Consider the following 60,948-nt stretch of genomic DNA (forward strand, 5'->3'; position numbering starts at 1 on the left):
GCAAAGGCTTAGGAGATGTGTAGACATCTCAGAAAACCAATTTGGATTTATGCCCGGGAGATCGACTATGGATGCGATTTTTATCATGAGACAGTTGATGGAATACCATCGGGACAAGAAGAAGGACTTACATATGGTTTTTATTGACTTGGAAAAGGCATATGATAGGGTACCAAGAGAAGTACTTTGGTGGACTTTGGCGAGAAAGGGTGTGTCGCGAAAATATATTGACCTCATAAAGGACATGTATGGGGGGCTAGTCTGCAAGTGTCCGCACTAATGTTGGGAGAACGGAAGAATTTCCTATTACCATCGGGGTGCATCAAGGTTCCGCACTTAGTCCTTTTCTCTTTGCTATAGTTATGGATGAGTTGACAAGGGATATTCGGGACGACATCCCTTGGTGTATGATGTTTGTTGATGATATTGTGTTGATTGATGAGACAAAAGAGGGGGTGGAGAGAAAGTTGGAATTGTGGAGCGGACTTTAGAGACTCGTGGGTTGGTGCCGGGAGTAAGGCGAGTATTTGAGGTGTCGTTCACTAAGGTGGCGGGGTTGAGATCGACGAGAGGCGGGGAGTATTATTTTCGATGGGAATGTTGTTGAGGGTTCGGATTTCTTCGGATATCTAGGATCTATTATTCAAAAAGATGGGGAGTTAGACGGAGATGTGGCTCACAGAATTAAAGCGGGATGGTTGAAATGGAAGAGTGCTTCAGGGTTTCTATGCGATAAAGATATGCCCCAAAGATTAAAGGGAAAATTTTATCGCACGGCAATTAGGCCTGCCCTACTTTACGGCTCCGAGTGTTGAGCCGTGAAGCATTGTCGCATTCAAAAGATGAGTGTGGCGGAGATGCGCATGTTGAGGTGGATGTGCGGACATACAAGGCAAGATCGGTTAAGGAATGAGGTGATTAGGGAAAAGGTAAAAGTGGCGCCAATAGAGGACAAGATGATGGAAAACAGACTAAGATGGTTTGGCCATGTGAGAAGGAGACCTATGGACGCACCAGTTAGGAGACTCGATACTTGGAGAACAGAAAAGGTCCCTAGAGGCAGGGGAAGACCGAGACAGACATGGTTGAGAGTGATAGAGCACGATATGAGAGTTCTGGGGCTTGAGGAGAGTATGGTGACGGAGAGGGCACAATGGAGGGAAAGGATACATGTAGATTTTTAGTTTTTTTTTTTTTTTTTTTTTTTTTTGACAGATTTAATGTGTTTTTATTTAATTTAATTTCATTCTGGGACGAGTTGGAAGAAGAATTCCTAATTTTTTTTTTTTGACAGATTTAATGTGTTTTTATTTAATTTAAAAAAATTAAATTATTTATTTTTCTCTCCTTTATTACACTTTTTCACCAACCACTTTCTTATAGATTCTACCTGGTTCATTCCGGAGCCTTAACTCTATTTCGGTTTTTAAAAATCGTTTTAATCGTTACTCTCGATTTAAATTTTAAGTTTTTATAAAAGAAAGACGGAATTCGATTTTAAAACCCCTAAGTTTACCTTGACTTTCCATTACATTTTCGTTCTTCCTTTTTGTTTTTCATCTTCCCTTTTTTTATTTGCATTTTGAGGCGTGCGTTCACCCATGGACGGTTCGAAAGGATGATTCATGTCAGCCGACCCCAAATCATTTTGGGATTAAGGCTCTGATGTTGTTGTTGTTGTAGTATCAATTCTACCAAGTAGAAATTACATACATTGGTCAAATTAACAAGAAGATATGAGCACAAGAGATTCAATAGAGGTAATTAGACACAATGAAATCACAATTAATGCCTAATTACAAGTTAATCCTTTACTTGCTAATTAAGCCAAGAAGAAATCACATTCATTAGCATAATAACAAGGTGTTGCAAAGATGAGATTACAAGGAAATCACACTTAATAATCCCAACAACAATAAATTAAGGAACTTGATTAATTAAGCAACAAGGAAATCACACTTAATTACTCAATATAAACAAGGATTCCAAAATTCAAACAATAAACACAAAAGGATTAACAATGATAATGAAAATTAAGGAAGGATTAAAGGGTCTTACAACCAAAGATTAAGCCTTGAGTCGGATTAAGATAGGAGATTAGTTCTCCATAATTAGATCTAAAACCCAATTCAAAAGATGAAAATATTCCCAAATTACAACCTTGATTAATTAAAGTGAACAAAAGATGATTAACCTAATTGCAAACTTCCTATTTATATCTCCCGAAACCTAATAATTAATGGGCTTAATAAAGGGGAAGGCCCGTAATACAAAACGCTAACAAACGCCATCAAACCCAGAAAACTCGCACGGTGCGAGTTCGGAGCGAGAGAAACTCGCACCGTGCGGCTTTCTTCTTGCTGGAGTGCGTCTTCCTTTCGTTCTTCCTTTGATCCTTTGGAAGGCTTTCTTGTTGCATTTCTTCAAGCTTGTTCTTGGCTCTTCCTTGGACACTTCTCTCGATCTTTTGGCTTCTTAATCTTCACTTGAAATTACGCTAAATGGTGAAACATATGGAATTGGCTAAATAACGTCAAAAACCGTTACCAAGTGCTCCCAAATGAGCTCAAAATGATGCCAAAATGTAGTAGAAATAGGAGCTCATCAGTAACACAGACACGCTAAGTGGTAGAAGTGTCCGTTGACTCGTTGAGTGTCCCACATGGAAAATCTAAGAAGTGGGAATGATTTATAACCGTGGTTGGGCTCTCACCCACGTCGAACTTTTATCCATCAATGAAGATTGATCATCGTGTCCTTAAATGCATATCCATCAATTATGGCACAACGACTGAGGTCAAACTGCAACCACCGAAACTGAGATCTAGTGTAATGAGAATTAAAAATCTATACAGCTGTGGTTTGTCTAGAAGGTGAAACTTTGAGCAACAATATGTGATTAGTATGCATGACCTGTTTCATTGGCTCATTGCTATATATCGTTCTCTCATTATAAAGAAAACAATATGTTTATATCCACATTCACTCCACATCTTGAAAGAATAGTGTTATAATTGTTGCTTGATGTATGATTTCTCATCTTTATATATTTAGGCTAATGGCATATCAGATTCTCAGAGCTATCCACCAGAACGGGAAGGTAGAAATTATGGCATTTCTCTTCATTTACACCTTTTATTCTTGTGTTGTCGGATCTATCTAAAATCAGATTTGGGATTTTCAGATTCAGTGGAAATGGAAGACACTCATCAGAAACAATCATGGTCAACCACCAAGTACTATATTCAATTGGTTTATAAGTATTAGATTTCAATATTAGTTTGAGAGTTCACTCCATGTAAGCCTGTGGCCGCGACATTCTATGCTGCTTCTAGCTTATGCTAATCACTTCTTATGTGTGCCTGTTTTATAATGTATACTTCCTGATTATAATCGTGGAAAGAGATGTAAAACAGTATGCCACAGCCCACAAAGATTCAAATCTGCATGATACTACATCTTTTTAGCAATATTTTTCTCTATGCTTGTAATTAGGTGCTATTATACTAAATGAAAGATAGAAAACTCAGGGAAAAAACATGATAATGAATATCCTACCTCTGAAGCTGCCTTAAGCGTGAATTAAATTCTGAACAAACACATTGGAATTGAGAACTTTCCTTTATTCTAGAGTGTCAGTCGACCACCCGAGCTGTAATCGTTGTGTTTTAAATATTTGTTTGCTCTCTGGAATGTAAGCTTTATGTTTTGTCAAATAGATGTTTTGTCAAATAGACTGGTAGTTTTCGTAGTTGGAATCATTATATCATACCTGGGTGCTGACACCGTATCACGCCCAAGTTATCAAGGTTTTGAAGGTTACAACAACCGCATTTTAAAGTGTTCTGTTGCATTTGTGGCGCAACAACCAAAATTAGGACATGATAACAGATTCCGAGATCAAGTCCAAAACTTGGATTTAATGCCGTGGTTAGAGTAATTTCATTCCAGGGTCAATAAATTGATCAAACAATCAGCTTATTAGAATCACCTTCTCAACAGATGCTGCCTTTTGTTATGGATAAAACTTCAACCCTGTGTTAGAATCACCCATTTTTCCAGGTGTTTGGTGTTGCCCTCCTTTATGGTGTTTGGTGAGACTTATCCTGTGTTTGGACGCTGGGATTTGAAGGGAAATGGAGGGGAGGGAAAATGGATGCCTCATTTTCTCTCCTATAAGCCAAAATAAATTTCCTTCAACATAGGAAAAATTCAGGAGGGCAACACCAAACACCCTCCCCTTCTTCCTCATACTTCTGTATCCAAACAATGCATTAAAGTCAAACGGGCAGTTTACAAAAAATAATGAATCAGTGGCTGTTTGTAGCTGAAGGATTTTGTGACAAAGCTGATCAAACAGTTTGTTTTAGAGTGAAACCAGAATAATCAAAGCCATCATGCTTAAGTGCAGGGATAGAGCGTGAGACCATTAAGTTTTCTTGTTTACTTATAAGTTATTAGCTGATAGCATCAGTTAGTAGTTTGATAGTTCAACACATTTCAAGTTTACTGCTTTCGGTATCGTTTCTTTTGCTAATAATAGTTCTTTTTTATTGAACTATTCAGACTACTGGAGCAATTAAAGAGATACGGAGCTTCAGGAGTATTGTCATATGGTTTGCTGAATACAGCCTACTATCTTACTACATTTCTCGCCGTGTGGTAGGTGAAGATTGGATTGAAATTCTGCCTTTCAAATATCCTTGCTCATGATTTCTGCTCTTCACAATGAGTGGGTTCTCTTATATTCTCTGTATAAGTTAGTGCACAAGTTCCAATTGTTAGTATTTTTAGACACCATAAGTTGGGGAGGACTGTTGGAGTATTGAATATCAAATTGCTGAGTGCTGACATTGGAATAAATAATTTGCTTCAGGTTTTATTTTGCTCCTGCGCCTGGAAAAATGGGTTATCTTGCTGCTGTTTCAAGGTAATTACTGAAATATACCTGAAATGTTCTTTGCAATTTAGAACTTCTTGTCGTATTTATTCATTCTTAAAAGCTTGTCTCATTATTTGTTTTGCTTATTGGTGAATTGCAGATTTCTAAAAGTAATGGCCATGGTGTGGGCGGGAAGTCAAGTCACTAAACTCTTTAGAGCAGCAGGGTAACCGTTCTATACTTCTATCTATCTATGTTCATTGCAATTTGCAATTGTTAGCAGAAAAGATGATGTCAGGTTTTGTGAATCAATTAAGTTTCCTCACTTTTTCTCATTTAAACCGGCATTCAACTCTTCTCAAAAGGTTTTCTACACTTTTTTGTCTTCCCTTCCAAAAGGCATTTCACTCTTTAGAACAGCAGGGCAATTTCTATAGGGTTTTTTTTATTATTGTTCTTTTTATCTTGTTACTTTTTTGTTCTTTTATTTCATCGTCTTACGTTACATCAACTGTTTCAAACCATTTGGTTCATATTACCTGATTGCAAATATATTTGAAACTAAGGCTTTGCAGGCTAATTTTGTGGTAGGTGAAGATGTCATAATTTTTAGGACTGTTGAATATTTTATCAAACTTTAGCTGATTGTTGTCAAAGTTGATCTGAGGCATAGTAGATCTCAGTTGTCTCATCAAAGTGGGTTTTTGTTTGCAGTGCGCTCGCTCTTGCACCAATTGTGGACAAAGGCTTATCATGGTTTACTGTCAAATTCAAATTCGAGTCACGGACAAAGGTGATCTCCTGTTTTTTTGTCAAAACTCCACAGCTTTGTTTGGAGTTTGGACTGAGTTGCATGATGGTGATGTAGAAATGCAGACATGAACCTAATAAAAGTGAAGCTCTCTAACCTAGATTCACCTTAATCTAAACATACCTTACAAATCAAGTTCCGAAAAATGGCCGACTAATTCTTTCTTTGAACATGTGCAGGCTTTCTTCACAATTGTTGGGTTTTGTTTTGGTTTAGCCGTCATCTTGTTCCTCATTGTGACTGTACTTTCGGCCTGAGACGACATAGGGCTTTTCCTCTCCACTAGTGAGGTGAAAGATCGATCACTGCCACAAGCTCCAAAGTGGCCACTCTGGTACCAAATACCAATGGAGCTCCGAAGCAAGAGTGTTAATTGTTAACTACTAGGAGTGTAAGTACGATCCCCATGCGTTGTCTAAGACTTTAGGTAAATGAACAAATTCCTCACATAATTTTTGGTGTAGATCACAACATGAAATGGAGAGTATCAAATATTATGGTTAGAAAATGTTTTTGTATCTAGAAACATGGTACTTCCTCCTTTCAAATCAATAAACCTCATTGTTCTTAAGGAAAATGTGCGCAAGTGATTGTAAAAAAGAGTAGCATTGTATAATAATATTTGCCATAAAAGAAGAGTAATGATGCCACTCGGAAATCCTTGAAAGCATATGTTTACATTATTTTAATCTTTCACAAAATTGAGTTGCAGAAGGATATAATACTCACAAATGGTTGTATTTTGTAAATAAGAGTGAATTAAACACACTACAAATAATTGTACAATCTTGTTGCTCAAATAACTGTACAGTTTGTTGGTAATCAATCCAAGAGTGCGAGTTTGTACGTAGACAAATTAAGAATTTAGGTTACCATGTGACATATCTTAGGGTAAGGGCATAATCAATTTAAATTATGAGTCGGTCATTTTTCAAACAGGGTCGTTACCCGCCTGCAAGTCGATATTGGTTGATTAATTCCCATCAATTTTTCTTTTTGCCAACTTTCCCATCAAATTGAAGTGTGCTACATGCATTTTTTTTTCATGGGTCATCCATCTTTTGTAGCTTCCTCAACCCAAACGAAGTAAGAATGCAGAAAAAAGGGGAGCAAAATAGAGGCAAACCAAAGGAAATAGCACAAAAAAGCTGGAAATTATGTCCCAATTGATATCTTCAATTAATGGCTTTACATCATCTCAAGTCAAGTATATAAATGTACACCTCACAGTATTATTAAGTATAATCAGTATAGGGTATTAAGCTTTTACCCTTCATGTATCAACTAGGGAGAAGACAATCCTGAACCCAGCTATTCCAGTCATTTTCGAACAAGAACTCGGTTACCATCAAAACAGGTCAGATACAAGGCACCTCCAGAACAAACTCTGAATTTGACATTTGACTTCCTGTGTCTCTTACCGTAATCTGATAGTTTCATTCGAAAGAATAATATTAGGGTTTCTGGTATGGGGATTAAGAGCACCCAATCCTTTCCCATTATATCTACTAGAAATACTCCACAGTGTATCACCAGCCTGAGATGAGATCGATGCTGGCAACGGGTATTTGCTGACGATGTTGGGTTTCATAATTGGGTTCTTATTATTGCCCTTCCCCATCCCGTTGGCCAGCAACCAACAGGATCCAGATTGTTGCTGGGCTGCATTACCCCACAGTTCCCTCGTCCTGGGTTCAGCTTCCAAACCAGCAACATGTACCTCACTGATTTTGAACTGGGTTTTCACTTCCTGAGGTTCCATCTCCGTCTCTTCTTTATTATCTTTATCATTATAGTCCATTGCCTCTGCTACTCCTACTGTGTAGTATACCCTGGGCTTTGAAGGTACAAATGTTCTTTCGACTTGGATCAAAGCAAGCATCGGTGTCCCAATTGGTTCAAAGTCCCTCGAGGGGTCACGTAGTTGGACCATGAAAGCAACAGTCAAGTTATTGCCCAACAAACCACACTTTCTAAAACCTTCACCCTGCTTCCCATGAAGGAAATTCAAATCTGTCGATTTTGCGTTGTGGGCCATCAGGAGCTTTGAAGTCCTCTTGCTAGGTTGGTCTTTATCAATTTCCCCAGAATCCAGCCTCATCCATTCATCAAGCGTCAGAGATAAGCTCATTAGCTCATCTCCGTCATTGGCATCAGTTTCACCGTCTGTAAGGCCCAAAAGCTGCAATCCTGCAGCTCCCTCCAAGCCCATAGAACTTGTTTTAGGTGCCCGTTTCCCTTCAAGAGCTGACAATTTTCCAGTAGATCGGGCAATGATGGTTGAAGGAGCGTCCTCATCTGACATGCTAGACTGTATTCTCAACCCCTCAATAGATAATTCTTCAATCTTATCCATGGCTGATGGTGCTAAGTCTTCTATAGATACATATTCTGAGTCTCCGTCATTTGCTACAGGGCTCGAACTCCATTTATATGCTTTTGGGCTACAGGAGGATCCTCTAACCCTTTTTTCGTCAATACATGTACTCTGGTCATCTTCTTGTTCAAATTGCAGTGAAGTTTGCCTAAAAAAAAATGATAAATCAGAAAAAGAATACCTTCATCAGTAGAAAGCTCATTTATAAGTGAACGGAGTAGAAGAGTGAACAAGAAAGTGGAGGTGATAATCTTTATGTTATTTAATCTGTCCGGGGGATTTGAAATATCTCCTAGGAGACTAGGAATAGCTTCTGCTATTGCAGTAACTAGGATTGAGCTTTCATTTTCAAGAAAGCGCGATATACCCATTACTTTCACGAGGACAATAACTTGCTGACTCTACGGCAAATTTGGGACATTCGTGTCCTCCTACACTAAGGATCAACTTAGTTTCATTTCTTTAACCAAAAAAAAAAGTGAAGAAGAAAATCAAACCTTTTCGAGGCTGCCCACTGAGGTCCATCTTCCCAAGCCATATCTTGCACAGTGTTTCCTGTAATATCCTCCAAAGGCAACATTTTTTTGGCTTGATCAGACAACTTTTCAAGTCCCATTGAAGCCAAATGCTGTAGAACGTCCATTACACTAGACCCCAGTTCAGAGGGGACCACCACTAGACGAGAAATCTGCATGATTAAGATACCCGCACTTTTAGCATTCCTGAAAAGACCAGGGTTCATAGAGCGCAAAAATCCTCCTGACTTGGTTTGAATAATTGGACCCAAACCATCTCCGAGAGAAGGTAATGAGGACTCTTGAGGAGGGAGATAAATAGGACTGCAAGTACTACAAGTTTCACCACTGCCGTGTGGTGGAGAACATTGAAAACCCTTTTCATCATAGCCCCAGTCCTCCATATGTTCTTGAGTTTCCAATTCTTCCATCACCTTGGCCCTAATTTTCGGATATTCCAATTCATCAACCGGTAAAGAATCATAATCCTCAGGGAACTCTTCCCACTCAGATATATCCGGTGCATAACAGTCAAAATCTTGTATATCGTCGTCATCAACATCAGAGCCAATTAGTGAACAACCACTAGCTTCTGCTTCCTGCAGGAACTCTCTTAAAAGACGCTCTCTAGGACTCTCAGGTTCTAGGTAAGCATTAAAGGAAAGAGATACAAGGTCATTATCGCTAATTTGGTTGTCCTGATCACTTGTTTCACTTCTAGCCTCTGGAGTATCCATGCCTTCTTTCTCCAGTTCAGAAACATGACCCAGAACTGATTCAAGATCTTCTAATAGTGATTCTTTACTACCTATGTCCTTTACTTCAGAATTACAATTATGTATTACTTCATTTCTTTTGGAATTGCCTTCCCCGTAAAAAGTGTTCCCAGCATCATCATGGACTTTTGTATCTTCCCGACTCTTTTCTTCCTCCCCATCATCGATGTTTGCCCCACTCTCATCCAATTCAGGCTTCTCTTTTAAATCCAACCGCTTCACAGGAAATAGAAAATCAGTATCTTCACGCTCACTCAAAAGGTGTCCCAAAGATGGACCTGATGGAGACCCATGAGACTGCTTTACAGACTCACAGCAATCTGCAGGACCCATAATTTCATGCTTAACATCGATGGGAGAGTCCACTTGGTCCTCGTCAAACTTTTGATACATGATTTTAACAGAATTTGAAAATTCAGTTCTTATGGGAGGTACCTCGGGGAGAATATTTATACCATCCATCGATCTAGATGTCATCGGGGGGATTGAACTTGTAGGAAGACTTCCCGAACGATGAATAAAATTCTTTGCTTCACCACGATTACAATTTACAAAGTTGTTGGTAGTTGCCTTTGAGTCCAAAAGTTGAAGCACATTCTTGTTATCGGGAGCAGTACCTTCCCCCACCAACTCATATCCAAAAGTTACATTCATAGCAGCTCCTTTGGCCTCACCCAACAGCTTAAAACTAGTTTCCCACGTTCCTAAACTCTTGCCATCCTCCAACTCCTCCAATGTAAAAGGAAGTAGCTTGGTGAGATTAACATGATGCTTTCCGAAATCAAGCTTAGGATTGCCATCTATTGTTGCATAAAGTAAGAAAGGTTTTGCTTCATACTTGACTGAATGGTGTCGACCATTCGCACTGCCAGAAACAGAACAAGTATGAGTTAACGTCTGCTCGATCTCAGCAACTCCTGCATTCACTTGGATTGGGTTAGTGACTACTTCTGCCTTGTTTCTTTCCCAGTGAACACAAATGCCAAGATGGTTGAATTTGGAGGGCAATCCTTCTATCGAGTGGACTGTCAGAGTGAAGCAACACTTGAACCTTCGATGTTTAACATTCGAAAAAGCCTTTAGAGTTTTCCAAATCGACTTCTTCTTATCCTTGGTTGTCAGATCATCGTTAACATGTTTTGTGTTCAAATTGTATACCTTTGCCTTATCAACCGACATAAATCTGTTTCTAGACGAAGAAGATGAGCTCCTCGAGAGATTTTTGTTTAAATTGAAGGTTTTGCTGATAATTTCGAGTTTATCTACCAACTTGCCACTATTTTGATCTTTGCTGCTGCTGCTAGCAGCATCTCTTGACATCATCTTTCAGCAGACTCATGAAACCTGTAAATGATGGTAAAACTAGATTTAAGTCAAAACCCAAATATGACTTAGGAATTTACGATACTTGGAACCATTCATAGCATCACCCAAGTTATATGCCTGGTAAAAGATAAACTTTAGTCTAGTAAAAACCAGCAGAAATGTCATAGCATTAAGCATGCGTGTCAATCATAAGACGGGATATGCAAAGTAATCAACCAACTAAACATTGAGATGCTAGATTATTTGCACAATTAGCTCGCTCTAGCAATATACAGAGTATTGTTTTGTTTTGTTTTAACTCGCAGAGACGAGATTCAGCGTTTTGAACCATGAAATCTCCCTAAGACAGCAAGATAGGCACATTGCACATAATCAACCTCCCTAAACTCGCTACAGCAGGTCGTCAAATTGTCATTAATTTTGGATTATGTATATGGTTGAAAGAGTCAAACTTTCAACTTCAACTATTATTATTAGTATTATACAAATTAATTATGAAAAGCAATCAAATATCTTTGTCTCATAATTATTTCACAGTTGGGTCCATTAATCATAATCATGCATATCCATCCCCAAATTATTTCAACCCAATAAGCATACATTCATATATAGATACATCAAAATCAAAATCAATGAACCAACTAAATTCACAAAACTTAATCAAAACCCTAGATTAGACAACAAGGGCTAAAAACAACAAATACCCTAACCCATTAAAATTTGGCGCTAAAAAATGACAATTACACATTTATATATATACTATGAGGAAGGAAATCATTTTAAAAACAAACCTGGAGCTGAAAAGATGAAACCTTGGGCGTGGGTTTAGGGAAGGGTAGATCAATCATCAATGAAGGCAAAAATCAATGCGTGAAAATGAAGCATAAAAATTGAGGAAATTGTGTGTTGATGTTATTGTGGGTTTGAAAAATGCAAGTAATGAGAGGGAACCAACAGCTGATCAACTTGTTGTATTGACTTGGTTTTTTAATGCCTCATCGATTGGAACCTTTTTCAATATCAAAAAAAAAAATGGTGGATTTGACACCTAAATTTTAGGTTATTATTTAAGTTGTATTTACAAATGTTAGAAATAATTGTTATTTATATTTGAATTGATGTTTTATCTTGGGTTTACTTCTTAATATATACAGTATAAAAATGGACGTTTTAGATTTTTGGTTTATTTAAGAGTTGTAAAATCAGAATTTTCATATCAGATTGCATTTGAAGGCAGATTATCATCTACTCCCTCAAAGACCAAAGAAATAGAAAAGAGTCAATTATAATATGATAAGTAGACCAAATTGAGTGTAACGGGTCAAATTATTCATCAAATGTAGTCCTAAAATAAAAAAGACAACAATTGACTCAAGCACCCCCAAAATGAAACACAAATACTATTATACAACTGCTTGTACAAACAAGCATAATCAATCTTGTTGAGCTTATGTGTATTTTTTTCGAGCTCTTATATTTTTTTTAAAAAAAAAATTTTGATGTGAAAAATTAAAATTTAATTGAGCTCTTATATATTATTTTTGAGTTTTATTATAATTTTTTAAATTTAATATTTGTATTGTATAATGAAGTTCGGATTCTTTTAAACAAAGCTCATAATCTATAGGTCTAAGCTCAACTAAATAATTCTAAAGTTCGGGTTCTTTTCTATACAACCAATACAACTGGTTGTATAGTCTATTTACTGAAAATGAAATAGGATAATAAATAACCGAGTCTGAAGAAGTAAAATATATTGAGCCATAGACTAGAATTTCACCACCTACAAACTGTTCTTGATATGTTTAAGGGTGGACTTTAGTTAGTAGGGAGAGGCAGACTTTAATTAGTTTTCAGGGAGATTGCTTGGTTTTATGATCTTTATAGATTTACTTAAATGTAAAAGCTCCATATTTATAGTTCTATATCAATTTCACATGGCAGATTTTAGGCGTAATTGTGAGTGGTAATACATCTAACTCTGAAAATTGATCAAAAATATCTAAGTTTAGACACAATATGAGTAACCTATATTGTACCCAAAACTTGATTTTAATCCAAGCCAAATTGATATTCGAATTTGACATATTCGAAATATACTCGAACCTTAATACATCTAGGCGAGCAAGTAGGGATGGCAATGGATCGGGTTGGACCGGGTTTTGCAAGATTCAAACCCGATCCACTAAGCTAGTGGATCACAAATCCATATTCAAACCCGATCCATACCCAAAATTTCAGAATTCATACCCAATCCATTATACTTTTTCCGAATCCATACCCGCTCCAAATCCGTACCCAATCCACCATATAATCCAAAATCCGATCCAAAATTTGATTTAACTATATAAAAAATTTATTTTATACGAAAAAATTGAAATTTCAAGTACAATAAAGTCTAAATTCTCAAAAATATTTGATTGGATCGGGTTCTGGTACGAATGGATCGGGTTTGTATTTGGTTCGAGTTTTCCAATAGTTGATTTGGATATGGGTTTTTAAATTGTGGATCGGGTATGGGTTATTAAGAGTTAGGTTTGGATAGGATTTTTTCCTTCGGTTCGGTTCGGTTTGACTCATAATTGCCATCCCTACGAGCAAGCAGTTTTTGAACGAGAACCTTATTTTATGTTGAACTATCCTCTACTTTAAAGTCGGACTCTAATCGAAAGGATTGACCCGGGTTAAAGGAGTTTTATTTTCTCATAAAAACACAGTAACACACTCACTTTATGATTTTGTCATTATTTTCTTTTTAGATATGATATTTTGGATTACTACATTTGTAATTGAATGTATAATATATACTCCGTATAAGTCAATTGATTTATAACCAACTTGATAATAGTATGACTCGTAACTCATCCAATCTAATAAAGATCCAAGTATAATGACCTGAAATAGCATACGTAGTTTTAGATGACTAACTGAAATAAAATTGAATTGAAAATCGAAATTAATTTTAACCCGAATAACAACGATCTTGCCAATCTTAAGTGAAACCGAATAACCGCAAACACGGCCAATAAGACTTGAAAAAAAAAATGTTTCCCAAGGACGTATTTGTGTGCATTGTTACGCAACTAAAGAAAGAAATTCTCATTCGACTTGAATAATTCGTCCACAGAATGGGCATCTTATTCAAAATTTAGACCACGTTTCCAATTTGGTAAATTCCATAAGGATATCTGTATCATGTTTTGACAAGTGAAAAATATACTATGGTCGCTGTGCGTTCCAGATATTCATAAACAATGTGCTATCTGCTAATCTGCCCCACTTCAACCATTGACTTTTATTCACACATTTTAACCAAATTCTTTCTTCACCTAGTCTAAGACGGAGGTGTCCGACTTAAGTTTAATACGGATTAATATTATTATACCAAATGGGTGATGGGTATATATATATATAGAAGAAATGTTTTAAGTTTTGCTTTTTCCCCCTTTTGCTTATATCCTATTCGTTCAACATAAGTCTATTTGATCCGTCTTAAGTTTAAGACGAATATGTCCGTCATTGAATTTGCCTTTTGTTTACTCTTCGTATCGCATTTAAATTGTTCTCTAATCTCTAATTATGTCAACCTCAAACGATTGTACATTTGTGCCCCTTCCGTAACCAACTGTACTTGTACCAACTTCCTTAATCATATCCATGATCCGAGAAAATTTCCTACTACATTTACACGTCACTATACATCGTGTAATTAATGAAAATACTTCAATTTCGTCAAACTTGAAAGTTTAAGGTATACGATAATGTGGTGTCGTACTTAGGAATTTGCATCCACGCCCTATTATCATACGAAGATTGAAGATGCAGCAAGCCATTAATCAAACAAGTTCTTTGTTTCATCACAGAAACCGACATATAACGTTTTTACTAATACAACTCAAAGAAATGAACAGCTTGTAAATAATTCTCAACATCAAACCCATGTTACAGGATTCCACTAACTACCAAGTACTAACCCATCAGCAAAGATTGGTCGAATCCTTGATCAATTAGTCAAGTCCATAATAGCAGTCACGATATCACCGTTAGAAGCCTTTAGAGCTCGGATTGCCTTGCCCTTGCTCACTCCAGCTTGTGTCATAACCAGATCGATGTCCTTGGGTTCCACTCCGGTGGGGTCCTCGTCCTCATCATCATTAGCCACTGCAGATGTTTCTGGCTTGGAAAGCACATTGCTCAAGTCGGGAGCCTTGAACTGTTCTGCTGCCTGTGTTTGAAGCTGTGAGCTCAGATCTTCGATCTTTGCCTCCCCAAAGATAACATAAGTGTCTGATGCCGGGCTCTTGAAGACATCGGGCTTTGAGATGACAAACAATATCTGATTTACCAAACAAAATAAAATACCGTTATCCCAGTCAGTGGCAGGTTCAGATTTCAGAATGTTTTCTCTGGGATACAACAACAACAACAGCAGCATCAGAGCCTTAATCCCAAAATGTTTTCTCTGGGATATTTAATTTAAATTTAAATTAATTTTTATTACGACAAGCCTAAAATGGAAAAACTATTCAAGACTAGGCCTGTCAAAGCTTACATAACTCAAATTAACCCGACTCAAACCCAAAAAGTATACCCAACTCAAATGGACCAGATTTGAAATACCTTGGCCTGAAAATGGTCAACGACTCAACGTGACACAAATATGAAAATGACGAATTTGAAATAACAAACGTTAATAAACACAAATCAAAACAACCCCAGTGACCAGGACATCCAGATTCCAGACCCATAACAACCAAGCCAAATAATCTGAATCCAAAATGACCCGACCCCTAATGACCCTTTCTGAAATAACCTGTGTGTCAGGTCTACTCAGGACCTAAATGCTATAACATGCACCCGCCGTCCACCGAGTGTATCGAAGGTTCCCTTGTCTAGAAGAACTAATTTTCATTTATTGGTAAAAACAAAAACTATTCCTGTACGAGTTTTAAAAGGGACAAATCCACGTACATTCTTGCTCTTCTTCACAGTGACCCTGCTGACGCCAGTAATGGGTTTCATCCCAAGTTTCAACATGGCTTTACGACTCTTTTTCTCGCTCCGGCTTTGTTTTGACCTACTGGAACCATCAACATCAAGGGCTCCTGTAACCCAAGCACAAGATATTGAATATAAAGCACAAAAGTAAGGATAATTCTAAGAATCCATGATGGAGCAGGAAATTAGAATTACAACACAACGAATCCTCGCCGGGCTTGATAATGATCTGATTCAACAACAAGCTTATCGAGGATTAAAACCCAATATTGTCGGCTGTTTAAGTATCATTGATGGCAAGTCAAGCGCACCAGAAAATGAAACCGATAACACTAAAAAAAATCCAAAAAAACAGGAAACTGTATTCCTAAATGTTGAACCTATAGAGGCAAAGAAGTATGCAGGTGAGCGTGACTGTATGATTTTGAAGGCTGAGTAATTGGAGGTTCACTGTCCAAGTCTTTACGTCTTAGTATGTTACAGCAATGAAGTAATGTCATTCATAATTTCATATACATCCAACTAGGTTACGCAAATTATAATCCAAATAACAGACGGTTGAAGAGAACTTATTAAGAAAGGACGATTAGTAAATCATTTAGGCAATTCTGATCATGACCCAAATTAGAGCCACATATTTCAAAGAACAAACTAATCAATCACATACTCCCACAGTCCCACTAACTCTTTGGAATTGCCCCATTTGTTGAATATATGTGAGGAGTATTTTGATGAAATGGGGGCATTTCCAAAGAGTTAAAGGGAGTATCATATCTTAGGCAGACTTGGCAACAGGCTGGTGTCAGATTATTAATCACAATTACGTCTGAAAGAAAAAGTTTATAGCCTAAATTGAAGTCATATCATGTATCTCACACAGCTCACAAGTTATATGGCGTGTTGAACATAGCACATAGGCATACAGCAAACAACTAACAGGCCTTCCACAACGAAGCTCAGCATACCTTCCAAATCATCATCGTCATCCTCATCCTCATCATCATCTTCATCATCGTCCTCAACGACAGGCTCGTCATGCTTCAAGGAAATGATGAATAGACATCAGAAAACGGACACAAACGAAAATTACAAACAGATACGCAGTTATAGCTCACGTTTATATTTAGGCTCTTGTAAATTATAACCATCCATAGTATACCAAAATAAAGAATATCAAATAAAAGTTAAACTGCAACAGAAACTCTTGTAAGTTGTAAGCAATTTGTTTAATCAGCTAACAACCTCCATGCCCAGAATCAGGTGTAAACCACCAAGATGTTTGCAATCAGTAGTTATCACAATCTTCGAAAATGAGGGGCAGGCGCATTAAGGTGACAATGATAAGCACATCTACTATTTTCGCGAACATACTGTAGTTTTTACTTTTTAGAATAAATTTATCTGCTACAATATCCCATTCGAATTGATAGTGCCTTAACATGTAAAGGAGGTCAAAGCTGGGGTAACTTAGTAAGACAACGGATATTTTAAAATAAATAAGAAGACATGAAAATTACATAGTAAGCCGCAACGTTAGTTGCGCCTCATGTACAAAACCTTGTCCTACTGAGCAAAAGTAAGACTAGCTAAAGTGCTAAACTAAAAATTCCGACATCGAATTCAGAAAACACATCAGCCATATGGGTAAACAAGATCATTCTCTAAACTTCCACAATATTCAACTGATCAAAACATTTATCCAGCTATTCATATCGGATACCAAAGTACAAATCCTCCAAATACTTCACATATTTACAGGCAAACATGTAATAATAAGGTACATACTTCTCATTAACATTGCCACCATTTCACACTAATTAATCGGACAATGCAAGGGCGCCACCGGGTGGTACTGAGACTCGGTATCACCCAGTGTCGCCATCTCATTTCCATTTAGAATTGAACTCCCAACAACATTTCAGAAGTAAATCTGAAGCAACCATGTTTCAATCAGACAGGTACAAATAATTATGATAAGTAAAAAAAAATCCATCAAATATTAACAATCAAAAAGAGAATAATTAAGCATGAAAAATCGGACATCATAACATCAGAATAGAAGTATATATATAAAAGATAAAAATCCAGCAAGAAGATTATGTAAAACATGAAATGAGATTTACAGAATAACAAAAAAAAAAAAAGAGAAAGAAAAAGAGTTGGGATTAACATCGATTTTCTGCTGTTCAAGGTGAGCAGCGAGGAGTTCTTCCTGAGTTTGAGCAGTCATTTTTATTTGGTTTGGTGCGAAAGTTGCGGTTGTTGACAAATCGAATCAAATGGTAAAACCCTAAAACCCCAATTTTAGATTTTCAATACACTACTCAACAAGTCTACGCTGGTATCTCCGGCTAAATCTCACTCAATCAGTCTCAACACGGATATACTCCCTCCTATTTCCTTATATCTTCCTCTTTCTTTTAGCACAAAAATTAAGAAAGGGGAATAAAGAAGGAATAAAGTAGAATAAATTATTGTAGGTTGTGAAATTTATAGGTGAGAGAAAATAATAAAGAATGAATGATGAATAAAGAATAGAGAAAGTAATGAGAGTTGTTGATTTTTTAAGAGAGAGAAATTAATAAAAAATGAATGAAACTTACCAAAAAAGGAAAGAGGGAAGATAATCAAACTTGTGTGAAAAAGGAAAGAGGGAAGATAATAGGAAATTAGATGGAGTAATTAAAACGGGGTGTTGCTCTTTCACATACGCCTTTTACTCTTTCACATACTTTTTTTCATAAAGTTTTCATCCTCTACCCTTTTCCTAAATCTAAACAAATTAGGTTTTTTATATACCATTTTCCCTAAAATTAAAACCTAATTCTTCTAAAACTTGAACAATGATTTACAATTCTTCAAATTCTTCAATCAATGAAGTAATACTAATTTGTTTGGCAATTATTAAAAACGTGTTAATTGTTTATTAATTATTTTGTCTTAAAATTAGGGTTTATAATTACACTAAAAGTTCTTCTATTATGTTTGATGGACTATGGTGTTCGGGACAGGGGCATGGTGGACAACGGTGGTCGGAGCAGGACTCATTGTGGATTGTTAGTTTTTGTATGTAGAAAGTTTGAATTTTGAACCTTTTCCATTATTTCGTGTCTTCAAATACTAACTAATTCTGAGACAGTGAGTTAGTTGGCTTAACTACACAGTTGAGAAATGTGGCCCATTTGTGTCGAGCCATTAGTATCCCAGGGAATATTTCTTGCCATCATACCATGGTTCTTGGAGAAGTACAAGCCATGGACTGCACTAGAGCTGATCAAATGGCCCAAGCCCATTGGTCCTACCCGGCCCGGTCCGCTTTTTTGAAGGGCTTGGGCCTTTAGTTTTGGCCCAAAACAGCCCATGGGCCGGCCTAAAAAGGCCCAAAATATTTTGGGGCCGGGTTTGGGCCAAGCATTTGGCCCAAATTTTGGCCCGGCCCGGCCCGGCCCATATTTATTAATAATGAATATTTTTTCTAATAAAATCTATTAAAGTAGCGTTAAAGTTATACCCAATTCTTTACAAACTCAAGTATATTTTTTTAGATTTATAAAACAAGGTATGCATAACATAAATCATATCTACGAATGCATGATTAAGCATTCTAAAGTGGCGATGTTTGTCTTTATTTTATTTTAGAGAGCAATTCATATGCATTTCATCATATTTTGTACAATTTTATACACTATGTATATTTTAAAAGTTGTAACTGAAGGTATTACGCTAATTATTTCCTAGGGTAAGTCGTAAATTTTAGGGCCCGAAAAAGCCCATTTAGGCCCAAAAGCCCGCATTAGCCCATAAGGGTCGGGTTTGGGCTTGCTAAATAAGCCCATGCACTTGGCCCGGCCCGGCCCACAAAAATGGGCCGCTTTTGTTAGAAAGGCCCGGCCCAAGCCCGCATTGGCCCGGCCCATGATCACCTCTAGACTGCACTACAATAAAAACTAAAACAGGCGACCGAAATTTGGCGACTTGTAATCGTAGTCGTCAATTTGGCGACTGATATACAAATTAGCGACTGAAATCAGTCGCTAATTTGGCGACTAGCTTTTTTAAAAAGGGAATCAAATTTGGCGACTGATTTTTTAAGTTTGGCGACGGATTTCTAGGTAGTCGCCAATTTGGCGACTGAATTTTAGTCGCCAAATGTAATTTTAGTCGCCAATTTTTTTTATAGAAACCAGATCCCCCTCTCTCCTACTTACTCTTTCGAAAAAAAAGGGGCGAGAAGCAGCGACGACGACGAGCGACCAAATTCGACGACACAACCTGTGGACAACGCCCGCGGGAACCGCGTCCGCGGGATCCACACTAGGCATAATCGACTCGAGGTTCTTTCGAATCGAATTAAAACAAATTAGAGTCGCCACCAAGTTTTATGGGAACTTGGAACCGTTCAAGTCAACTTTACACCTTTCATCGAAAAGCATAAAGCCAATCGACTACGAGTGATTAAAGATAAAGACTTGTACCCTATATCACTCGATTTGAATGACTCTCGTAATCCAATGGTATTTAGACGGATCCACAAACCATAGATCTTGAGTAAGGGGTGAGGGTACGTGTTAGGAAGCACATAAGGACACCTAACCCCGCCCGTCAATAACGGCCTCTACTAAGTCAAGTATCGGATTTCAAACAAAGTCGTAGCTACTACGATATATGATATGCAAACATCGTTTTAAAACCCTAACATGTGACAATAATTTCTATGTCGTTTAATGCATGAATACTAACTTTGTTAAAGTTGTTTTAGCATGTTCGTTGATTTGAGATAAAAGATGCGCAAACACGGCTTAGGAGGAATGGGGGAGCCATTGGGATCTATCCTATTACAACCCAGGCATTTCATGCCGACACAACGAGAAATAAATTACAACTCGATCTAATTACAACAACTATCGAAATTATTTTGACTCAATTAATATAAAACCTATATACATGATACAAAATTACAATACAAACTAACAAAAAACAACTTAAACTATTATGACTTAACAAATAAAATAAATGTAAACAAAAAGGCTAAAACTAAGTTAGATTGATTAATGATGTTAGCCGATTTATTAATTAGTAAACAAATTAGACTAGAATTAAACTAATTAAATTAAATTAAACAAATACAAAGGTTTGAAATAAATTAGGTACAACTTATTGATTAAATTGAACCCAACTCATTAAAATTATTCACCAATCCATATTTATTAAAATAGGATTAGTAAACAATTAAAGAAACAAAAGAAGAAAAGAAATCAAAACTGGCAGACCCGTGCAGTGCACGGATCAGAAGTCATAACAGACCCGTGCAGTGCACGGTTTTTGTAGAAAACAAAGTTAATTGCATTTTAATTTCAAAATCAGTAAAATAAATTACGGAAAAATTCACTAAATTAAACTTACATATTTTGAACCTTAAAAAATAATAAAAACAAAATTTACAATATTAGAAATAAGTAAAACAAATTAAAGGTTAATTAATTATAAATTAAATTAAATAATTACGAACTAGGTTAAGAACAATTCTAATTTGTCAACGAGTGCAAATGGAAAGGTGTTAAGCACGCACTTCCATGCTAGCGAGAAAATTAGTGAATGGGAAGATGAATTCAATTAAAAATTAGAAGATTGCAGATTTCATTTACAATAATGTTATTTTACTCCTAACATGCCTAATGAATTAACGAACTAAATTGAGGTGTTAAATTAGTTGAAAGAATTGTGTAAAGGTGGCCTACTATTACGATGAATGAAAAGATCAAAGTTAAAACAAAGGTATAAATAACATACTACGTCAATTAGATTGATTTAATTCTGTCCGATTCCAAATACGAGGATATGTAAATGAGAAAGGGATACGACCGACCAATCTGGCGGATTTCTTTCCCAACTCAAGTCAACGCGGGTATTCGGAATGGCACTTTAACTCATACTCGTACTATACTAATGTTTCATAGTTAACGATGTTAGACGATGTATAATATATAAAATAGGCGATAGAAAAACAAATAAAAATAACGAAATAAAGAGGGAAAGAAGGAGGATTTGATTCACCCTCAACCTACATGTATCGTTGACACCGTCTTGGGTCGTAATAGATCGTAGATTTTATCTCGAGAGGCCGTCGTCGACGAAGACAATTGAAATTGAATTTTGAAATCACGAAACAACACGTTCAAAAGGCAGACTTGAGCATTGATTTTCAATCACTCACCACGACTTCGTTTCTCAACGATTTTTCAATCCGAAAGATGTTTTGGAAACTAGAAAGACTGAATTTTGTGAGTATGGAAATAAACCAGAAGTTTTAATAGGATTTGTGCACGAGAATCAAGGCCAAAGACCACGACAGAAACTCGAAAACAAGATTTGTGTCCCTGTTTTCAAGCGGCTGTCACGGCTTTAGTTTAGGGTTTTTTTGGATGATTGATGGTTGTTATTTGCAGTATGATGTGGGGATCACTTAGAGGAATGAAAGTATGGCAGAGGGGAGGTCTTTATAGGGAGTTAAAGTAGGGTTAAGGTAGGTTAGCCAAGAAGAAGAGCCGTCGGGTTGCTTGTGTTTGTCTTCGACTTTGACTGCTCTTTTCGTGGATAATGAGATAGGATTTGTTAGGGTTAGATGATAGGTTACTTGGGGATTAAGGTAAGGATGAATGTAGGCTAGGTTTAGCACGAAGGGAGGCGAATTTGAGACGAGAAAAAGAGCATACACGGACGGGTTCATGCTCTGTTTTGGAGCTGCTGTACACGGCTGTTTTGGCAAGGTTTTGGGCTCGGTTTCTTAATGGGCAAGGTACTAATAAGTGGTATAGGATGCGGGTATGGATGTAGGTCTGGTAGGAAGCAGGTTGGACGAGTTTTAAACGGGTTTGGGGTTGTTTAATGGACTCGGGTTGAAGGGTGTGAGCTGTTGTGGGCTGTTTATGTCGTGAGTTTGGGAGGGTTTGGACGTGGTTTTGCATGGGGTTAGGGTCTGGTTGTGAGGGTGAGTGATGGGTTGGGTTATGGGTCAGGAGTTGGATCGAGTTTGCTTCGAAAATCGTGTTTAAATCGAGTTAAAAACGAGCTCAAAATCGCGTATAAAACCATCGTAAAAAACGAGTTCTTCAAATACGATTTATAAACGATATAAATTGATTTTTCAAATCAAATAACTAAAGAATGATTTTTCAAATTAAAAATATATTTTATTTTCAATAAAATAAATTTAAGAAAATAAATTCAAATTAAAACAATAAAATGAATTCACTTTAAAAAAACATTTAATTTAAATATCATTTAAATTAATAAAATACTTCGTCGATAACGCTCATTCTACATCGTAAAACGAGCCCAAATAATGACAATGACAACTAAAGAATACATGTGTCCTATCATCATCGGGTGTTTGTCGGGTTCTCTATAAATCCCAATATCGACGGATACGGGTATCTGCAGAGCCCCCACTTTGACTGAGGCTTGGACAAGGCGAAAGTCAAAGTATACCCCAGGTCCCTCTCTACCTGAGGATTCTGCGGGTCGTTTATAGTCCATTAGACTTGCGTATATAAACTACTTGACCATAAGAAGAGATCATACGAAACTTCGTCGGGGATTAACTCTTGCTACATTGCGTCAAATTGTCATCGTTGGTCGTCGACCCATAAAGCTGCATATATGGTGGATTGAGCCTTATCCTTAGGCGCCTACGTATCCGTTTCTGACGGAATCAAACCGCGTCGTAGTTCGGCAAGAATCGCGACACATGCCCACGATTTATCATCTGTTGGCGTATGTCCAAAATTCATCATCTGCTGACATTTGCCCAAAATTTATCATTTGCTGGCGCTTGTCCGAATGGGACGGGACTTTCCAAGGAGGTTGCCGCCGCTTTCATCATTTGCTTTCAGCTACGGAATTCTTCCATTTCATACTCTTGTATTGAATTGAATTCTTGGTGGATGTCATCCTTTACATCCTGATAATGGTCTCTGAAGCCAACGGCTTCAGAGCCCCCAGTTTGCAATGGATCTAAAGTCGAAGACTTTAGAGCCCCCACTTGAAGCATATCCTGCTATATTTGAAACACAAAAACGTACTAGCAATAATCATCACATAAGCACATTTGGATCATCGATCTTAAAATTGGATTACTTGAAAGATTGGGTCATCGACCCGAAAATTGAATTTGAAAATTTTGAATAATTGGGCCATCGACCCGAAGTTTAAATTTGACATCAATTGGTATGTTGGGCCATCGACCCTTCAAAAATTGAATTTGAAATTTTGAATTTCGAAAGATTGGGGTCATCGACCCGAAAAGATTCCACTACTTAGATCATCTATCCATAATTCGCAAAAGGTTTTTGGAATTTTGAAATTTTGAAATTTTTTGAAATCGAACCTTAATGGGTGTAGATACCTCATTTCTGCACCTCCCGCAAACCACCCGGTGATGATTGGGCCGCATGTTTGATGCGCGGAACGATTTGTGACAGTTCGTAAGATTATCGTCAAGTGATTGCTCAAATATTAAATGTCTACCTCACGGTTGTCATCTACTTACCGATACGGTCGTTTTGGCAGTAATTAGAGTACATTCGGAGTCCGGGTCAAAAACCGTCTCCATTTCCTGATAACTGTTAAATCCCGAGTCAGAATGTTCTGGAATGTTCCGGGTATTTCTATTCCATATTTCACATGTTTTATCTTTTGGCAAATAATATCCCGTAATATTCATATAAGATATTAAGGATGTCGAATTATTTCCGTCCTACCATAACTCAAACGCGGAAATCTTTCTTGAGCGGGGAGGAAACCTCCGGGAATAGACGCAAACGGCGCTGCGCCTCTTCCAAGAGACGCGATGGTCGCTGCGCCTCTTCCCGTGCCCTTTTCGCATGTTTCACGTATCTTTTTCATATCTTTCCGAGATTCACTTCCAAAGAGTCTCCGAAACCCTAATTCCTTCACGTGATTAGTATAAATAGGAGCCTTCGCTCCTCATATTTCTCACGCGAGTGTCCGCCCTTCTCTTCTCCCTTTGCATTCTAGACTTTGTTCTTACTTATTGGCGCCTACGTGCTTGAACTTTCGACCACGTAAGCTCGGATCTTTCCGGTACCAACCTCTCCGTTGCATGACCGACCAATTTGACCAACTACACTCAATCAACTTAATTAATCAATCGTTTTCCTCTTACGAGGGCACTCTCTTTGCATTCGCGTCGAGCATTCACTAATCGATATCTTAGTTCTTCTCGTTTCGTCAACATGTAAGTCTGAGGGTGTATGATCCTTATTTATTTATTGTATTTACCTTTTGTATCACTCATTGTAAGATTTACGTCGAAAATACCTCATTAAAACCGATTTCTAAAACCGTCTTTAAAATCCTTTTTTACGGATTTTCGTAAGATCGACATGATCGAGAAAAAAGACGCGGCAAGAATCGCGCCTCTTGAAAGGAGCGCAGTTCTGCTGCGCCTCTTCGTGAGGGCCGCCATGATTCTCGCTTCTTTTCTTCTTCCTTAAATCTCGTAATTCGTCTTTGATTATTTGTTTTCACTTGTTTTCTTTAATTCTTCGGTACAATAGTTTAATATTCACATGTGTATAATTCATCATTCATTAACATGCTTTAATTGTCAAATCCGACTTAAATCCCTTATAATCCATATTTGCGGGTTTTCGTCATTGAATTCAATTCCGGGTTGTAGAGATTCAATTTGTTCATGTTGAGTTTCTGGAATTCATCTTTGATATAGTTTTCATCTGTTCATTCACATGTTCGTCATTAATTTGTCATTAATTCATCATGTTTAGTTTGTTTCATTCACCGATGTCACTAATTAATCATTCAAATCTTGTAATTAATCCGTTTGCATCCGTCTCATTCATGTTTTACTGTTTTCATGACCCATTCATATGTTAAATAACCTATTAATCACTTTCATCCGAGTGAATAATTTTAATCCATCATTAAAATCACCAATTGACATTAACGGCTTGCAATTACGGCTTCACAGCCAGAACTGAGCCAAGGAACAGACGCAGCGTCTGCTGCGCCTATTCCAAAGGACGCAGCTCTGCTGCGCCTGTTCCTGGCTGAGTTCTGTCCCTGAACTCCGTTTTTGCTTTGACATAGTTTAATTAGTTTACGTATAATCTACTATTAATCGTATTATCGCCCTAATTCCTGTTCGTTAATTTATTCTTTTATTCGTTTTCTCAAATTATCCGTTTTAAAGGTATTTTCGACATAAATCGCCTATCCCAATGTAATTAATGTAATTTTAGTTATTGTAATTCATAATTATTGTATTTCTTTTATTGCTTGTATGTTTTCACATGTAAATGAACATTAAATCCTAATTCGACCCAATTGTATGCTAATTACGTGTCAACCGACTTAGTTAAATCTTCACATGCTAGGATTAAAACTTGGATGTTGCATTGCATGCATATAGCCGACGATATATCAAGTACGAATAACTTCCCTAATCATTAGTAGAGGCCACTATCGAGGCGGGCGGGATTAGGTGTTCGATCAAAAGAGCTTCCTAATACGTACCCTCACCCCTTACTCCAGATCTCCGTGAGCACCCGTGTTCATTGGCATCCACGAGAGTCATTCTAGACATAGAATGCTAAGGGTAACGATTGCTTAGTGTTCATGTCTCTACTTTGTGTCTTGACATGGCACGAGGTACTCGAACGGTTCCAATTTCCCATAAAAATTGGTGGCGACTCCATACAAAATGCAAACGCTTGTTTCGTTTTCACCAAGCGCCCCCGTGGGCGGCCCGCTGTCCACAGTTTGGCGACTCCGCTGGGGATAATACACTTACGTGTAGCCCAGGGTGAAACTTGAACAAGGTTAGGGAATAGTTTGTACAAGACAATTGTCGGTTTTCATAACTCGGTCTTCCTAGGCCCAACCCAACCCATTCGACCAATCGTCCCGTCTAAACGGTCCTAATTCTTATTTGGGCCTAAGGATGGATAGCGATTGACGTCATCCATACCATGATGCTTACTCCTGTTTGTATCAAGGACTTTCACTACTTGAGGAAATGGACAAGGAATCGGCCTTACTCTTGTTTGGTACGAGCCTCTCCACAGACCTCGAGTTTGATTGTTCGGTATGGCAACCCACCCTTTAAACCAAAACCCTCTTAAATGCACTCAGCATCCCGTTATAATGCTTGTATAAATATGTAAACCTTATGTGATCACCATTTCTAAACAAAACCATGACAAATTTTCAAAAATCAAAAACCCTTTCTTCCAAACAAGAATTTCGAAATAGGGCTTCCAATTAGCGCAAAATCCGGTCAAAACTCTGTCCGTTTGTCGAGTCAAAATTCGGGCCACAAGCCCATTTCAAAACCTCACTTCGAGTCCACTCCTACAACTACACTACAGTTGACTAGGACACACATTTTCAAAGACCTTGTCTTTCTTCAAAACTCACTCAACACAAGTGGCACACACCCACTTCACGAGTCAAAACTTTTCCTCTCTTAGCAAGTGTGATAGAATGGTCGATCGTGTTTTGATTCGTCGCCGATTTCTTATCCAGTTTCCAAGATGCCCGGATCAAGTGATGAAACGAATCTCCACCACCTTCAAGACGGTAATGATCGAATCCTCGCCGCGCTAGCCCAAATGCAAATTACCCAAGAACAAACATATGACCGCCTTGAGCTTATCGAAGGCCGTATCTTCTCCGTTGAGGGAAGGTTGCCCCCTCATGAAAGTGAAGTACTACGTAATTCCGATGATGAATCTAGAGACGAAAATCCTTTCGTGGGAATGACTGCAGCTGAGAAAAGACTCCAATAACTAGAGGAGCAATTGATGTACCTTAAGGGTGATGATATTTATAGGGAAAACAATCGCAAGTATGAAGCCGTCAATTCCAAATTGCCAACTAACTTTAACATGACGGATATCCCTAAGTTGAAAGGACATGAGAACCCTTTGAACCACATCCGTGCCTTCAAGGATTACATGTCTATCAAAGGCATCAAACCCGAGATGTTCTTAAGGATCTTTCCTTCATCTCTTGACACCATCCCGAAGCAATGGTTCTACACTTTGGATCACAAGAAAGTCGCTACCTGGGAAGACGCCGCAATCGAGTTCTCTAAGCAATACGCGGATAATGCCGAGATCCAAGTCAACATGCACACTCTAGAGGTTCTTACCCAAAATGGCAAAGAAGGATTCACCGACTTCCTAAGTAGGTGGAGGAAGACTAGCACTCAACTAGTTGAACGCCCGGATGAGGCTACTCTTGTGGAAAAGTTTGTGGATAATCTCAAACCCATCTATGCCAATCATTTGAGATATCAAAACATCAAGACTTTCAAAGACTTGACCGTGTTAGGAACAAGGATTGAAGATGATATCCGTAAAGGACTCTTGTCCAAAACGGTAGGTCGAGGATATCAAGGGTCCACAAGTCGTTCATACGGCTCTACTAGCAAGACCGACGAAGTTAACCTTCTCGAGCCATCTAAGAAAACTACTCCACCAAGAAAATTCACAAACCTTGGGGATACTTACTCCAACGCTCTAAAAAGGTTAATGAAGCAAGGTAAACTCCAACCCATTGGACCTACTCCCGAACCCGAAAGGAAGTCCAAGTTTTGGGATGAAAATTCATACTGTGAATACCATAGGGGCAAAGGGCACGACACAGAAAAATGCTTCAAATTGAAACACGTGCTCCAAGATATGATTGAAGATGGTCGACTCCCAATACCACCAGGAGGTAAACCCAACAACACTCGGAATCCTCTTGGAGTTCTAGTGATTACAAGTGATGAATCTACCTTAGATTGCTCACACCTCATTTCTCCCACCGAAAATGAAATTCATGCAATTGAGAAAGAAAGGCTCTACTCTACTATCTCCCCTACCATTTCCGACTTCATCACATGGGCAAGGAGTGTAGATAGACAAGTGTGGGAACTAGAAAGCATGGTAACGACCTGACGCAATCCCAACGCAATACCTAAAGAACGTGTACCATTAATCTTCTCTCAAAATGCCACTATGAAAGAAGTAGTCACCGTGGTTGATAAACTAGTCGATCAAATCATACGACTAGAAGGTAATATCATGAGAATGAGGGAACTAGCTGCAGTTAATGGGGTTTGGGCCGATGATGATGAGGACGAATATCTCATTGAAAACTCCCTAGTCAAAGAAATAGTCCAAAATGGTGAAGACCAAGATGTGGATCACCTAACTCGTTCGGGTCGCCCATATCAAAGCACTACTCAAAACGGTCCAACCAACGTCATCACACCAAATGACAGCGAAGATGACCCCACTGATCATTTGCTCAAGCAATTACAGAAAACAAAGGTGATCTTTCGGTCGGCAACTAGTAGCAAGCTCATTCCCACATCGCCAAGCTTTACTGCAAGCTTTGGCCAAGCTAAATGTAGCACATAACTCTACTCCTGAAGATGTAGTTAACTTGGTCTTCCAAGAATCACCTAAGCTAAGTAATCCTATTACTTTCTCGGACGAAGACTTGCCACCTTTTGGCGCTAGTCACAACCTCGCTCTATACATCACTGTCATTTGTCTAAAGAAGAATGTGCCAATGACCTTGGTAGATGATGGCTCCGCGGTCAACGTCATACCCCTCAAGACGGCATACAAGCTAGGTATGAAAGAGTCGGATTGGACCCCTACCAATCAAGGTGTGCGTGCACGACGAAAAGTGGTAGGACTCGCTAACCTAACCATAGCCACGGGACCAATCGAACGAAAGGTTAACTTCTTAATAGTGGACATCGAAGCTTCATTCAACATACTTCTGGGAAGGCCTTGGATTCATGCTTCCAAAGCGGTAACATCCACCCTTCATCAAAAGATCAAGATCCCACTAAATGGCAAAGTAGTGACGATCACTTCGTCACCCATCAAGGCAATAATCGAGAAGCAATCAAACAATCAAGTCCTTGCGGATCCCGTATACGAACTTGGGGGCTTCCAAAGTGTAAGTGTCATAGAAAGCGAATTGGCACCCTTATACTATAATCCCTACTCCAACTTGGTGGTCAACCACATACTCAAATCCCAGGGATACTTCCCTGGAATGCCTTTGAACCCAATTCGGAAGAATACCTTCGCACCATACAAGGAAGGCAACTCAACAAGAATACCACTTGGACTAGGGTACAAACCCACAAAAGAAGAAGTTCTCGAAATGCTCGCCCAAGTCCAAAATCGCAAGCACGTGGGAGTCCAAATGAGGCCATATCTCCCCACTTTAAATGGGTACTTTGTTCAAGAAGGAAGTTCAGAACTCTTTCATGGATTTCCCGAACCTTGGCATTATCTTGAGAGGAAGTTAGCCGGAATCGAGATCTTTCACGATTGCTACTTCATCCCTCCAGAAACGGTTCCTACCGTCAAAACCCGTCAAGCACCTTGCTTAGACGAACAAGCTGTTAGCCTATTGTTTGGAGAAGATCGATTCGTTAGGGCCGCGCAGGATGAGATCTTTACTATGATACTTCAGGACGATCGCTTCAACCCCACCGCATTGATCACAGAAACCGACACAAAGCAACAGAAAGGGTGGAGAAAATCTATCAAATGGACCAACAACCAAGGAAGATTCTTTAAGCTCACCACTGGAGAAGGAGAGATATTCAAAGGAGAACCAGAAGACGACGAGTTCGAGTCGGAGTCGGAGTCGGAGTCAGAGTCGGAGTCTAGAGAAGTCATTAGAGAGTCTATTCCTGTCGTCATCCCCACTCCCTTCGTTTCTCCTAGCTTAGCCTCGAGTAGTCACAGTAGTTCGGGAAATGCCCCATTCTTGTCCCTTTGCCGCCACCGACCATGGATCGGTTGGCTTCTTTGTTTCAACTTTACTCAAATCTTAATATGAATAAATCGGGTTCTGCTTACTCTTTGCGTTATCTTGAGTGCAGTGCATTTACGATGATACCGAGGATGACCAAGACCCAGACTCAATCGAAATACCTCCCTACGTAGCCAAAGAAATACTACAGGAAGGGGAAGGGGGACCTGTAATAGAGGACACCGAACCCATCAACGTAGAAACCGAACTAGAACCCAAAGAACTTAGGATAGGGACTACCTTGAACTCAACCGAAAGGGCCGATTTCATAGACCTCCTAAATGAATTCAAAGACGTTTTCGCTTGGTCCTACAAAGACATGCCAGGGATCGACAGGGATATCGCCGAACATAGGATTCCGATTAAGCCAGGTTTCAAACCTCAGAAAAAGCGAAGCTTCGACGAATGAGAACGGAATGGGCTCTAAAGATTAAGGAAGAAGTTGACAAGCAATTCAAAGCCGGGTTCATCAAAGTTTCCGAGTATTCTGACTGGGTAGCTAACATAGTACCCGTACCCAAAAAGGATGGGAGAATCCGTGTTTGTGTTGACTTCAGGGACTTGAACAAAGCAAGTCCAAAAGATGACTTCCCTCTACCTCACATTGACATATTAGTGGACAATACTGCAGACCACGCGTTACTATCCTTCATGGATGGATATGCGGGTTATAACCAAATCAAGATGGCCATGAAAGATATGCACAAAACCGCATTCGTCACCCAATGGGGAACCTATTGCTATACGGTAATGCCGTTCGGATTGATCAACGCCGGAGCTACATACCAACGCACCGCAACTACGCTCCTACACGACATGATGCACAAAGAAGTCGAGGTATACGTAGATGACATGATCGTCAAATCCAAGGAAAGAGAGGGACATATTGCGAACCTTCGCAAGTTCTTCGCAAGGCTACGAAAGTACAACATGAGACTCAACCCCCAAAAATGCACATTTGGGGTAACATCGGGGAAACTCCTGGGATACGTCGTTAGCCAACGCGGTATAGAAATAGATCCTTCAAAAATCAAAGCTCTGATCGAAATGCCACAACCTCAAACAGAAAAAGAAGTCAGAGGATTCCTGGGAAAAGTACAGTACATAAGTCGATTCATATCGAAACTTACGATGATTTGTGAGCCTATCTTCAAGAAACTCAAGAAAACAGACCATACCATGTGGGATGATGATTGTCAAAAGGCGTTTGACCGAATCAAGGAGATATTGGCCAAACCACCAGTGCTCATGCCGCCACAACGAGATCAACCTCTTGGTTTATACCTCACAGTAACGGAAACCGCCATGGGTGCCATGCTGGCTCAAACTGTAGGAAGCGAAGAAAGAGCTATTTACTATCTAAGTAAGAAGTTCTTGGAATATGAGTGCAAATACTCACAACTCGAAAAGACATGCCTTGCTCTTGTGTGGGCAACGAAGAAGCTACGTCACTACATGCTTAGCTACTCCGTCAAGATATACTCCAAAATGGATCCAGTCAAATACCTCTTCGAAAAACCCGTCCTCAACGGACGTCTGGCAAGATGGACTCTGATGCTCTCAGAATTCGACCTTAAATATGTGCCACTGAAAGTTATAAAAGGTCGCGCCGTCGCCGAATTCTTCGCAGAAAATCCTATCAACGACGCACAAACCATAGATACTTGGTCATTTCCCGACGAGGATATACTCCAAACAGATGTAGACTCCTGGGATCTATACTTTGACGGAGCATCCAACTTAAGAGGATTCGGAATAGGAGTGTTGCTCATTTCTCCTGAAGGTGAGCATACACCGATTGCTGTCAAACTCGACTTCGAGGTAACAAACAATGCTGCAGAATACGAAGCTTGTCTCATTGGACTACAAGCGGCAGTAAGCTTAGGCATTAAAAACCTCCGAGTAAATGGGGATTCGTCGCTGATCATCAACCAAGTTACAGGATCTTGGAAAATCCGAAGTGAAAGCCTCGCACCCTATCAGGCTAGGATAGACCAAGTCGCTCAATTCTTTGATCATGTAACATACCTACACCTACCTCGGGAGGAAAATCAATTTGCGGACGCTCTTGCGAAACTTGCATCCTTGATAAACATGCCAAATCACATGATGGAAATGCCTTTATGCATCGAACGACGGTCAGAGCCGGCTTATGTCCATCAAATCACCGATGAAGAGGAAATCGCACAGGAACCCTGGTTCCAAGCAATCCTGAATTTCAAGCTTAATGGTACCTATCCACCGGATATGGACAAGAGGGGACAACGTGCTATACGCCTACTAGCTTCCCAATACATTCTGATGCAAGGAGAATTATACAAAAGAACTCCTCTTGGTGTAGTGCTGCGTTGCCTTGATCATTCACAGGCATGAAAGGTGATGGAAGAAGTCCACGACAGAGAATGCGGTCCTCACATGAGTGGGCCTATGATGGCAAATAAAATCACACGTTTGGGATATTATTGGACCACAATGGAATCCGATTGCATCAAATACGTGAGACATTGCCACAATTGTCAAATCTTCGGGAATGTACAACATGTCCCTCCTTCGTTGCTCTACACGATGACATCTCCCTGGCCATTTTCTGCATGGGGAATTGACATCATCGGGAAGATAACCCCAGCCGGAACAGGAGGTCACTGTTTCATTCTAGTGGCAATTGACTATTTTACCAAATGGGTAGAAGCGGCTTCCTACACTGGTCTTACAGCCAAAAACGTGGCAAAGTTCATACAAAACAACATCATCTGTCGATATGGTTGCCCACATGAGATCATTAGCGATAATGGGTCACACTTCCAAGCTGAAACCGAGCAATTGCTAGCCAAATACAAGATTAAGCATCACCACTCTTCGCCCTATAGACCACAGACTAACGGCGCGGTAGAGGCGGCAAACAAGAATGTTGTCACGATTCTCAAGAAAATGATCGACAACTACAGAGATTGACCAAGCAAAATACCCTTTGCCTTATGGGGGTATCGTACATCTGTCAGGACGCCCACTGGGGCTACTCCTTTCTATTTGACCTACGGCATGGAAGCCGTACAACCAGTCGAGCTAGAAATACCATCCCTGCGTATTCTACTAGAAAGTCAAATTCCGGAGGCCGATTGGAAGAGGGACAGATATGAAGAACTCATCCTCCTGGATGAACGTAGGCTACGCGCCTTACATAATGTCCAAACATATCAAGCACGTATCAAACGAGCTTTCAACAAAAGAGTTAGGCCAAGAAACATCAAAGAAGGAGACCTGGTACTCAAATCGGTTAGAGCTCTTTTTGCCGATCGACCCACGGGAAAATTCAAACCTAATTGGGCCGGACCATTTCTAGTCAAATCCATACTCCCAGGGGTGCGGTTAGAATTACAGACCTAGATGGGAATGAGTTTTCAAACCCCACAAACCTTGACCAACTGAAACGGTATTATGCCTAGAATAGGAACAAACACGCGCCTCGCGTAAACCCATGTGTCGCTCTTGTGGCACTAAATAAACGGCCCCTGGCCAAGCTGAAATAAGCTAAATGTCACTGTGCTCTTGCATTTTGACAAGTTTGTCATCCTCATATCATCAAATAAACTAAATTCGCACCTCCAGAGTAAGCAAAAGCTCATGCTTATTTTCTATGTTCATTACAAGCTCTTGCTTCGAACAATTATTCTTTTACATTTACTCGAACTACGCGCAAGGGTTTGATTTCGCTTTTCAAGTGAATACGTAGGCAATCCTTCACGGGATTCAACCCATTATATCTAAAATGTAAATAGAAGGACATTTGCATTGCATTTGAAATTCGACAAGAATAATAAAGTAGAAAATCTTAACGGTTTCATAACCATTTAACCTTTTATTTCATTCAGTTCCTAAATAATGGTAGTACGTTACATAATAAAAATAGAACAGGCTAGGATTCTAAAAATCCCTCCTTTTTTATTACAACAACAATAATAATAATAATCAAATAATAAATAAAGATTCGGGCTATTCCTCCATCTTTCCCTTGCCCTTGTCATTCTTGTCATATTTCTTGTCACGACCTCGAGCCGGGCGCTCTTGCACCACTTCAGACCTAATCACCAACGGTCTTTCTCGAGGCCTAACCCTGCCATTCTTGCCAATCACCATTTCCGCGACAGGAGTAGTCTTTGATTTCTTCGAAGGATGAATGACCTGAAACCCAGCTTCTTCTTCTCCCTCTGTCAGATGCTTCTCCTTCTCTTTCTCTCCCTCGCGCACCTTGTAGTCAACAGGCTCGCGTTTCCTCAGTCTCTCGCGCTCTTCCGGAGTTGCAGCCTTTCTCCACCTCAGATAAGAATCCGACACCCACAAAGCATTGGCGGAGAAGCTCAAGAACCACATGTTTCTTTGGGCCCATTTAATAGCCCACTCTCTTCGCCTTTCTGTAGTAAGTGCCATAGCAGTCTGCGGGACGGTATCAAGCCTAGGGATCGTCTGCTTCAGCCCAAGTTGCCTCATCAGTCTTTCCGGAAAGATGCATACCATAAACTCCAATCCCGGAATGCGCACGGACCTAGTGGGATCTAAAGAAGATACTCCAGTGAAAGACTTGAGGTGCCACCACGGTACAACCCACCTAATCAACGGACCATCATCATTCTTCAGTTTGTTCTTCCAATAGTCACAGACCCGGGTAAAGTCCACCATGTACAACCGCGTCCTCATCGCAATCGAACGAGCATGATAGAAAAGTGCATGAACTGGGGGCTCGATCAATCGGAGCCGTTCCATAAGCCAAACCTACCAAGAGCAGGCATTAGACATCACAAAAAAAAAAAAAAAAAAAAAGAAAAAAAAAAAAGAAAAAAAAAGATGTCTTTTACCTGCAAAATGACGGGACTACCCAAGAACGGCAAATCGCGGTTGGATTTCCTATTATCCAAACCCAAGATAATCTCCCCTAAGCATAAACAAGCTGGGCTCCTGCGCAGCTCCATTTGCTCAATAAGACCCAAGAGACGGGGATCACCTCTCAAATCTTCATCAACGTGTCCTTGGAAGACATACACGTGCAGCAAACAAAAACCAAATGCCCTCCTCCTGGCAACATGAGAAACAGTAGGGTCGGCCCTGTTGATGAATCGGTCTACAAAGTCCAACATTCTCATGCCTTTCGGGGTAACTAAACGGTCCACCTCGAGTCTAGTCAGTCCAAGCAAGTCTCTGAATTTGCTCTTATACCCTTGTGAAGTGGAAGGAATGGCAGGTAGATGTTCGGGGTCCCACCCACCAATAGCAGCAATTTCTTCAGGAAATGGGCAAATGTCACCTCCTGGGAACGCGAAAACATGATAATTCGGGTCCCAATAGTCAAGGCAAGCATCCAGGAACGGTTTTACAACCTTAATGAGTTTCAAACTCAATAAAGACCCAAGGTTATAAGCACCCATGTCATGCTTCTCCATATTTGAAAATTCATTGGTCCATTCCTTCAAACGGATCTCCAAAGTATTCATGATGACAATTTTTTCTCTTGAAGATTTATTTTTGGGAGTTTTATGTGAATAGACGAAGAAGAGACGAAAGATTTATGTGAATTAAAGCTCCGTCGACGCTTCTATTTATACTAATTGCTGTTTCCAAAAATCCGCCAGAACGGACCGGTGGGAACAGCGCGGCGCTCTTCCGCCGCGCCACTTCAAAGGGACGCGACTCATGCTGCGCCTCTTCCCCGATCTCACTTCGTGATTTCGCGTTGGATCTTTCCTAATTCTATAACGCATGATTTCCTATTCCTGCGGGGTTTTATTTTGGTAAATACGAGAAGTTTACCATGTTTCAGGCTTCCTAGATTCGCGGACACGCATTTCGAGGCGACATCGACATTTCTGCCATTATATCACATTCGCATATTTCATTTTAAACATAATTTTCACTTTAAATTTTAGCTTATGTATATTGATTTCTTTCTATTTCATTTTCTAAACTTATAGATTTCTCCTTTTTTCTTTTTTTAGGGGGTAACCCTCCCTACCGTCCGGTCATTTCCGGCAAATTTTTTGCATTTTTGTGCTTTTCTTTTGAGTCTCATTTTGCGCTAATTAAGGCCATATGTATATAAAATGGATGTTTTGCGTGATTTCTATGTAAATTTCGGCAGCATGACGGCGTAAACCGTTGTCTACCAAACCTGTTCAAGAACTAACCTGCAGATACAAGCAACACAACCCAGCAACAAAGGCACTCAGGCCGTCGTATATACACCAAACAGAGCAAATGTACAAGCAAACTGGGGGCTTGCGCCCCGAACAAAGTCCAAAAGTCTAAGCAAACTGGGGGGCTTGCGCCCCAAACAAAGTCCAAAAAATGTTCAAAATCAGATGTCCAAATGTACAAGTCTACAAAACTACACAAGACTATTGCTGGGCGCCCTCCAACCCGGCAACTCTCGCCACAAGAGCAGCGATCTCGGCATCTCGAACCTCGAGCTCCCTCAACACACGAGCGGTCTCCTCCTGAGACTGGGTCAACTCTCGCTCCAGCTCGCGGTCACCCTGTAAACAGCAACAAATTGGCTCATGTCAATCAATTCAAGCAAAATAAAAATCATCAAAAAAGAGAGATAGGCGTAAGGTTCATACCTGGCGACCTCGACCACCGACGAGTGCCTCAATGGCAGTAGCTCGCAGCCGGTTGGCTACCCTCCATAGTGCCACGAACCGGGACGGCGCGACCTGCATTATCAAAAGCAATTCTCAACAAATTGAACAAATTCAATCAAATGTGTTCCTACACGAAAGTTATACAAGTTAGAGGCTCACCCTCTGAATCAAATGTTGCCAGTCGCCTAGGCCAGCATCCGTCACAGCTACGTCAAAGTCATGCAGCTCGGAGATCGTCGTCCTCCCGGTCGCGTCAGTGTACTCAAGGGTCTCGGGGTGCTCTGGGGGCTCGATGCCCGCCGCCTCGACCTCCTACAAGGACAAATAGCTCTCATTAATCGATGATCTTTCGTCGCAATTCTCAAAATCAAAATCAGGAAAAGAGTAAAAGATACTCACCACTACTGGCCAGTGCGCCAACCTCCCGTAAAGGAACGCCGAGTAGTCCTCGCCAGGGAGAAGAAGGTCGTCACTAGCACCAGCCAAGTCCGCCTTCCTCTCAGCCTCAGAAGGCTCCCTAAAACATCGTCCTGGGAGGATCGACGGGAACCGTCAACGCGTCCCGAGAGCACTGATGAGCCAACCGCTCGCCCAAGTACCACACAGGACCCATCGACGTCCTCAACAGCAGCCGGCTCGGGCTCCCAGGTCGAAGGACCTCAGCAACTAAAGGAGGTGCTCCAGCGTACTCCACCCAAGGTCTGGGCACCCACTGCGACAAGATAATACAACGATCATTCCTATGATCAAGTAAAGGCAAAGCATAAGAAATATAAGTAAATACAAAAAGGATACTCACGCTGCTCAGCTGAAGGGCGTTCACGTCCCGCCGGTAGACATTGTGAGAAGAACGCTTGCTCTTCGTCCGGCACATCACCCAATCCCTCACCACGGGATAGGCCCTCTCCAGCGGCTCCGTCCTCTTGGGCGCGAGACTCGGGAAGTAAGAGTACACCCACGCCTGTAAAACAGAATAATCAATGACGATCTTTCGTGATTTGATAAAGAAAGGAATTCACTTTGGTCTAAAGGTTCATACCTCCAACAAGTAGTCCGGTCCGAAAAGACCGGGGAGAAGTCCCCTTCTCCATCAACTCCGGACGAACCATGGCCCTCATAAAGCGGATGAGGATCGCAAAACCAAGTGATGACCCGGTCCCAGCGCCCTAGAGAACTCAGGTCGAAAGAAAGGGAAGAAGCTTCGTCGATAGCCTCTCGCCCTTGTCTCCGAGGTAAATCGAAGACAGGAACCACCAAAGCCATAGACGAGGCCCTCGCTCACCAGACAGAGGAGGAGCTGTCTCCCTCCCATCAATCGTCACCGGCGCCGGGGTCTTCCCGCAAAGTAGTCTCGAACGTAAGAACGGGTACCAAACCCAAGATCTTTGTGACAGCCTTCGGCGACAAGTTCCAGCCGATCAACCTCCTCGCCTCGGCCGAGTCCGCCCTCATGGCAGTCTCTGGCCACACCATCTCCTCGGTCCCACACGGCAGACCAGAAATCATGCCGTAATCCTCCAAAGTGACTCCCACCTCACCAAAAGGCAGGTGAAACGTGGAAGTCGTATCCCAGAATCGGTCCAAGAAAGCGCGGACCAGGCTAAGGTTAGCCCGCAACTTCCTCTTCACGATATCCCTCAAGACCTGAACCAGAGGACCGAACGCTCCACGCTCGATCATGGCCCTCTCCTCTGCCGACAGCTGCTCGTAGTGCTCCATCGCTGTCGTGTAACCCGAGAACGACCTGATGTTCCCGGCCTCCTATTATGATTTGAAACAACGCTATCTTTAGTTTTGACTGAAATTTGAAAGAAATTTGGACAAAAAGAATGAAAGAGGATGGGTAATGAGTTAGTGAATTCCTATTTACCAAGCTCTTCACCGTCCTGTAGGACAGGTGACCCTCTGCAGCCCACACGAGGTGCCTACTCTCCCAAGTCTCAGCCCACGCAGGAGCTCCCCTCAGCTGACGACCTCCTCGCCCGACGTTGGCTTGTCTCGGAACCTCCTCCTCCTCGACGGCCTCCTCCTCGTGAAACTCAGCAGCCATCACCGCAGCGGTGAAGGCCTGCTCTAAAGCCTCCTCAACAGTAGTGGCGTCTATCTCCATGGGAGTCCTCCCAGAAGTAGAAGCCTCATCACCTGCAACGTTAAAATAAATACAGGCCGCGTCACATGACGACAAGCCTTGGTTAAGGAGTTTTCGAGCCTTCAAAGCCCTGAAAACACCCTTTCCTTGCCATCTTTGGCCATATTCCCACCAACCCAATCACTCATGTGATAAATTGGGTCAAGTCAAGTCCAAGTCGAAGCCTAGTTCCAGGTTCGAGTCGAAAATTCGGCAGCATTTCGCTATAACGGCGATTATGCCCTAGAAAGGTGTCCCGAAAAAGTTGTTACAAACCAAAATTCCGAGATGGTAGAAAGTTTACCCATCATCCAAGGATCCCAAATATCAAATTTCATCACAAATGGGCAGTCCTAAGGCTATTTTCGAAGCAATTTACGGTTTAGCTGTAAAACCGTCTCAAATTTCACTCAAAGGCTCAAAACTCGACAAAAATTCGAAGCAAATACATGGTTATGTTCCTAACATTGCCTACTATCCGTTTCTAACATCAATTTGGCATGGCAAATCCATTTGGGGGAAAAGCCCCAAATTTTCGATCAAAAGGGTCGAAAACCCTAAATTTCGCGGCTCAAAATTCAACAAATACAGAAGATTAATGCAAGATTGGGATACATACCTCGATTAGTCATATTTAGTGCAAGCTTTTGAATCAAACCTTGGCGGAAATGGTGAAGATTTGAGAGAGAAATTGCAAGAATTGTGTTTCGAAATAATGAACATAACCCTTCTGATTTTCGCGTTTTTACGCAGGAAAGTCAACTTGGGGAAAAGACGCAGCAGGCGCTGCGCCTCTTCCAAGAGACGCAGCTCTTGCTGCGCCTCTTCCTTGTGTTCCCTCCATACGGATTTTCAAAAATTCGTTATGAATTCGTTATTTGTGGGCCCATCTTTGGTGCGCCTCTTCCTCGACGCTGTTATATTCTTTTGGTCCATTTCGACGATTTTCTTTCGTTCCGGCCCGCATTTCATCAGCCAGCAGCAGACTGTTGCATATTATTTATTTTCCCCAGCGCAGCAGTATTTTGCAGTATTGCTCAAATCCTTATATCCAGCGCAGTAGTATTTTGCAGTACTGCTCACTCAAGATTTCTCCCATGACGATCAAGATGTTCCTAGTCGTCAATATATTCCCCAACAAGAGTTCGCTTGAGACCGACGCAAGCAGATTCAACCTCAAGTTTTGCTAGAATTCGCTTGAGACCGACGCAAGCAGATTCCCCAGCAGTTTCTACCGACGTCCTGCTGCTTTCACTATATTTTGTGTTGCCCCGCGGAGTTCGACAGGGTGTCGTTCTCCAGAAGTTCCTATACCCAAACCCTAGCTACCCTTAAGTTGACCTTATTGTTAGGCCTCCTTCCCGTCAATGCTTTCCTTTAGGGCCCCATACCCTAGCACAATCCTTATATATCCTTTAGGTCTTACCCTTAGCTCCCATGCTTAACCTTAGCTCCTACGCAACTCCGAAAGCATCTCGAGAAAGAAGTCCCAGGTATGGTCTCTTCTTATGGCTGGCGAGCCTCCCTACGTAGTCTAATGGACTTTAAACGACCCTCCCCGATAGTCGACAGACTCTAAAATGTTCCCGACGACAGGTCCTTGGTTCAGACCCCTTGAGCCGCCTCGCGTCGCCATAGTCGTCATGTTGTAATCTTCGATTGACCTGATGGCTATACTTTGACTTTCGCCTTGTCCAAGCCTCAGTCAAAGTGGGGGCTCTGTAGATACCTCATTTCTGCACCTCCCGCAAACCACCCGATGATGATTGGGCCGCATGTTTGATGCGCGGAACGATTTGTGACAGTTCGTAAGATTATCGTCAAGTGATTGCTCAAATATTAAATGTCTACCTCACGGTTGTCATCTACGTACCGATACGGTCGTTTTGGCAGTAATTAGAGTACATTCGGAGTCCGGGTCAAAAACCGTCTCCATTTCCTGATAACTGTTAAATCCCGATTCAGAATGTTCTGGAATGTTCCGGGTATTTCTATTCCATATTTCACATGTTTTATCTTTTGGCAAATAATATCCCGTAATATTCATATAAGATATTAAGGAAGTCGAATTATTTCCGTCCTACCATAACTCAAACGCGGAAATCTTTCTTCAGCAGGAGGAAACCTCCCGGGAATAGACGCAGCAGGCGCTGCGCCTCTTCCAAGAGACGCGAGCATGGCTGCTGCGCCTCTTCCCAGGCCCTTTCGCATGTTTCACGTATCTTTTTCATATCTTTCCGAGATTCACTTCCAAAGAGTCTCCGAAACCCTAATTCCTTCACGTGATTAGTATAAATAGGAGCCTTCGCTCCTCATATTTCTCACGCGAGTGTCCGCCCTTCTCTTCTCCCTTTGCATTCTAGACTTTGTTCTTACTTATTGGCGCCTACGTGCTTGAACTTTCGACCACGTAAGCTCGGATCTTTCCGGGTACCAGCCTCTCCGTTGCATGACCGACCAATTTGACCAACTACACTCAATCAACTTAATTAATCAATCGTTTTCCTCTTACGAGGGCACTCTCTTTGCATTCGCGTCGAGCATTCACTAATCGATATCTTAGTTCTTCTCGTTTCGTCAACATGTAAGTCTGAGGGTGTATGATCCTTATTTATTTATTGTATTTACCTTTTGTATCACTCATTGTAAGATTTACGTCGAAAATACCTCATTAAAACCGATTTCTAAAACCGTCTTTAAAATCCTTTTTTACGGATTTTTAAGATCGATGATCGAGAAAAAAGACGCAAGAATCGCTGCGCCTCTTGAAGGAGCGCATTCTGCTGCGCCTCTTCGTGAGGCTGCCGCAGTTCCTGCTTCTTTTCTTCTTCCTTCGTCCTCTGTAATTCGTCTTTGATTATTTGTTTTCACTTGTTTTCTTTAATTCTTCGGTACAATAGTTTAATATTCACATGTGTATAATTCATCATTCATTAACATGCTTTAATTGTCAAATCCGACTTAAATCCCTTATAATCCATATTTGCGGGTTTTCGTCATTGAATTCAATTCCGGGTTGTAGAGATTCAATTTGTTCATGTTGAGTTTCTGGAATTCGTCTTTGATATAGTTTTCATCTGTTCATTCACATGTTCGTCATTAATTTGTCATTAATTCATCATGTTTAGTTTGTTTCATTCACCGATGTCACTAACACTAGTAGAAAAAACCCCTATTACGACGCAGTTATCGTGGCGGTTCTAAGAGAAACGACGCGAAAAGTCCAATAAATTGGCGGGAACAAAATTTTTATGTATGTAAGAGGTCTATTGTGGCGGTTTATGTAAGAACCGACGTGATAACTGAATTTTTTTATGGCGGTTCCAAAAAAAAACCGCCAACATAAGTCAATTATGACGGTTATATGAACAACCGACGTTAAAAATGACGCTAAAAAATAATAGTAAGTGACAATTTTTTGGACAAAAAAACCGCCATTATTTATTTTTGTGTCGGTTTTTAATCACAAACGACTTTAATAGTAAAACCCTTTACAATTCCCTAATATACGATTCAGCGCATTGGTTCATTCATCGTCTCTTCATCCCCACACCCCAAAAGCTCAATCCCCTCAATTCAATCATCAATAGCACCCGTCCATTTCCTTCTCACGCCTTCGTCGACAACCATGAAATGGGCATCTCTTCACCAGACTCGTTCAATATCCTAGGTAAGTTACCACCTCATTATTGCTAGATTCGTGTTTAAATTGACCCTAATTGTTTAGAATCTATAAGCTATTTCTGTTGGATTAGTAATAGGGATTGTCCAATTGATGATACAAATCGGTAACCGTGATTCATAATTTTTGGCGATGGAGCTGAGAGGTACTCGAGTTGCGTGAGTTGCGTCATTTGGACAGGTAAGTATTCCATTCAAAAATCAATCATTCAATCTTATATATGATCAAATTCAGGAAGAAATGTGAGCATTATATGCTTTTATCATCTTTATTTACTTTGGTTTGGAGTTAATCATTTTAATTTCAAGATTATCCCCTTAATTTTAACTATCAATCCATGCTCAAGTGGATAGATGGAATTTGTGATGAATTATTTTCATTGCAAAAGAAGAATGCTTTAGATGGATGACTGTTAAATACTTGTTTCCAACACCAAACTCGCCATCCGTTCCGTTTTTCTGAGATTAAACTTTGCTTTGCAGTGCTCGACAAGACTAAATTATATATGTTGTTGAGCTGGGCTATTTACAGGGATAACAGATCGCTCTTTATACGTTTCATTTTCAAGACTAGGCTACAGTCGCATCTAAGGATATTCTTGTGAGAATCGCATATACAATTGTTAGAACCATACTCAAAGCCGACGGAATACCTGGTTTGTACAGAGGATTTGCCTTTGTCATTCATTTGGTGCAGTCCCATCCAAAACTATATTCCTTCATCGCTTTGGAGACTACCAAAGTCGCGCTTACAGGATTGTTGGACCTCTTAATTTTTCCGAACCATCCAAGGCCGCCATATCAAACGGAGTTCTTTGGAATGTTAGGCTCGCTTTGTGCTCGACCGTGTTTGTTCCAGTTGATGTGGTATGTACTTGATTTATACGTATACCAATTTAGAGCACTGATAATAATGCTAGTATAGGATAAGCTCTTCTAATTGAAGATGATGGGTTTTGGACTATGTTACCCCTACGGCCTACCCACCCGACATAATGTTGTGTCTGACACGTCAACAACAACACCATCACCATAGTGCCTCTTGTGGGTGTATAGAAGGGGATGTTTCTTGGGTTTGAACTTTGAATAGGTGCTGGCTCGATTTTAGTTTTTGCTTCGCTCCAGCTTTGTGACATATGTTCTATAGTTCTATGAAATGGACTATTGTGAGCAGGTGGCTCTCTAGTCTATTAATGTTCATTTATGCTGAGGTTCTGCTTTTTCTTTCTTTTTTTTTTTTTTTTTTTTTTTTTTTTTTTTTTTTGCACTCGAATCATTGTTTAGGTTAGTCAGAAGTTGAAGGTAAAAGGATATTCGAGCTACACAGCCTACAATGGTGGCCTTGATGTTGTACGTAAAGTTGTGAAGTCAAACGGAATTCGAGGACTATATAGGGGGTCTGGACTGTTAGTGATGACTTATTCTCCATCCAGTGCTGTGTGGTGGGTGAGCTATGGTTCTAGTCAACATTTATTTTTGAGGTAGAGCTTTATCATTTATCTATTTTTGGTTTATATTTGAAACTTTGGCTGGTAATGAATCCTGCGATGTTGTAGTTGCACACCACGTACTACACCCTAGGTTACTCGCTCACAGTCGCACATTAAAGCTGTGTAAGTATGCGCACCCGATAAAGATCGTACAATTTATGTAAGTTGTGAAGACAGTTTGAACTTTAATCCAAGGTCCATATGTTAACATCTGATCAAAATGGATGCTTCAATCATAGGATGGACACTCAAGAAATGTCGGACCTTCTGAAAGATGAAATAGTCTCTGAGCAACTGACCAGGTAGCTTGACTTCCATTATAGAGTAGTTGCTTGACTAGTCAGACATGAGCAATGTTTGTTTTTACCCGTGGTTTTTTTTACTCATTGGGGATATTACATTCCTCTATGGCGGAGTTTCTCTTTTGATAAGATTAACTTGTAGGAAGGAAGTACTTTTAAAAGGAACAATATTTCGAGAGAAGCCAGTTGTATTATTTCTTCTAGTAGGCAATGACGGGCATCAAATTTATGACATATAAATCAGTACTCTTTTTCCTATGAGCATTTCTTAGAAATAAAAGTGTGCCTGGATATGTATGTACACTCGAGCTTAATCTATGGTTGAAACTTTAAAGGTGTCAGTCAATGTGTGAAGATTGATTCATTTTTTCTCAATTTTTTTGCCCGTTCTTTCAGAAACATTCAGTTTTTTTGGTCTGGAAAGCCAAAAGAGAGTTACAGAATCTTATGTTGTGGACTGTGGTTATCGGTCTCCTCAATGCTTTTGACATATGGAGTAGGGAGGCTACTACTTGTGGATTACGAGTGTGGTTACTATGTTATGAAGTAAATGTATAACATAACTTTTTTATTTACGAGAAGCAAAGAAGAACAATTTGAGAAGGTATGTATTATTTAAATTTTTGATTTGGTTTATTTATCTAGTTGTAGCTTTATTTTCTTATTCATTGATCTATTTGTCAACTATAGTTTATGGCGGATTCAACTATGTCAGATGGCGACATTTATGAGATCAAAGAAGAGTGGGCTACCAAATGTTTAGAGAGCTTGTAGATTAGTTTATCAACTAAGGCGTGTGTTATTCATACACTTAGATGTATCTTTGGTGATTGTGATGATGTTATTTTGTTGGATGTGATGACACATGAATGTTAGTTTGTTGGACTTCTGTTGTTTGAATATTACAAATGTGGTTATATTTCTATTCACAGGTTTTGTTTGGTTCTTATAGTATTTGGAATCATTAAATTTATGGGGAGGTGATGCTGAAATTTTCGTAGAAATATTTTTTTATTTAAAAAAATATATAAAATTGTTACGACGGTTTCATGGTTTCATTAAAACCGACGTCAAAAGGTTAAAAATTAAAAAAAAAAAAAAAGGCCTTTAGTGGCGGTTCTTCACCAACCAACCGACGTTATAATTACCTATAGCGGCGGTTTTTGAATTACAACCGACGTTATACTAACCTTTCGCGACGGTTCTATTGCTACAACTGACGTTATAGATAACATGTAGTATCAAGTTTGAGTGGTAATTTTTTTTTGAAATACCTATGGTGGCGGTTTTAATGAATTATAATGGCGGTTCTTGTTTAAAAACCGTCGTATTAGATAGGTTTATAATGGCGGTTTTGTATAAAAACCGCCACTATAGGACATCTATAACGGCGGTTCAACAACCATCTACAACCGCCGTAAAGTTTATACGACGCCGCGATAAACGACGGACCCTAATTCTCTAACAACCGCCACAAAAGGTCATTTATAACCGCCACCGTAGGGGGTTTTTCTACTAGTGTAATTAATCATTCAAATCTTGTAATTAATCCGTTTGCATCCGTCTCATTCATGTTTTACTGTTTTCATGACCCATTCATATGTTAAATAACTTATTAATCACTTTCATCCGAGTAAATAATTTTAATCCATCATTAAAATCACCAATTGACATTAACGGCTTGCAATTACGGCTTCACAGCCAGAACTGAGCCAAGGAACAGACGCAGCGTCTGCTGCGCCTATTCCAAAGGACGCAGCTCTGCTGCGCCTGTTCCTGGTTGAGTTCTGTCCCTGAACTCCGTTTTTGCTTTGACATAGTTTAATTAGTTTACGTATAATCTACTATTAATCGTATTATCGCCCTAATTCCTGTTCGTTAATTTATTCTTTTATTCGTTTTCTCAAATTATCCGTTTTAAAGGTATTTTCGACATAAATCGCCTATCCCAATGTAATTAATGTAATTTTCGTTATTGTAATTCATAATTATTGTATTTCTTTTATTGCTTGTATGTTTTCACATGTAAATGAACATTAAATCCTAATTCGACCCAATTGTATGCTAATTACGTGTCAACCGACTTAGTTAAATCTTCACATGCTAGGATTAAAACTTGGATGTTGCATTGCATGCATATAGCCGACGATATATCAAGTACGAATAACTTCCCTAATCATTAGTAGAGGCCGCTATCGAGGCGGGCGGGATTAGGTGTTCGATCAAAAGAGCTTCCTAATACGTACCCTCACCCCTTACTCCAGCTCTCCGTGAGCACCCGTGTTCATTGGCATCCACGAGAGTCATTCTAGACATAGAATGCTAAGGGTAACGATTGCTTAGTGTTCATGTCTCTACTTTGTGTCTTGACATGGCACGAGGTACTCGAACGGTTCCAATTTCCCATAAAAATTGGTGGCGACTCCATACAAAATGCAAACGCTTGTTTCGTTTTCACCAAGCGCCCCCATGGGCGGCCCGCTGTCCACAATGGGTGAGCATGAAATACGACTCAGACACTCCGTATGACCCGTAAACAACGTGGGCGTAGCCCGCTACCGTAAAACAAAAAAGGAAAATAAAACCCTAAGTGTGCACGGGTTTTAATTCAAATATTGACTTGTTGGGGGTAAAAATGTAAATTGGCCGTTCCGGCGCCAAAAGATGGCAAATGGGAATCACAAGGTCGTCGAACTTGGGATGGAGATATCGTATGGCATGGGCGTGCTCCCGAGGGCACATGGGAATCAAGATCACTTGGCATTGATAAGGTGGATTAAACTCACAGAGCAACAACGTTGGCTTCGCCCAGACAATAAACACAGACTGATTTTATGAGAACACTTAGACATCACACATCACTCTTGTTGGGAACATTCTGTCACTCTTCTCCTCGCCTCCTTTCTTTTCAGCGAGTTTTCATCATTTCTTGCCACCGCCTTCTTTCTTTTCAGCGGGCTTTTACTATTTTTCTTCCATTCTTTTCAGCGGGTTTTTCATATTTTCTATTCCCAACACAAACCCACATCTATGTGACTCAGCATCTTTGCCTAAACCGTTAGATAAAGCTCATTCTGAGACTTGATATTATTCATCTGAACCTATATCCTTATCCTAGCCTACATCGAGTGCTAAGACCGACTCAAACAAAGGTGGCTTTATTTGGACTTGGTTAAGACCCGTAAGAAACCGACAAGATGACAACTTGGTTGAGGAGTGGATTGAATCCCTTATTCCGAAGGACTGCCTACGTATTCGCGTGGAGCGAAATCAAATCCGACGTAGTTCGATCAAGGTGCATAAACATGGCATTTTGATTGTGTGTACATACTCAAAGGTTTCACCTAAGGTATCATGTCGTATCCCATTCTAGCCTGTAAGGTACCGTTAAATCCCGTGTTTGGGGTTAGGTGTAAAAGGCTTGGATCTTTTGGGATGTGGAGCTTGGTAATAACAAGTTGGAATGGTTAACCATCATTCTGAAGGTTTGTTTTGTGGTGCTAAGGCCAAGGGCTATGGCTGCTGATGTGGTTGGAATGGGTGTCTCGGGTTTGATGAACCACGAGTGCAAATGGGTTGAAAAATGACGTGGGTTCAAATTTCCATGTCTGGACCCTAAAGGCTGGGTGTAACAACACAAGCGGAATAATTCTCAAAATTCCCGACTATCCCTTTGTAACTGTCTCAGGAAGGACTTAGAGGGTAAAGAGGTTACTACTTAAGCTTTTTGGCTTCGCCCATTGAACCTCAACTATGGGTACTTGACTTGAATTCTGGCTTCCGTAACTTCGACATTCAACCAAAAAGCATTCCGCAATAACTTCAACATCTTTTTTCTTTCATCTTTTTTCATTTTTTTTCTTTTGCTTTTTTTTCGTCCTTTTTTTTCTCATCTTTTCATTCTTTTTCATCTTTTTTTTCTTCTCTTCTTGAAAATGGTCTTCTATTCATTCCCTTAGTCACAAACGGATACACCTTAAAAACTGGGCTTCGCCAACTAAATTGGGTTAGAATTAACAATTCCTTCTTAGAACGGGTTGATATCTTCTCTCTTCGAGAGGGGATGATTCTGTGGGAAAAAGGCTTGCCTTCCGTCATCGATATGGAAAACAAGGAGCTAGTCCGGGTTCGTCCTAGAATCAACTAAAAGCTTGTCAAAAGCACCGGTTCTGATGGAGGTTTTCTACCGCCAGACATGGAATAGGTAAAGGAATCAAACACGGAATCCTATTGTACCTTACATTTTGAAACGGGACATATTTCTACCCCAGGGATGCCTTTGAGTGTGTTGTGCGTTTTATCATGTTTCAGAATGATTGAGGATTGGAAACAAGACATATTTGGAAACGAACTGCAACTTTTATTGGAATGACACATGCTTAACAGACTCGAAGGAACGATTCCTAGGACACACCCTAGGTCATCGTGGAACAAACGACTCAACTTCAAGAAAAGAAAGTCCTAGACTCGAATCGACTAAGATAAGAAAATAGATCCCGACTCATAATTTTCAAATCTGGTCTTGAGCTTTCTCTTGTTCAGCTGTCAGCTTAGATGCTCGGCTCTTGTCCTTGATCCCTTTGATGGTCGGCCTCCATCCCGAGGTAGTCCTCTGAGGATCTACGCCAGTGATGAAGGTTGGTGAATCGAATTGTCTTTTATTAACTTCGTTAATGAGAGGAGTACATTCTAGAGCGAGACTCCCGATTTGAATTTCATTCTTCGGGTTTGGCAAGAATTCACAGTAATCCACAAATATTTTCCCGATAAACACCCCTTTCAAGTGACATGGGCGGATAAGATGGGAATAATCGACATTGTCTTCGACAGAAACAAAGTTAGTGTGATCGCCAAATGGATTGGTGATGTTATTGGGTTTAACAGTTGGGATCGGGAGTGTTCCATTCTCGATCATGTCTTGTATTTCGTGCTTCAGTCGATAGCACCTTTCAGTATCATGGCCTTTCCCTTGATGAAAGGCACAGTAGGCATTTGGTTTATACCATTTACCTTGTTGATCAGCGGGAGGGTCCGGAGTTGGACCAATAGGCTTCAGCTTTCCTTGGGCTATGAGCCTTTGGAGAGCGTATGTATAAGTGCATCCGATATCGGTGAATGCCCTAGGTGTTTGGCGCTGCGACTTCTTCGATTGCCCTTCTAAGAGATTGATGGCTTCATCAATATGGGTCGTTGCTGGGGCCTTGGCCTTAGACGATGAGGCCCCTTGGTACCCTTTCGGCTTTTCAGCCTCTGCCCTTATGACATCATCTTCTACCTTTATCCCGATTCTTATCAATTCTTTGAAAGAGCCAAAATTCTGGTATTTCAGAGCATTGCGGTAAATAGGTCGTAGATTCTTTACGAACTTATCTACCATTTCAACTTCGTCGGGCTTCTTGGCTAATTTCACGCTTTCAGCGCGCCATCTTGCAAGGAATTAAGTAAAGCCTTCTTCTTTGTCTTTTCGTGTCATCACCTCCAATGTTCTTATGTTGGTTTGAATCTCGACATTATCAACATAGTGCTTGCAGAACTCCACCGTAATATCTTCGAAAGTGGGGAAGTTCTTAAGGTCAAGATTGTAGAACCACGCCTTCGGGTGTTCATCCAGAGATTGAGCGAAAATTTTGAGAGCATGTCGTGTCACAGCACTCCCTTGATGCTAAGTACCCCTTATAGGCCTTAACATGGTGGATGGATCTTCGTGCCCTTAAACTTTGGGATATCGGTGAGTACCATGTTTGTGGGCAACTTATCTGAATCGGGGCATAGGCCCTAGCATTTTCGTAGTGGATGTTCTTCCCCGGGAGAGTTTGACGGTCTTCAATAAATTTGAACCGTTTCTCCGGATCGATCGAGTTGGGGTAGATGAAGAGGAATCTTCACCCAGCTTGGATTCGATCGCATCCATTCTGGTCATCATGAGGTTCACGACCTCAGTGAGTTTGTTAACAGCATCTTCCATTGCTTGAAGTCGGGTTTTTGGCGGCCTTCTACAAGAAAACCCCGAACCGAGTCAATATTCAAATGTAAGAGCCCCTGCACACTTAAGGACACGACACCAACTTGACTCAAACAAAGACTCGACTTATGACCGACTAACCAAAAGGTTCGACTCACGGTTGGATTTAGACCTCGATTCATTTTAGACTCGACAAGACGACATGACTCAAGCTGTCATAGCTCGATTCTAAACTGGACTCGGTGTGACTAAACCCGTGATTGGACTATCATAGCCCATAGGTTTAAGTGAAACGCCCTAAATGGCCTAGCTTGGACGTTTCTGTGGACTATCCTAGACCAAAAGGTAGACCAACACGACTCGAATCCCAAGAAGTGGGCTTGGGCGACCCAACAAGGTCGTGTTCTAGACACTTGAGGCAAAACACGCCTAGCCTAACACGGCTAGGACCCGGACACGACTCGACGCATTTCATGCTTGGTTAAGGTTCGAGAAATATTTTGGATTGAATTTGAAAAAAAAAAAACGAATAATTGATTTGAAAATGAGATTTAAAATGGGCAACATGCCGGCTATAAAAGCTTATTTTGGGCTGAAAAATCTAGTCCTACTTGGGCAGCATTCCGCGTTTTTAAAACCATGCTATTTTGAAAGTAAGTTGTTCAAAAATTCGGTTTTGAAATCGATACGGAAAATTTGAAAAGACTCGGGAAATTCATTTCGCACATTGTCATTCTCATGTTATAAGGATGTATGCTCCTAGACATCTCTAAGTCTCGGCAAGTCTTCTACAAGAAGGTCTATGCCCTCCATCCTTTTTGGGTCTTATAGAGCAAGGGCCTTTAGGTAGAGTACCTAGAAGAGCATCCCCACCATCAAGAACCACGACGAGGCGGAGCGGAAGCAAGCAATGTGCAAGTTCCTGGCATAGTGGGACGTCGCCCCCCACGCGTCACAAAGAAGCGCTGGGACGGCCCGGGAAAGTCCTTAAGGGTTTATGCATGAATCGTAGCACTACGAGTAATTTTTTACTTTCCAATACTTTCTTTTCAAGTTTCACCTCGGAGGAAAAGACCCTAGAAACAAAGTGTAACTAGTCCTCTTGTCCCCAGCGGAGTCGCCAAACTGTGGACAACGCCCGCGGAAACCGCGTCCGCGGGATCCACACTAGGCATAATCGACTCAAGGTTCTTTCGAATCGAATTAAAATAAATTAGAGTCGCCACCAAGTTTTATGGGAACTTGGAACCGTTCAAGTCAACTTTACACCTTTCATCGAAAAGCATAAAGCCAATCGACTACGAGTGATTAAAGATAAAGACTTGTAACCTATATCACTCGATTTGAATGACTCTCGTAATCCAATGGTATTTAGACGGATCCACAAACCATAGATCTTGAGTAAGGGGTGAGGGTACGTGTTAGGAAGCCCATAAGGACACCTAACCCCGCCCGTCAATAACGGCCTCTACTAAGTCAAGTATCGGATTTCAAACAAGGTCGTAGCTACTACGATATATGATATGCAAACATCGTTTTAAAACCCTAACATGTGACAATAATTTCTATGTCGTTTAATGCATGAATACTAACTTTGTCAAAGTTGTTTTAGCATGTTGGTTGATTTGAGATAAAAGATGCGCAAACACGGCTTAGGAGGAATGGGGGAGCCATTGGGATCTATCCTATTACAACCCAGGCATTTCATGCTGACACAACGAGAAATAAATTACAACTCGATCTAATTACAACAACTATCGAAATTATTTTGACTCAATTAATATAAAACCTATATACATGATACAAAATTACAATACAAACTAACAAAAAACAACTTAAACTATTATGACTTAACAAATAAAATAAATGTAAACAAAAAGGCTAAAACTAAGTTAGATTGATTAATGATGTTAGCCGATTTATTAATTAGTAAACAAATTAGACTAGAATTAAACTAATTAAATTAAATTAAACAAATACAAAGGTTTGAAATAAATTAGGTACAACTTATTGATTAAATTGAACCCAACTCATTAAAATTATTCACCAATCCATATTTATTAAAATAGGATTAGTAAACAATTAAAGAAACAAAAGAAGAAAAGAAATCAAAACTGGCAGACCCGTGCAGTGCACGGATCAGAAGTCAGAACAGACCCATGCAGTGCACGGTTTTTGTAGAAAACAAAGTTAATTGCATTTTAATTTCAAAATCAGTAAAATAAATTACGGAAAAATTCACTAAATTAAATTTACATATTTTGAACCTTAAAAAATAATAAAAACAAAATTTACAATATTAGAAACAAGTAAAACAAATTAAAGGTTAATTAATTATAAATTAAATTAAATAATTACGAACTAGGTTAAAAACAATTCTAATTTGTCAACGAGTGCAAATGAAAAGGTGTTAAGCACGCACTTCCATGCTAGCGAGAAAATTAGTGAATGGGAAGATGAATTCAATTAAAAATTAGAAGATTGCAAATTTCATTTACAATAATGTTATTTTACTCCTAACATGCCTAATGAATTAACGAACTAAATTGAGGTGTTAAATTAGTTGAAAGAATTGTGTAAAGGTGGCCTACTATTACGATGAATGAAAAGATCAAAGTTAAAACAAAGGTACAAATAACATACTACGTCAATTAGATTGATTTAATTAAATAGATTCCAAATACGAGGATATGTAAATGAGAAGGGGATACGACCGACCAATCTGGCGGATTTCTTTCCCAACTCAAGTCAACGCGGGTATTCGGAATGGCACTTTAACTCATACTCGTACTATACTAATGTTTCATAGTTAACGATGTTAGACGATGTATAATATATAAAATAGGCGATATAAAAACAAATAAAAATAACGAAATAAAGAGGGAAAGAAGGAGGATTTGATGCACCCTCAACCTACATGTATCGTTGACACCGTCTTGGGTCGTAATCGATCGTAGATTTTATCTCGAGGGGCCGTCGTCGACGAAGACAATTGAAATTGAATTTTGAAATCACGAAACAACACGTTCAAAAGGCAGACTTGAGCAGCGATTTTCAATCACTCACCACGACTTCGTTTCTCAACGATTTTTCAATCCGAAAGATGTTTTAGAAACTATAAAGACTGAATTTTGTGAGTATGGAAATAAACCAGAAGTTTTAATAGAATTTGTGCACGAGAATCAATGCCAAATACCACGACAGAAACTCGAAAACAAGATTTGTGTCCCTGTTTTCAAGCGGCTGTCACGGCTTTAGTTTAGGGTTTTTTTGGATTATTGATGGTTGTTATTTGCAGTATGATGTGGGGAGCACTTAGAGGAATGAAAGTATGGCAGAGGGGAGGTCTTTATAGGGAGTTAAAGTAGGGTTAAGGTAGGTTAGCCGAGAAGAAGAGCCGTCGGGTTGCTTGTGTTTGTCTTCGACTTTGACTGCTCTTTTCGTGGATAATGAGATAGGATTTGTTAGGGTTAGATGATAGGTTACTTGGGGATTAAGGTAAGGATGAATATAGGCTAGGTTTAGGACGAAGAGAGGCGAATTTGAGACGAGAAAAAGAGCATACACGGACGGGTTCATGCTCTGTTTTGGAGCTGCTGTACACGGCTGTTTTGGCAAGGTTTTGGGCTCGGTTTCTTAATGGGCAAGGTACTAATAAGTGGTATAGGATGCGGGTATGGATGTAGGTCTGGTAGGAAGCAGGTTGGACGAGTTTTAAACGGGTTTGGGGTTGTTTAATGGACTCGGGTTGAAGGGTGACGGGCTAGCTGTGTGGGCTGTTTATGTCGTGAGTTTGGGAGGGTTTGGACGTGGTTTTGCATGGGGTTAGGGCCTGGTTTTGAGGGTGAGTGATGGGTTGGGTTATGGATCAGGAGTTGGCTCGAGTTTTCTTCGAAAATCGTGCTCAAATCGAGTTAAAAACGAGCTCAAAATCGCGTATAAAACCATCGTAAAAAACGAGTTCTTCAAATACGATTTATAAACGATATAAATTGATTTTTCAAATCAAATAACTAAAGAATGATTTTTCAAATCAAAAATATATTTTATTTTCAATAAAATAAATTTAAGAAAATAAATTCAAATTAAAACAATAAAATGAATTCACTTTAAAAAAACATTTAATTTAAATATCATTTAAATTAATAAAATACTTCGTCGACAACGCTCATTCTACATCGTCAAACGAGCCCAAATAATGACAATGACAACTAAAGAATACATGTGTCCTATCATCATCGGGTGTTTGTCGGGTTCTCTATAAATCCCAATATCGACGGATACGGGTATCTACACACCCACACTTCCACCGCCACTTCCACAGCCACTTCCACCGCCACATCCACCCTCTTTAATTAGGTTAGTTTTTTTTGTTTAATTTCAGTTTAATTAGTTTAATTTGTTAGATTAATTTGTAGTTAGTTTGATTAATTTGTGGCTAGTTTGTTAGATTTATTTGTAGTTAGTATGTTAGATTAATTTGTAGTTAGATTTAGTTTAATTTGTGTTTGAATTAAAAGGGAATGATTAAGGGGGTTTTTGTCTTGGTTTAGGGTTATGGGTGGGGGTTGGTCGGTGGGTGGCGGTTCGGCCGTGGGTGGGCCGTGGTGGGCGTGGGTGGGGTGGGTCGTGGGGTGGTGTTTGGTGTTGGTAGCTAAGTGAAACCGTCTCATTATCATTAGTATTAAGCTAAGTGGAACCGTCTTAATTAATATTATTATTATTATTATTACTAAGTTAAGTGAAACCGTCTTATTATTATTAATATTAAGCTAAGTGAAACCGTCTTTTGCATTAATAGAATTAGCTAAGTGGAACCTTCTTTTGGATTAAGAGAAATTAGCTATTAGCTAAGTGGAACCTTCTTTAGGACTTGATTTTGATAAATTTAGTTTGATAATTCATGTTATTGATGAATTGAGGTTGAATAACCTTGTTTTTTTTGTTTTTCTTTTCTCTTTTTTTGTCACTTGTTGCTAGGCACCACCGCACGCGGTAGATTTGTTGCTTCTTGTTTTCTTTTCATTTTTGCTTTTACTTGATTAGGTAACCTTCTCTTACCAGTTACCTTTTAAATTTACTAATTTTAGTTCAAATTATGCTACGGACTTTAGGATAGAAACCTTTATTATGTGGTTGAATTGTGCTATTGATTGACTTAATTAATTTAGTACTTGATTGTGTTGTTGTTTGATTTGATGTTGACTTAGTACCCGTTCAAGAATTACTCATTAGGAGTAATTCTTGAATAGTCCCCATTTTGGGACTGTCTTTGTATGTTTCAAGTCATTTAGGTAGTAAACACGTACTTGTGATTTATTAATGAGGAATGAGTTTGGTGGCGATCCCTTTAATGTTCTCCGAATACATGTATATGTGGAGTAATTAGTTATTCTACATAGATGTGTATTTGGAGAATCAAGGGAATTGTCTTTTCGAATTTTTTCCTCATTAATAAATTACAAGTGTGTTTGCTAGTGACTTGAAACGTACATTGACGGGTTTAGGTTGGAGTGATAAGGACCCCATTCGAAGATGGATTACTTATTGACAATATTTATATATTGTTTTCATATGTTTATTGTATAATGTGGAGTATAATGTTTAAATTTTGTATGTAATATTATTGTTATTTTTTAAAAATGTTTAAATTATTGTGGGGTCTTCTTTAGATTAAAATGAAGAGATTGGAACGTTCATGGATGTATGAAGGAAGATTAGACCATTCCAATAAGAAAAGACGTCCTACCGCTAGATTTATAAAGGGTGTTAGCGAGTTTATTGAATTTGCTAAACAACAAGATGAATATGACTTGGTAGACAAAAAACTTAGGTGTCCTTGTGCCAAATGAAAAACCTGAAATACCAGCTTGACATTGTTGTTGGATCATATAACTTATATGTTTATGTTTTGATGATGTCAAGGTGTTTTACATTTTATATACTTGTTGCGTGTAATCGTTTGTCAAGTGTTTTAGAATTAATTTATTACAAACAAGCAACAAAGAAGATTGTGACAATTGCATGTTAAGTCCAAGCCTTCGTTCAAAGATCAAACGGTTTAAAGGTTCATTCAAGAATTATGTGAAGACGAAGTTCGTCTAGAGGTTAATCAAGCTTGGATGATGACGTAGCCTATACTCGAAGATCTCCTTGAAGATTAGAATAGTATAGGTGATTATCTCGTAATGGTAATCAAGAATGAGTTTCTTGAAATGGTAAAGTTATAGCTTTGCAGCTATGACATTACTAGTAAAAGAGCTCAATGTTATAGCTCCCCTACTATAACATTGAGTTGCTGAGTTTTTACACACGACTTATATTGTTTCGAAAATTGTTTTTATAATTGTTTAAAGTTTATTTTAAATGTTTTAGTGAAAGTATTTATATAATAAAGCCCGGTTTAGTGAGGAGTTCGGCTTTGTATTGGACGTTGATTAGTAGTCGTGATGGATCAACTTATGAGTTGGACTTTGCTACTAATTAGGGTTTCAACATAGCCTCTCTTAAAACCTAAATTCTAAATCATATGTTAAGGCTAGGGTTTGCACGAGTCACGAGGCATATGAGCCGTGACATCTCGTGTTACCTAGGGTATATTAGGTAAAGATTTTGTTCTATAATAATATCTTTACATATCTTATATATCTTACTTAATATATTTGTTTATGATAAAAGATATTCTTGTTTTAGGAAATCTTATCATGATCTTAGAATTTATAGTAAAGATAATAATTGAATAGATTATATTCTATCTTTTGGAATATTCTTTATTATCTTTTAAGGCTTTTAGGAAAGAGATAATAAGAAGATATGATTTGTTTTTATATCTTATTATTTCGGCTATTAGGGTTAGTGCAAAACCGTGTAGCCTACTCCTTCCTTCCCTATAAATACTTTGCTATTTACAACATATAATTAGAGACCTTAAGCATAAAAATTGATTTCAACTTTACAAAGCAAACCGTGTGTTTTCAAAGAAAAACCGTTTTGTTATTTTGAAAGGTCGTGTGTTTTAAAACTCACATACTTGTTCTTATTTTATCTCGAGAATAGTGGACGTAGGTTTCGACTTGTGAAACTGAACCACTTCAAAAGCCGTGTGTCTCTTCATTCTTTCGTTTGTTTCATTTATTCCGTTTACTTTCATTAGTTGATTAGTTAAAGTTTAATCAATACTTTAAATAATCAATTACATATGCATAATCGAAAAAGCTTTAAAAAGTTTTAAATCCTCAGTTCACCCCCCCCCCCTCTTGAGTATTTTGGATCAATTGACTCTTCAATTGGTATCAGAGCCTCATGCTCTTGATTGCCTAACCGCAAAGAGGCTGATCTATCTTGTTTTTCATTAATCTTATCGTTTTATATTCCGCTGCCTATCACGTAATAAATGGATTCCAAATATCTTAAGTGCTCCGTCTTTGATGGGAAGAATTATGAATTGTGGAAAAACATGATGACTCACTATGTAAAAGGTCACGATTGGGAGTGCTGGAGGATCATTCAAAATGGACCACACAAAATTCTTGTGGCATCCGAGGAAGGCACTACCTATGAAAAGAAAGAAGAGGACTATGTCGAGGCCGACTACAAGAAGGCCGAAAAGAACTCCAAAGCAATAAGTCTCCTGCAAAACGGAATGACTTCTACTGAGTTTGATCGGTTCTCTTCATGTTCCACGGCCAAGGAGATATGGGATGGGCTTGAATTAGCTTATGAGGGTACTTCCATTGTTAGGAAGCACCGAATAGATTTGCTTATGCAAAAATATGAGCTATTCATTATGGAGCCTAATGAGTCCTTAGATAGCATGTCTGCAAGGTTTTCAAGCATCATAAACGAACTGAAAAACCTAGGTAGGAAATTCTGTACTGAGGACATTGCTAGAAAGGTTCTTAGGAGCCTGACTAAGAAGTGGCGTGCTAAGGTCACTGCAATGGAGGAATCACGAGATCTTGAAATCCTATCCTATCAAGAACTAATTGGTGCTCTCATGGCCCATGAAATCACTCTTAACAAAGATGACGCTGAACCAAGCCGTAATAAGAGTATGACCTTAAAGAGAGAAGAAGTTGACTCTAAACTAGAGGATGAAACTATTCTGCTTGCTCGCCGTTTCAAAAATAAGATATTTCGAAACAAACAAACAAAATCATCCTATAACAACAATAACAACAAGTCTTTCAACAAAAAGGTTACTGAATCAAAGTCATCTTTCGCAAATAGAGGTTGCTTCAAGTGTGGAGAATCTGGTCATATGATCAAGGATTGTCCAACATGGGAGAAGATAAAGGACAAGACAAAACGTGAGAAGACAAAGAGAGAATTCAAACAAATTATGATGGCGTCGTGTTGGGGAGACCTTGACTCAGAAGATGACGAGGAATCTGAAGACGACGAAGTGGCCAACCTTTGCCTTAGCAGTGTTAGTCTTGACCTAATCTCCGACAGCGACGATGAAAGTAGAAACTCACATTCAAACTATTGCCTTCTCGGAGAATCAGACGAAGATGACGATGAAGAGGTAGGTTACCTTGAGCTTAAAAAACGCGTTAAGAAATTGTCAAAAAGTGCTTTAATTGAATTCTTTGAACAATCCCTTGAGAAGTGTCACGAACAGGATTTGGAATTGAAATATCTAAAGGAACAGATTCTCGAAATCGCAGAAGAGAATCATGTCCTCAAGGCTAAAGCTAAGAAGTTGAAATCTAAAGTTATAGCTGAGAAAGCAACAACATTAGATTCTACTATGGCTTAAAAGAAGGAATTAGAGTTCAAAGTTATAGCTAATGAAGCTATAACTTCCGACCTAAAGCTTAACATCAAGCACCTTCAAGCCAAAGTTATAGCTGATGAAGCTATAACTTTAGAACTTAGAAAAGTAAAAGAACTTTTGGAAACTAAGGTCACATCTGATGAAGCAGTGATCTTAGACCAAAAGAAAGAGATAGATTATCTTTCAAAGCAATTGAAATAATCTAAGACCGATATGATCAATGTTAAGAAACAACACACCGATGTTGTGTTTATTCTTAATAAACGATTCCAAGACTTTCGTGATAATTTTAAAAAGGACAATGATGTAGATGTAATACCCGCCCTTTTAGGGACCCTTTGACCAGCGTTGACTGACCTTGGGAGCGGGAATAACCCTTAGAAGTGCGTGCCAAATCACCTTGAGTTGGGAGTTATGGGAGGTACTCGATAGAGTAGAGGCTACTCGATCGAGTAGCTTAGTTACTCGATCGAGTAGGGTGTCACTCGATCGAGTATGTGTGACACTCGATCGAGTATCGGGTTTTCAGCGAGGGTTTTTAATCGTGTTTTGTTAAATCCGCAAATCATTTCCGCCTCATTCCTTCTATCCTTTAGTCACCCCTTTCCCTTCCCTTCACCATAAAACCTCCATTGAAGCCTTTTGAAGGTCCTTGTGCCTTAGGAGAGCATAGCTTGAGTCGGGTAGCGGTCTTTTGCCGGGTTTCTCCTCATAGGTATGTCGTCATCATCATCCGTATCCTTGTCTTTGCAGTTAGGGTTTGCTTGGTAGTAATAGATGATTGTGTTGTGGTTATAGGCTTTGCTTGGTTGCTGGATATGTCATATGTTGGCATGGATTGGTTGCAGTTGCTTAAAGGTAGGTTCGCCTACTCAGTTTCTGTAGATGGTCTAGTGCGTCGGTTGTTGTGGTTGTTGTGTATTATCGTAATTGTATTATGACGGTTGTTGATTGATTGCTGTTGATGGTTGTGATTGTTTGTCTCTGGTTCTCGAGATGCGTTCTCGGCTGAGTGGAGTCACTTGCGGGAGTGGCTTCACGCCCTAGTTTCGCCCTTCGTGGAACCCGCCACGGAAGGGAATGTGCACATTAATGGGACAGGGTTATCGCTCGGTATGATGAGCGGGGATTTGGTGGGTACGGCTGCGGCCCCCCACTGGCAGGGCTGGTCCAGTGGACAGTCGGTGACGGAGATTGATCGGTGTGGGTGTGCTTGTGTGTGGCTGATTGTGTTGTATTGTATTGTTAGGTGTTGTTGACATTGTTGTATCTTATCTCAATAACTGACCTTGTGTGGTTGTCTTGTTGTTTTATGTGTCTGCCGTGATCCCTTATGGTGAGCAGTCTGTCTTAGCAAGTGTTGATAACGTGGATAGCTGGAGTCCGGGCAGGGATGAGTCTTCACGAGAATTGATAGT

The 60,948-nt window shown here is 39.8% G+C and overlaps 3 protein-coding genes and 1 pseudogene across 3 annotated transcripts in view; 2 read left to right on the forward strand and 2 right to left on the reverse strand.

Moving 5' to 3' along the window:
- The window catches only part of LOC141647899 (uncharacterized), a 10,236-nt gene extending 3,876 nt beyond the window's left edge, over positions 1-6,360 (forward strand). The window contains exons 3-9 of the mRNA XM_074456266.1: positions 3,055-3,100; positions 3,185-3,236; positions 4,567-4,662; positions 4,877-4,930; positions 5,043-5,108; positions 5,597-5,675; positions 5,873-6,360. Coding sequence (XP_074312367.1) covers positions 3,055-3,100; positions 3,185-3,236; positions 4,567-4,662; positions 4,877-4,930; positions 5,043-5,108; positions 5,597-5,675; positions 5,873-5,950 — 471 coding nt within the window. The 3' untranslated portion in view covers positions 5,951-6,360. The remainder of the gene's footprint in view (positions 1-3,054; positions 3,101-3,184; positions 3,237-4,566; positions 4,663-4,876; positions 4,931-5,042; positions 5,109-5,596; positions 5,676-5,872) is intronic.
- A 466-nt stretch (positions 6,361-6,826) lies between these two features.
- LOC141647898 (protein PLASTID MOVEMENT IMPAIRED 1-RELATED 1-like) lies at positions 6,827-11,793 on the reverse strand. The gene is made up of 3 exons (XM_074456265.1): positions 11,479-11,793; positions 8,568-10,705; positions 6,827-8,218 (listed from the first exon to the last, which is right to left on the reverse strand). Exons 2-3 carry the CDS (start codon positions 10,682-10,684, stop codon positions 7,111-7,113), a joined length of 3,225 nt encoding a protein of 1,074 aa, XP_074312366.1. The 5' UTR covers positions 10,685-10,705; positions 11,479-11,793; the 3' UTR covers positions 6,827-7,110.
- Positions 11,794-14,519: 2,726 nt separating this feature from the next.
- On the reverse strand, positions 14,520-18,064 carry LOC141647900 (nascent polypeptide-associated complex subunit alpha-like protein 1). The gene is made up of 4 exons (XM_074456267.1): positions 17,856-18,064; positions 16,651-16,723; positions 15,659-15,792; positions 14,520-15,023 (listed from the first exon to the last, which is right to left on the reverse strand). The coding sequence occupies exons 1-4, from the start codon at positions 17,913-17,915 to the stop codon at positions 14,691-14,693; spliced, it is 600 nt and encodes a 199-aa protein (XP_074312368.1). The 5' UTR covers positions 17,916-18,064; the 3' UTR covers positions 14,520-14,690.
- A 25,439-nt stretch (positions 18,065-43,503) lies between these two features.
- On the forward strand, positions 43,504-45,718 carry LOC141649564 (uncharacterized; annotated as a pseudogene).
- Positions 45,719-60,948: the final 15,230 nt, after the last annotated feature.

This window comes from Silene latifolia, chromosome 3, assembly GCF_048544455.1.
Source record: "Silene latifolia isolate original U9 population chromosome 3, ASM4854445v1, whole genome shotgun sequence".
Classification (NCBI taxonomy): domain Eukaryota; kingdom Viridiplantae; phylum Streptophyta; class Magnoliopsida; order Caryophyllales; family Caryophyllaceae; genus Silene; species Silene latifolia.

Excerpts from the sequence above, each read along its gene's own strand:
- LOC141647898 (XM_074456265.1), bottom strand. The coding sequence starts at position 10,684 with ATGATGTCAAGAGATGCTGCTAGCAGCAGCAGCAAAGATCAAAATAGT. Across the intron at positions 8,219-8,567 it reads CAGTGGGCAGCCTCGAAAAG|GCAAACTTCACTGCAATTTG; the intron begins GTTTGATTTTCT and ends ATTTTTTTTTAG.
- LOC141647900 (XM_074456267.1), bottom strand. The coding sequence starts at position 17,915 with ATGACTGCTCAAACTCAGGAAGAACTCCTCGCTGCTCACCTTGAACAG. Across the intron at positions 16,724-17,855 it reads TTGAACAGCAGAAAATCGAT|CATGACGAGCCTGTCGTTGA; the intron begins GTTAATCCCAAC and ends ATTTCCTTGAAG. Across the intron at positions 15,793-16,650 it reads TGACGATGATGATTTGGAAG|GAGCCCTTGATGTTGATGGT; the intron begins GTATGCTGAGCT and ends CTTGGGTTACAG.